The 70,661-nt window shown below is 46.9% G+C and overlaps 12 non-coding genes and 1 pseudogene across 12 annotated transcripts; all 13 read right to left on the bottom strand.

Moving 5' to 3' along the window:
* Positions 1 to 2,324: 2,324 nt before the first annotated feature.
* LOC147730087 (small nucleolar RNA U3) lies at positions 2,325 to 2,540 on the bottom strand. The gene has a single exon (XR_015309015.1). It is a non-coding gene; the product is annotated as a small nucleolar RNA U3 (small nucleolar RNA).
* Positions 2,541 to 12,280: 9,740 nt separating this feature from the next.
* On the bottom strand, positions 12,281 to 12,496 carry LOC147730086 (small nucleolar RNA U3). The gene has a single exon (XR_015308776.1). It is a non-coding gene; the product is annotated as a small nucleolar RNA U3 (small nucleolar RNA).
* Positions 12,497 to 15,115: 2,619 nt separating this feature from the next.
* LOC147730085 (small nucleolar RNA U3) lies at positions 15,116 to 15,331 on the bottom strand. Its single transcript, XR_015308769.1, has one exon. It is a non-coding gene; the product is annotated as a small nucleolar RNA U3 (small nucleolar RNA).
* Positions 15,332 to 17,948: 2,617 nt separating this feature from the next.
* LOC147730084 (small nucleolar RNA U3) lies at positions 17,949 to 18,164 on the bottom strand. Its single transcript, XR_015309081.1, has one exon. It is a non-coding gene; the product is annotated as a small nucleolar RNA U3 (small nucleolar RNA).
* A 2,617-nt stretch (positions 18,165 to 20,781) lies between these two features.
* On the bottom strand, positions 20,782 to 20,997 carry LOC147730083 (small nucleolar RNA U3). Its single transcript, XR_015309138.1, has one exon. It is a non-coding gene; the product is annotated as a small nucleolar RNA U3 (small nucleolar RNA).
* Positions 20,998 to 23,616: 2,619 nt separating this feature from the next.
* Positions 23,617 to 23,832, bottom strand: LOC147730082 (small nucleolar RNA U3). Its single transcript, XR_015309137.1, has one exon. It is a non-coding gene; the product is annotated as a small nucleolar RNA U3 (small nucleolar RNA).
* Positions 23,833 to 26,451: 2,619 nt separating this feature from the next.
* On the bottom strand, positions 26,452 to 26,667 carry LOC147730081 (small nucleolar RNA U3). The gene has a single exon (XR_015309024.1). It is a non-coding gene; the product is annotated as a small nucleolar RNA U3 (small nucleolar RNA).
* Positions 26,668 to 36,529: 9,862 nt separating this feature from the next.
* On the bottom strand, positions 36,530 to 36,824 carry LOC147730080 (small nucleolar RNA U3; annotated as a pseudogene).
* A 575-nt stretch (positions 36,825 to 37,399) lies between these two features.
* LOC147730079 (small nucleolar RNA U3) lies at positions 37,400 to 37,617 on the bottom strand. The gene has a single exon (XR_015308986.1). It is a non-coding gene; the product is annotated as a small nucleolar RNA U3 (small nucleolar RNA).
* A 10,190-nt stretch (positions 37,618 to 47,807) lies between these two features.
* On the bottom strand, positions 47,808 to 48,025 carry LOC147730078 (small nucleolar RNA U3). Its single transcript, XR_015308990.1, has one exon. It is a non-coding gene; the product is annotated as a small nucleolar RNA U3 (small nucleolar RNA).
* Positions 48,026 to 48,590: 565 nt separating this feature from the next.
* Positions 48,591 to 48,808, bottom strand: LOC147730077 (small nucleolar RNA U3). Its single transcript, XR_015309060.1, has one exon. It is a non-coding gene; the product is annotated as a small nucleolar RNA U3 (small nucleolar RNA).
* A 10,440-nt stretch (positions 48,809 to 59,248) lies between these two features.
* Positions 59,249 to 59,466, bottom strand: LOC147730076 (small nucleolar RNA U3). Its single transcript, XR_015308989.1, has one exon. It is a non-coding gene; the product is annotated as a small nucleolar RNA U3 (small nucleolar RNA).
* A 565-nt stretch (positions 59,467 to 60,031) lies between these two features.
* LOC147730075 (small nucleolar RNA U3) lies at positions 60,032 to 60,249 on the bottom strand. The gene has a single exon (XR_015309059.1). It is a non-coding gene; the product is annotated as a small nucleolar RNA U3 (small nucleolar RNA).
* Between the last annotated feature and the right edge of the window lie 10,412 nt (positions 60,250 to 70,661).

Raw genomic sequence — 70,661 nt, 5'->3', positions numbered from 1 at the left:
TCTTCAAAAAACTGTGGTTTCCACAATATCATAGAGATGATTTTTAATGGGAATATTTGGTCTAGATTAGGAACAGTCAATCAGCCAAAAGAGTGACACTGATCGCTAGCATATGTGAAGCGACCTGCTAAGCTTGCAAGTGTGGAAACAAAAGTTGTAGCATTACAGCTACCTTGACATTTTGAACAGTTGCCCCACAGATCAAATGTAGGTCAACATCTTTGATCGGTTACCCCAAAAAAACGAACTGTTCCCCAGTTCACATATAAGACTCTAAGCTGAGGATGGCCTTCGGCGATGGTCCAAACTTTGTGAAAACCTGCTTTCAGCAACTACAGGAGATAACAGAACCTATCGCTTTCAGTAGCGCCCTGAATTCCTGGTTATCTAGGAAAGCGTTCACATGAACAACAACTTGTCCTACCACCCAGCTTGAATTTATGCGGGTTTTTAAAGCTACTAGACGTTTAGCCGCTCGGAACTACAGAAGTATCCAAACTATAGTTTATGTTTTTTTGTGCAAAATACTTTTTACACTGGGAAGTGAATACTTGCCGGAAACGTTTGGTACCTAATATTCATCAGAACCCGGAATTGAACTTTTCAGTGTACACTTCTGTCTTCCAGCATATCCTTAAATGAAGAAAGGAACAGCTGTCAACAGTAGACAGTTGTTTAAAAAAAAAACTCTGCCTGTGACCTTCCTTTTTAGATCAGAACTTATCTGCAACACCTTCGGACCACTTACAATTTCTACTTCAATCTTGATTCTTCATAACATATCGCGACAAAAAGTTTTATAACTCTATGCTAAGCTGTCCAAGGGTTACAGGAAGATATCACAACAGCATTTTTTCTGTCACCTGGCTAAGCTCTCAGCATATCAGTGATAGATAATTAAAACCTGCCGCTGCAGTCTTTAGTTAGCGAACTAAACTTTAATTCAGCATGATAGACTAAAGTTGAAGGCTAGGGACAAACAGAGGAAAGGGGACCGTTCCTGGTCGCCATTGCCTCTTGCGGCAGGCTAAAAGGCTATCACAATAAGGTCTTAACTGTGTAAGTTTTACGTAAAAAGAGGCCATGGCTGGAAAACCAGTCGGGCAATGCCCCAGACTCTTGCATAACCAAGAAGAACAGTCTATGGGTATTCACCTGGCCTGTCACCACACCGTGAACTTCCACAATTTACGGTCTGGCGCCAGCCCACCTAGGTCTTTTCCTAGGCGTCGCAGCACGGTGGAAATCCAAAATGGTGGCAGTCGGGGCTCGAACCATTAGAAGTTTCAAGGCACAGGGTTTATCCTACTATTTACAAACGGCTGATATTTCGATTCTCTACATGAGGGTCTAATCTTCCAGTGTTCGAATATAGCATAATGGAACGCTAAAGGGGGCTACAATGGTCCTTAAATACCCTCTGTTTGAGTTCTTGACTCAAGTTAAAGCTGAGCTTCTATATCGAGAGGATAGGGCATTTAATCAATGTGATACCCGAGGTAGAAAGTCTATTCTGATATCACAACATTCCAGTCTATGAATTAAGAATATTCTGAGTTAAAGCAGGAGAACCAAGAAAATGGTACTTGCTGGAGCAGGTGGCTCGTTTTGACCATTATTTTTTATTGTTGCAACTCCATTCTCCCCAATGGATCCTTCAAATTCCAAAGTTCGAATACATTAAGCCCTTGATGTACTAAGGGCTGTACGGGGGCTAGTTGGGAGCTGCAAGTTTTTGTGCTGAGCACACTAGATTTCATAATGATAAGTAAACATACACAGTCCTTTACTTCTGCTTTGCACTCCACAAATTCCTGTGAAAACTTTAGCAAATACCAAAGGAGGAGTTTTTTATCCTCAGCAGTCTAAGATCCACCGCAGCCTTGTAAGTTGTATAACCTGTGACCAGGGTGTTACGCTTCCTCTTAGTCTAAAAGGCTTAACTAGCATTAGGAGGTTCCTTTAAACAGTCGAATTGAAAGATTGTTAAATCGTTGAGGAGCAGTAGTTGCCTTGCAGCAGCCTAGGCTCTACAAATAGCTCATACGCACAGTCCATTTAAAAAGTACTCTTCACTCCCCACGTTCTAAAAAACAAACCTTTTTTTATAAATAACATACCAAAATACCAACTGACGGTGAGAAGTGCTTTTCAAAGATAAGCTCTTGCAAAAACCACAAGTCCAAAAAAGCTCAATAGCTTCTACTAAGTATTCATGAACTCAACAGCTAAATAAAAATAAACCAAAGTGCACACTATAAAAATAACAAACTGAGCAAGAAATTAAGAACGGGTAGACTTCCTTACACCCTATAAAGTAGCTAACCACTCAGATTGTGTACTCTTTCTCCAATCCTCTTGAAAGGAATAAGAACGATCATCAATAGCAAACAGCAGCTACATAAATGCAACACTGTTCACTCACTTCACGCTCAGAAGAGAACACTTCAATTCTTCATCGTGGTTAGCGAAGACCAAACACTTTCAATCACATTTCCTCAGTTAAAAACTATAGAAATGATCCCTGAAAGTATAGACTTGATAAAACTGTTTATTGCTCACACAGACAGAAAGGGGGGAAACCCTCCTTACTTACAGTAAGACACGGTTCGGCATCATCAACTGAAATAAAAACATATAAATATAAACATATCTGTTACTCCACGAAATAACATTCTACCGATACACACGCATATGCATTTATTTACATTAAAACATACTTAATAGATCCTGGTGACACTGCTTTAAAATTTGCATATTTTAAATCAGCAACCAATTAAATTCAACCTGACTCTTCCTGACCCAACGCTGTACCAGAGGGAAAGCTGGAAAATTCTTCAAAAAACTGTGGTTTCCACAATATCATAGAGATGATTTTTAATGGGAATATTTGGTCTAGATTAGGAACAGTCAATCAGCCAAAAGAGTGACACTGATCGCTAGCATATGTGAAGCGACCTGCTAAGCTTGCAAGTGTGGAAACAAAAGTTGTAGCATTACAGCTACCTTGACATTTTGAACAGTTGCCCCACAGATCAAATGTAGGTCAACATCTTTGATCAGTTACCCCAAAAAAACGAACTGTTCCCCAGTTCACATATAAGACTCTAAGCTGAGGATGGCCTTCGGCGATGGTCCAAACTTTGTGAAAACCTGCTTTCAGCAACTACAGGAGATAACGGAACCTATCGCTTTCAGTTCGGCCCTGAATTCCTGGTTATCTAGGAAAGCGTTCACATGAACAACAACTTGTCCTACCACCCAGCTTGAATTTATGCGGGTTTTTAAAGCTACTAGACGTTTAGCCTCTCGGAACTACAGAAGTATCCAAAATATAGTTTATGTTTTTTTGTGCAAAATACTTTTTACACTGGGAAGTGAATACTTGCCGGAAACGTTTGGTACCTAATATTCATCAGAACCCGGAATTGAACTTTTCAGTGTACACTTCTGTCTTCCAGCATATCCTTAAATGAAGAAAGGAACAGCTGTCAACAGTAGACAGTTGTTTAAAAAAAAAACTCTGCCTGTGACCTTCCTTTTTAGATCAGAACTTATCTGCAACACCTTCGGACCACTTACAATTTCTACTTCAATCTTGATTCTTCATAACATATCGCGAACAAAAAGTTTTATAACTCTATGCTAAGCTGTCCAAGGGTTACAGGAAGATATCACAACAGCATTTTTTCTGTCACCTGGCTAAGCTCTCAGCAGATCAGTGATAGATAATTAAAACCTGCCGCTGCAGTCTTTGGTTAGAGAACTAAACTTTAATTCAGCATGATAGACTAAAGTTGAAGGCTAGGGACAAACAGAGGAAAGGGGACCGTTCCTGGTCGCCATTGCCTCTTGCGGCAGGCTAAAAGGCTATCACAGTAAGGTCTTAACTGTGTAAGTTTTACGTAAAAAGAGGCCATGGCTGGAAAACCAGTCGGGCAATGCCCCAGACTCTTGCATAACCAAGAAGAACAGTCTATGGGTATTCACCTGGCCTGTCCCCACACCGTGAACTTCCACAATTTACGGTCTGGCGCCAGCCCACCTAGGTCTTTTCCTAGGCGTCGCAGCACGGTGGAAATCCAAAATGGTGGCAGTCGGGGCTCGAACCATTAGAAGTTTCAAGGCACAGGGTTTATCCTACTATTTACAAATGGCTGATATTTCGATTCTCTACATGAGGGTCTAATCTTCCAGTGTTCGAATATAGCATAATGGAACGCTAAAGGGGGCTACAATGGTCCTTAAATACCCTCTGTTTGAGTTCTTGACTCAAGTTAAAGCTGAGCTTCTATATCGAGAGGATAGGGCATTTAATCAATGTGATACCCGAGGTAGAAAGTCTATTCTGATATCACAACATTCCAGTCTATGAATTAAGAATATTCTGAGTTAAAGCAGGAGAACCAAGAAAATGGTACTTGCTGGAGCAGGTGGCTCGTTTTGACCATTATTTTTTATTGTTGCAACTCCATTCTCCCCAATGGATCCTTCAAATTCCAAAGTTCGAATACATTAAGCCCTTGATGTACTAGGGGCTGTACGGGGGCTAGTTGGGAGCTGCAAGTTTTTGTGCTGAGCACACTAGATTTCATAATGATAAGTAAACATACACAGTCCTTTACTTCTGCTTTGCACTCCACAAATTCCTGTGAAAACTTTAGCAAATACCAAAGGAGGAGTTTTTTATCCTCAGCAGTCTAAGATCCATCGCAGCCTTGTAAGTTGTATAACCTGTGGCCAGGGTGATACGCTTCCTCTTAGTCTAAAAGGCTTAACTAGCATTAGGAGGTTTCTTTATGTATTAAATATTTTATTGAGCACAGGCAAAGAAAAGCACCTCTGAAACATCTGTAGGGGCCGTCTCCACTCCAGGGAGGCCTAGGTCAGCAACCCCACTGACACCCAACACAAGGCCAGCGGGAACATCATCTTGTTAACACAGCAAGCCGCCTACAACCCAACCGGGCCGGCCGTGTCATAAGAGGTGCTACAACGGTGCAAGCTAATCAGTGCTAGCATAACTGGAGAAACAAAGAACTGTAAACAACCCCCCTACCCTTCCCACCCCAGCCCTCCCCTCTCCTTGTCCATTTCCGGGATTGCTCTATCGGTCGTGTTCTGCCACTAACAGTCAGTTGGCGCTGCGCGCGCAGGGCCCGTGCGCTTACGGGCGTGAGTCTTGGGGTCTGGGAGAGGTGTGCCTGCCAGGCGTAGCAGGCGCAGGTAGCGTGGGCAGCTCACCTCCCGGAACTCCCCGGTAAGCAGGGCGAGGAATGGTCGCCAGAGTTCCGCAAATTCCGCCCCCCTCCTAGCTGCCACCAGTGATAGTTTCTCCATCCCCAGGATCGCCCAGAGCCGGTGAAGCCACCCCAATTGCTGCGGAGCCTGATCCGCTCTCCAGTGGGCCACAATGTTTTGGACCGCAGCCCCAAGCGCAAGCGCGATCAAACGTCCTCTCCAGGATTTCAGAGGGTATGTGAGGGCGTTTGGGAGGCCTAGAATAATGTATGCTGGGAAGCGCGGCAGTTGTGTGTCTAGATGTGCATCTATGAGGTCTAGGATAGGGTCCCAGTAGGGGCGTAGCGCCTCACAGCTCCACAGCAGGTGTTCCAGAGTACCCAATCCCCCGCACCCTCTCCAGCATCTGTCACTTATTCGGGCATCCCATTGATGTAGTCTCTCAGGGGTGTGGTACCAGTATGTGGCTACCTTAGTCAATGTCTCGGTAAGCCCGGTGTGGTGCGCCGAGTGTCTGGCCCTATGGTAAACCCCCTCCCATTCTTTCCGAGTGAGCTGTCTCCCCAGGTCCCTTTCCCACCGGACTTGTCCTGCGTTGTACGTATGTGCCTGAGTGAGAAGGAGCTGCTGATATAGATCTGAAATCAATTTCTTGTCCGAGGTGCGCGTCAGCAGCCACCGTTCGTAGGGTGTGAGGTGCCGTTGGGCCCCGGGCTGGATCGAGGGGTGAAGCACCCAGTGGCGCACCTGCAGGTATTGCAAGCGTTCCGATTCGGCCACGCCGTAATCCGCCTTGACCCGCTGGAACGGGAGGATCCCCTTGATGTCGAACATGTGTCCCGCTGCTCTACAGGGTGTCGCCCGCCACGTCGTGAATGCTCCGGCGTCCAAGCCCGGCGAGAAGTCTGGGTTTTCAAAGATGGGAGTCATAGGTGAGGGGAAGGTGGTCAGCCCCTTGGCCACAGCCACTCTGTCCCACACTCGCAGGGCGGTACTAGTGATTTCAGAGGCGTACAGGTTAGGGGGACGGTGTCGGCGTGGTAGGAAAGGCACACCCTGGAGGGTACGGCCGGCCACTGCCTGGTCCAAGAAGAGCCAGTGTTTGCCGGACTCCAGCTGGAACCATTCCACAAAGGTGCGCAGTTGTGCTGCCTGGAAGTACAGGGTGAGGTCGGGCACGCCGACCCCCCCGTTCTCCGGGGGCAGAGCGGCGAGAGTGTGCTTAAACCGAGGTCGCCGGCCGTTCCAAATGAACCGCGACAGATCCGATTGGGTCTATTGAAGCCAACCCTTCGGGGGGTTCACGGGGAGTGTCTGAAACAGATACAGGATCTGCGGCAGCAGTGTCATCTTGACTGCGGCAATCCTGCCCAGCCATGACAGCGTAAGTGGCCTCCAACGCCGGAGCTGCTCCCGGAGCTTGAGTGTGAGGGCCTCGTAATTGACTCGCGCAGTGCCCCTGACAGTAGGAGCCAGGCGAACGCCTAGGTACGGGACGGTTGCGTCCGACCATTGAATCTTGAATTCCGATTTAATCTCGGCCACCACGTCTGGGCTCAGGGAGATGTTCAGGGCTTCGGATTTGGCTTCGTTGATTTTAAACCCCGAGGCCAGGGCAAAGGTGTGGAGCTCCACAAAGAGAGCACGCAGGGATTGCATCGGGTCGGTAAGGGACAGCAAAACGTCGTCAGCGTACAGGCTGATCCTGTGCGTGTCGGCTCCAAATTTGATACCAGAAATGCGAGCGTGCTGCCGCAATCTTTGAGCCATCGGCTCCATATACAGTGCGAATAGGAGCGGTGACAGAGGGCATCCTTGGCGCGTGCCTCTGCCAATGTCGAACCTCGGGGAGGTATGACCGTTCACCCTTACCGCGGCGTTGGGCCGGCGGTAGCAGTTGAAGATGCGATGGCGGAGTTTCTCCCCAAAGCCGAAGTGGCGGAGGGCCTGGTCGAGGTATGGCCAATGCACTTTGTCGAAGGCTTTCTCCGCGTCGATGGTGAGGAGCATGCAGCCGGGTTTGGTGCGCGACCCGGCCTCAATGAGGTGCAGCACCCGCCTGGTGTTGTCGCTGGTCTGCCGTTGAGGGATAAAGCCCGCCTGATCGGGGTCTATCAGCTGTTGCATATATGGGGCAATGCGGCTCGCTAATATGCCAGTGTAGAGCTTCAAGTCTACGTTCAATAGCGAGATGGGCCTGTATGAACCGCAGGCTGCCGGATCACGGCCCGGTTTGGGAATAACTGAGATAGACGCCTCCAGTAGGTCCGGGTGTATGGCACCAGGCGTGTCAAATGTGTTAAACAGGTCGCGCAAGAGAGGGGCAAGTTGCTGACAAAAGGTCTTGTAAAATGCCGCGGTATAGCCGTCGGGTCTCGGGATTTCCCCACCTTGAGGCGGGCAATAGCCGAGATGACCTCCTCCAGGCCTATGGGCCGCTCCAGAAAGTCTGCTTGAGCTGGGGTAAGGGTGGGGAGCTCCGCGCCCTGCAAATAGGCCGGACCGGCATTGGGGTCCAGGTGATCTGCGTCGTAGAGCGCCGCATAAAAATTGCCGAAGGCCGCCGCAATCGCCGCGTCCTCCGTAATCTGGTCGCCATTGGCCGACAGGAGAGAGCGCACTTGTTGCCTCTGAGTCTGCGCCCGTAGCCTGCTCGCCAGAAGCCTCCCGCAACGGTCGCCCCCGGTGTAGTAGGCGTGTTTGAGACGCATAGCGGCGTATTCCGCCACGTCCTGATCCAAGGCCGCCAGCATCTTCCGTTCGGCGCACAACTGTCGCCATGCCCTGGCCGCCCCTGTGCACTGGTGCATTTGTTCCAGTTCTGCCACCCGTTGGGTGAGCTCGGCACGCTTCAGCGCCCTCTCTTTGTTATTGGCCGTGGCGATGGAGATGATTTCCCGGCGCAGAACTGCTTTGAGGGCCGCCCACTGGGTGGCCTTCGTGGTGTCATCATTGGCGTTGTGTTCCAGAAAGTGGCTAATCGCGGCCGTGAGCCGGGTCTGGGTGTCAGGCAGCTGTAGGAGACCGTCTCGCAGCCTCCAGTGGCGTTGTGGAGCTGGCATGGCTCCCACCCGAAGCGTCGCCACCACTGGGGAGTGATCCGATAGTGCGGCTGGCAGTATCTCCACTCCCTCGACCTGTAACGCCAGTTGAGAGGAGCCCAGAAAGTAATCCAGTCTCGCATATGTTTTGTGTGCCGCCGAGTAATACGTATAGGCAGTGGTTAGGGGGTGTGTGTGTCGCCATAAATCGGCGAGGCCCAAGTCTGCTAAGTGTGCATGCCCCGCTGCCGTGAGTGCCCCTACCTGCCCGGATCTTTGGCCTGAGCGGTCCGCCGTATTATGAAATACGATGTTGAGGTCCCCCCCCAGCAGCAAGTGAGTGTGCGTGGTGGATGTAGCGGTCTCTAGAGCTGTATGTAAGAACCTTTCCTGCCCCTCATTCGGGCCATAAACAGAGCCCACTAGCAAGGTGTGGCCTGCAATGTGGAAGCTATAGAGCAGAAGCCGCCCTTTAATTTCGGCCTCTTTCTGGAGAACCTTTCCCTCAAAGGATTTAGCCACTAGGATCGCCACCCCCGCCGCCTTCTTCAGGGAGGAGGAGAAGAACTGCCATGGAAAAGCGCGTGATTTGAGCCTATGCTGGTCGCTGCGCAGAAGATGTGTTTCTTGAAGAAGGCAGATATCCGCCTTAGAGCGCTCGAGACAGGATAGTATCGCCCTGCGCTTGTTCGGACTGTTGAGAGCCCGCACATTAAGCGTGAGCACTGTGAGGTGTCGTGGCATGTCTGAGATAGTGAGAAAGACGCCAAATCCACCCGGAGGTCGTGACTGTAGGCCAGCGGGTCGCGGAAGATACTGCGCCGGGAGCCCCGTCGGCTCCTCCCGTGATGTCAGCACCCCCTGGACAAGGAGAGCCCCCCCGCCCCTCCCCCCTCTCCCCCCAACTCCCCCCCATCCCCGACGGCCCCCCCCTGTCCCTGCTCAACCGGAGCAACCTCCCCGCCTGGATCCCCCCCTCCCTCGGTGCAAACGCTTCCCATCCAACTCCCCGTGCCCGCCCCCCTACCCAACCCTTCTCCCCAACTGGCAAAGAAATGTGGTCCAACATTGTCCCAGGTCCAGGCACATGGCCGCTGGACCCGTAGTAAGGTAAGTCCGTAGAATGGGGGCAGTGGTGGAGTCGCAAGCAGGTCGGCCCGCTCGAAGCACTCCGCCACAGACGAAGAGACAGAGTCACCATCAGGGAAGACCAAGGAGCGCTCTGCACGCGCCCCCGCCGCCGGACTAGATTAGCCCGAACCAACCATGGCTTGTGGAACTAGTGTGTCGCTCTCCCAGCGGTCAGCCATTGTTTGCCGGCGCCAGGCCCTGCGCCACTGTCTCCACCGCAGCCCTCTGCCCCTCCTCTATCTCAGTTGCCGCGGGGCGTCTCGGCCTGCGTCTGCGTCGTTGCTGCTGCCAGCGACCTGGGCCAGCCTTGTTAGAAGTCTTTTCTCCCGGTGACCCATCGTCGACCACCGGCTCCTCCAGGCCCAGCACGCCGCAGGCGTCTCTGAGGGTGCGTGGCTGATGGAGGACATTGCCAAGCCGAAACACCAGGCGGAAGGGGTGCCCCCAGCTGTAGGAAATGTTGCGTTGTCTCAGTTCCGCCGTTACTGGCCGAAAGGTGCGCCGTTTCTCTAGGGTAAGTGCAGCCAGGTCCTGGTAAAGCGCCGGTGAATGGTCGCCGAAGGTGATTCTCTCCATGTGGTGTGCCTTGCTCAGGATCTCCTCTTTTGTCCTGAAGTCCTGCACGCACACCAGGATGTCCGGCGGGTGCGTTGCGTCGGCCCTCGGCGGGACCGTCCGATGTGCCCTGTCTAGTCGCAGGGGGGCGTCCGCCTGTCGGCCCAAGATGTGGTTGAAGAGACCCTGTGTGAACCGAAAGAGGTCCTCCGTGTCCGGGGCCAGTTTCACTCCTCGGATCCTGATATTATGCCGCCGGGAGCGGTTCTCCAGATCCTCGGCATGCGTCTGGAGATCCACCTGCTGGTCATGGATGCGGGCCAGCTCCTGCCTTAGGGCCTCTATTTCGGCGTCCCGTGTGTCGCTCTTCGTTTCCAGGTCTGCCACTCTCTCCCCTATGGCATCGGTGTTGCGGCGGACCTCTTTGATCTCGTCCTGGAGCTCCTTCTTTAGGGCGTGGATGTCCTCCCTCAGCCCAGTGAACAGGGACTCCAGAAAGGACCGCGTGACTGGAGCCTCGGGGTCCGCTCCCCCAGGGGGCGACGAGGCCACCGTCTGCTTGTCCGTGTCTCCCCGGGGATTTGACCCCGCGGGGCCATTCCGCTTCCCCATGGTAGGGGGGGTGAAGAGATCCTTAATGGTGCGGTCCTTCCTGGGCCTCCCGCCGGACATACCGTCCCAGAGCCCCCAGCCGCGTCCGCTGGTATCTCCTTCTGCCGGCCGCAGATCGATCCTCAGGCCTTGTGGGCACCGCTCCGGCCCCGGGACAACCAGTGCAATGTGAGTGGCACCTCCGCGATCCTCCTAGCCTTCCGTCACCCCGGGTGAGCAGTGTGGTGTCGCCGTTCCACGAATCCGCAGCAGGGCACAGTGGGGGCCGCGTGATGGGCGCAGGGGCGCCGGGTCCAGAGGACGAGGCGGGAAGCGCCGGCCAGGCCGGGCGGGAAGCTGCCCAAGATGGCGCTCGCGGTACACCGCGTTGCACTGTCCAGAGGGTGAGAGCTCAGTATGGTCGCAGGGGCCTCTTCGCAGCAAGGGGGGGCCGCTCGCCTCCGTGGGGGCCGTGGTCGGGGGGGCTCGGCTACCAGTGTTGGTGTCCCCAGCGTCTGCGCAGGTTGAGGGTTCTCGTGCTGTCCCACCACGTGCGGGGCCCCCGTGGATCCTCTCCACGCCCCCCGCGCCGACAGGCCACCACCTCTCCCGTCGAATGTCTAGGCGCGTAGATGCAGCCAAGGATTGGGGCAGTGCTGCAGGCGGGGACCGGTGGCCGCGGGGGGCCACACCGATAGGCCCTGTGCCGGCAGATCGTGGTCTCGATCGTCCCAGACTGTCGCCGTGTTGTGCCGCTAGTGGACGAGCCTGCGGGGGTGCCAGCCGGTCTCCGCTGTCTCCCGGCGGCCCCACGTGAAAGGGGGTCTGCTGGGCCGGGGGGGTGGGGGGCCCCCTCCACCCCCGCTCCTCACCTCCTTGTCCTGGGTTCCCTCACTCGACCCAGGCCGGGTCCGTCGTTGACCACCACCAGCTAGGCACTCCGATAAGCTGCAGGTCAGTGTGGCGAGCCCGCAGAAGCCCCCGACAGGTGATCACGGGGGCCTCGCGCTCAGCAGCGCGGGCCGGGCTCGCCGTCTCAGCAGCCGCCGGGCACAGGCACCTTCGACTCGGCGTGCAGGCTCCGCCTCTCGCGGCCTCGTTGTCCCGCCGCGCTCCTTCCAGGCCGTCAGTGCCACCAGGTCGCCGGGCCGGGTCCAGCCGGGGTTCCGCGCCGGGAACCGGCCGCACAGCCGTCCTGCACCCCCCCGCAGCAATGCTGGCCTCAGGCCCGCCGGGGAAGCGCTCGGTTCAGGGCGTTTCGCTAAAAAATATGCTGTAGTTAACGGCCGGCGGCGGGAGCTCCGACAAAGCACGTCTGCTCACGCCGCCATCTTGGCCACGCCCCCCTAGGAGGTTTCTTTAAACAGTCGAATTGAAAGAGTGTTAAATCGTTGAGTAGCAGTAGTTGCCTTGCAGCAGCCTAGGCTCTACAAATAGCTCATACGCACAGTCCATTTAAAAAGTACTCTTCACTCCCCACGTTCTAAAAAACAAACCTTTTTTTATAAATAACATACCAAAATACCAACTGACGGTGAGAATTGCTTTTCAAAGGTAAGCTCTTGCAAAAACCACAAGTCCAAAAAAGCTCAACAGCTTCTACTAAGTATTCATGAACTCAACAGCTAAATAAAAATAAACCAAAGTGCACACTATAAAAATAACAAACTAAGCAAGAAATTAAGAACGGGTAGACTTCCTTACACCCTATAAAGTAGCTAACCACTCAGATTGTGTACTCTTTCTCCAATCCTCTTGAAAGGAATAAGAACGATCATCAACAGCAAACAGCAGCTACATAAATGCAACACTGTTCACTCACTTCACGCTCAGAAGAGAACACTTCAATTCTTCATCGTGGTTAGCGAAGACCAAACACTTTCAATCACATTTCCTCAGTTAAAAACTATAGAAACAATCCCTGAAAGTATAGTCTTAATAAAACTGTTTATCGCTCACACAGACAGAAAGGGGGGAAACCCTCCTTACTTACAGTAAGACACGGTTCGGCATCATCAACTGAAATAAAAACATATAAATATAAACATATCTGTTACTCCACGAAATAATATTCTACCGATACACACGCATATGCATTTATTTACATTAAAACATACTTAATAGATCCTGGTGACACTGCTTTAAAATTTGCATATTTTAAATCAGCAACCAATTAAATTCAACCTGACTCTTCCTGACCCAACGGTGTACCAGAGGGAAAGCTGGAAAATTCTTCAAAAAACGGTGGTTTCCACAATATCATAGAGATGATTTTTAATGGGAATATTTGGTCTAGATTAGGAACAGTCAATCAGCCAAAAGAGTGACACTGATCGCTAGCATATGTGAAGCGACCTGCTAAGCTTGCAAGTGTGGAAACAAAAGTTGTAGCATTACAGCTACCTTGACATTTTGAACAGTTGCCCCACAGATCAAATGTAGGTCAACATCTTTGATCGGTTACCCCAAAAAAACGAACTGTTCCCCAGTTCACATATAAGACTCTAAGCTGAGGATGGCCTTCGGCGATGGTCCAAACTTTGTGAAAACCTGCTTTCAGCAACTACAGGAGATAACGGAACCTATCGCTTTCAGTAGCGCCCTGAATTCCTGGTTATCTAGGAAAGCGTTCACATGAACAACAACTTGTCCTACCACCCAGCTTGAATTTATGCAGGTTTTTAAAGCTACTAGACGTTTAGCCTCTCGGAACTACAGAAGTATCCAAAATATAGTTTATGTTTTTTTGTGCAAAATACTTTTTACACTGGGAAGTGAATACTTGCCGGAAACGTTTGGTACCTAATATTCATCAGAACCCGGAATTGAACTTTTCAGTGTACACTTCTGTCTTCCAGCATATCCTTAAATGAAGAAAGGAACAGCTGTCAACAGTAGACAGCTGTTTAAAAATAAAACTCTGCCTGTGACCTTCCTTTTTAGATCAGAACTTATCTGCAACACCTTCGGACCACTTACAATTTCTACTTCAATCTTGATTCTTCATAACATATCGCGAACAAAAATTTTTATAACTCTATGCTAAGCTGTCCAAGGGTTACAGGAAGATATCACAACAGCATTTTTTCTGTCACCTGGCTAAGCTCTCAGCAGATCAGTGATAGATAATCAAAACCTGCCGCTGCAGTCTTTGGTTAGAGAACTAAACTTTAATTCAGCATGATAGACTAAAGTTGAAGGCTAGGGACAAACAGAGGAAAGGGGACCGTTCCTGGTCGCCATTGCCTCTTGCGGCAGGCTAAAAGGCTATCACAGTAAGGTCTTAACTGTGTAAGTTTTACGTAAAAAGAGGCCATGGCTGGAAAACCAGTCGGGCAATGCCCCAGACTCTTGCATAACCAAGAAGAACAGTCTATGGGTATTCACCTGGCGTGTCACCACACCGTGAACTTCCACAATTTACGGTCTGGCGCCAGCCCACCTAGGTCTTTTCCTAGGCGTCACAGCACGGTGGAAATCCAAAATGGTGGCAGTCGGGGCTCGAACCATTAGAAGTTTCAAGGCACAGGGTTTATCCTACTATTTACAAACGGCTGATATTTCGATTCTCTACATGAGGGTCTAATCTTCCAGTGTTCGAATATAGCATAATGGAACGCTAAAGGGGGCTACAATGGTCCTTAAATACCCTCTGTTTGAGTTCTTGACTCAAGTTAAAGCTGAGCTTCTATATCGAGAAGATAGGGCATTTAATCAATGTGATACCCGAGGTAGAAAGTCTATTCTGATATCTCAACATTCCAGTCTATGAATTAAGAATATTCTGAGTTAAAGCAGGAGAACCAAGAAAATGGTACTTGCTGGAGCAGGTGGCTCGTTTTGACCATTATTTTTTATTGTTGCAACTCCATTCTCCCCAATGGATCCTTCAAATTCCAAAGTTCGAATACATTAAGCCCTTGATGTACTAGGGGCTGTACGGGGGCTAGTTGGGAGCTGCAAGTTTTTGTGCTGAGCACACTAGATTTCATAATGATAAGTAAACATACACAGTCCTTTACTTCTGCTTTGCACTCCACAAATTCCTGTGAAAACTTTAGCAAATACCAAAGGAGGAGTTTTTTATCCTCAGCAGTCTAAGATCCACCGCAGCCTTGTAAGTTGTATAACCTGTGACCAGGGTGTTACGCTTCCTCTTAGTCTAAAAGGCTTAACTAGCATTAGGAGGTTCCTTTAAACAGTCGAATTGAAAGAGTGTTAAATCGTTGAGTAGCAGTAGTTGCCTTGCAGCAGCCTAGGCTCTACAAATAGCTCATACGCACAGTCCATTTAAAAAGTACTTTTCACTCCCCACGTTCTAAAAAACAAACCTTTTTTTATAAATAACATACCAAAATACCAACTGACGGTGAGAAGTGCTTTTCAAAGATAAGCTCTTGCAAAAACCACAAGTCCAAAAAAGCTCAACAGCTTCTACTAAGTATTCATGAACTCAACAGCTAAATAAAAATAAACCAAAGTGCACACTATAAAAATAACAAACTAAGCAAGAAATTAAGAACGGGTAGACTTCCTTACACCCTATAAAGTAGCTAACCACTCAGATTGTGTACTCTTTCTCCAATCCTCTTGAAAGGAATAAGAACGATCATCAACAGCAAAGAGCAGCTACATAAATGCAACACTGTTCACTCACTTCACGCTCAGAAGAGAACACTTCAATTCTTCATCGTGGTTAGCGAAGACCAAACACTTTCAATCACGTTTCCTCAGTTAAAAACTATAGAAACGATCCCTGAAAGTATAGTCTTAATAAAATTGTTTATCGCTCACACAGACAGAAAGGGGGGAAACCCTCCTTACTTGCAGTAAGACACGGTTCGGTCATCAACTGAAATAAAAACATATAAATATAAACATATCTGTTACTCCACGAAATAACATTCTACTGATACACACGCATATGCATTCATTTACATTAAAACATACTTAATAGATCCTGGTGACACTGCTTTAAAATTTGCATATTTTAAATCAGCAACCAATTAAATTCAACCTGACTCTTCCTGACCCAACGCTGTACCAGAGGGAAAGCTGGAAAATTCTTCAAAAAACTGTGGTTTCCACAATATCATAGAGATGATTTTTAATGGGAATATTTGGTCTAGATTAGGAACAGTCAATCAGCCAAAAGAGTGACACTGATCGCTAGCATATGTGAAGCGACCTGCTAAGCTTGCAAGTGTGGAAACAAAAGTTGTAGCATTACAGCTACCTTGACATTTTGAACAGTTGCCCCACAGATCAAATGTAGGTCAACATCTTTGATCGGTTACCCCAAAATAACGAACTGTTCCCCAGTTCACATATAAGACTCTAAGCTGAGGATGGCCTTCGGCGATGGTCCAAACTTTGTGAAAACCTGCTTTCAGCAACTACAGGAGATAACGGAACCTATCGCTTTCAGTAGCGCCCTGAATTCCTGGTTATCTAGGAAAGCGTTCACATGAACAACAACTTGTCCTACCACCCAGCTTGAATTTATGCGGGTTTTTAAAGCTACTAGACGTTTAGCCTCTCGGAACTACAGAAGTATCCAAAATATAGTTTATGTTTTTTTGTGCAAAATACTTTTTACACTGGGAAGTGAATACTTGCCGGAAACGTTTGGTACCTAATATTCATCAGAACCCGGAATTGAACTTTTCAGTGTACACTTCTGTCTTCCAGCATATCCTTAAATGAAGAAAGGAACAGCTGTCAACAGTAGACAGTTGTTTAAAAAAAAAACTCTGCCTGTGACCTTCCTTTTTAGATCAGAACTTATCTGCAACACCTTCGGACCACTTACAATTTCTACTTCAATCTTGATTCTTCATAACATATCGCGAACAAAAAGTTTTATAACTCTATGCTAAGCTGTCCAAGGGTTACAGGAAGATATCACAACAGCATTTTTTCTGTCACCTGGCTAAGCTCTCAGCAGATCAGTGATAGATAATTAAAACCTGCCGCTGCAGTCTTTGGTTAGAGAACTAAACTTTAATTCAGCATGATAGACTAAAGTTGAAGGCTAGGGACAAACAGAGGAAAGGGGACCGTTCCTGGTCGCCATTGCCTCTTGCGGCAGGCTAAAAGGCTATCACAGTAAGGTCTTAACTGTGTAAGTTTTACGTAAAAAGAGGCCATGGCTGGAAAACCAGTCGGGCAATGCCCCAGACTCTTGCATAACCAAGAAGAACAGTCTATGGGTATTCACCTGGCCTGTCACCACACCGTGAACTTCCACAATTTACGGTCTGGCGCCAGCCCACCTAGGTCTTTTCCTAGGCGTCGCAGCACGGTGGAAATCCAAAATGGTGGCAGTCGGGGCTCGAACCATTAGAAGTTTCAAGGCACAGGGTTTATCCTACTATTTACAAACGGCTGATATTTCGATTCTCTACATGAGGGTCTAATCTTCCAGTGTTCGAATATAGCATAATGGAACGCTAAAGGGGGCTACAATGGTCCTTAAATACCCTCTGTTTGAGTTCTTGACTCAAGTTAAAGCTGAGCTTCTATATCGAGAGTATAGGGCATTTAATCAATGTGGTACCCGAGGTAGAAAGTCTATTCTGATATCACAACATTCCAGTCTATGAATTAAGAATATTCTGAGTTAAAGCAGGAGAACCAAGAAAATGGTACTTGCTGGAGCAGGTGGCTCGTTTTGACCATTATTTTTTATTGTTGCAACTCCATTCTCCCCAATGGATCCTTCAAATTCCAAAGTTCGAATACATTAAGCCCTTGATGTACTAAGGGCTGTACGGGGGCTAGTTAGGAGCTGCAAGTTTTTGTGCTGAGCACACTAGATTTCATAATGATAAGTAAACATACACAGTCCTTTACTTCTGCTTTCCACTCCACAAATTCCTGTGAAAACTTTAGCAAATACCAAAGGAGGAGTTTTTTATCCTCAGCAGTCTAAGATCCACCGCAGCCTTGTAAGTTGTATAACCTGTGACCAGGGTGTTACGCTTCCTCTTAGTCTAAAAGGCTTAACTAGCATTAGGAGGTTCCTTTAAACAGTCGAATTGAAAGAGTGTTAAATCGTTGAGTAGCAGTAGTTGCCTTGCAGCAGCCTAGGCTCTACAAATAGCTCATACGCACAGTCCATTTAAAAAGTACTTTTCACTCCCCACGTTCTAAAAAACAAACCTTTTTTTATAAATAACATACCAAAATACCAACTGACTGTGAGAAGTGCTTTTCAAAGATAAGCTCTTGCAAAAACCACAAGTCCAAAAAAGCTCAACAGCTTCTACTAAGTGTTCATGAACTCAACAGCTAAATAAAAATAAATCTAAGTGCACACTATAAAAATAACAAACTAAGCAAGAAATTAAGAACGGGTAGACTTCTTTACACCCTATAAAGTAGCTACCCACTCAGATTGTGTACTCTTTCTCCAATCCTCTTGAAAGGAATAAGAACGATCATCAATAGCAAACAGCAGCTACATAAATGCAACACTGTTCACTCACTTCACGCTCAGAAGAGAACACTTCAATTCTTCATCGTGGTTAGTGAAGACCAAACACTTTCAATCACATTTCCTCAGTTAAAAACTATAGAAATGATCCCTGAAAGTATAGTCTTAATAAAACTGTTTATCGCTCACACAGACAGAAAGGGGGGAAACCCTCCTTACTTACAGTAAGACACGGTTCGGCATCATCAACTGAAATAAAAACATATAAATATAAACATATCTGTTACTCCACGAAATAACATTCTACCGATACACACGCATATGCATTTATTTACATTAAAACATACTTAATAGATCCTGGTGACACTGCTTTAAAATTTGCATATTTTAAATCAGCAACCAATTAAATTCAACCTGACTCTTCCTGACCCAACGCTGTACCAGAGGGAAAGCTGGAAAATTCTTCAAAAAACTGTGGTTTCCACAATATCATAGAGATGATTTTTAATGGGAATATTTGGTCTAGATTAGGAACAGTCAATCAGCCAAAAGAGTGACACTGATCGCTAGCATATGTGAAGCGACCTGCTAAGCTTGCAAGTGTGGAAACAAAAGTTGTAGCATTACAGCTACCTTGACATTTTGAACAGTTGCCCCACAGATCAAATGTAGGTCAACATCTTTGATCGGTTACCCCAAAAAAACGAACTGTTCCCCAGTTCACATATAAGACTCTAAGCTGAGGATGGCCTTCGGCGATGGTCCAAACTTTGTGAAAACCTGCTTTCAGCAACTACAGGAGATAACAGAACCTATCGCTTTCAGTAGCGCCCTGAATTCCTGGTTATCTAGGAAAGCGTTCACATGAACAACAACTTGTCCTACCACCCAGCTTGAATTTATGCGGGTTTTTAAAGCTACTAGACGTTTAGCCTCTCGGAACTACAGAAGTATCCAAACTATAGTTTATGTTTTTTGTGCAAAATACTTTTTACACTGGGAAGTGAATACTTGCCGGAAACGTTTGGTACCTAATATTCATCAGAACCCGGAATTGAACTTTTCAGTGTACACTTCTGTCTTCCAGCATATCCTTAAATGAAGAAAGGAACAGCTGTCAACAGTAGACAGTTGTTTAAAAAAAAAACTCTGCCTGTGACCTTCCTTTTTAGATCAGAACTTATCTGCAACACCTTCGGACCACTTACAATTTCTACTTCAATCTTGATTCTTCATAACATATCGCGACAAAAAGTTTTATAACTCTATGCTAAGCTGTCCAAGGGTTACAGGAAGATATCACAACAGCATTTTTTCTGTCACCTGGCTAAGCTCTCAGCATATCAGTGATAGATAATTAAAACCTGCTGCTGCAGTCTTTAGTTAGCGAACTAAACTTTAATTCAGCATGATAGACTAAAGTTGAAGGCTAGGGACAAACAGAGGAAAGGGGACCGTTCCTGGTCGCCATTGCCTCTTGCGGCAGGCTAAAAGGCTATCACAATAAGGTCTTAACTGTGTAAGTTTTACGTAAAAAGAGGCCATGGCTGGAAAACCAGTCGGGCAATGCCCCAGACTCTTGCATAACCAAGAAGAACAGTCTATGGGTATTCACCTGGCCTGTCACCACACCGTGAACTTCCACAATTTACGGTCTGGCGCCAGCCCACCTAGGTCTTTTCCTAGGCGTCGCAGCACGGTGGAAATCCAAAATGGTGGCAGTCGGGGCTCGAACCATTAGAAGTTTCAAGGCACAGGGTTTATCCTACTATTTACAAACGGCTGATATTTCGATTCTCTACATGAGGGTCTAATCTTCCAGTGTTCGAATATAGCATAATGGAACGCTAAAGGGGGCTACAATGGTCCTTAAATACCCTCTGTTTGAGTTCTTGACTCAAGTTAAAGCTGAGCTTCTATATCGAGAGGATAGGGCATTTAATCAATGTGTTACCCGAGGTAGAAAGTCTATTCTGATATCACAAGATTCCAGTTTATGAATTAAGAATATTCTGAGTTAAAGCAGGAGAACCAAGAAAATGGTACTTGCTGGAGCAGGTGGCTTGTTTTGACCATTATTTTTTATTGTTGCAACTCCATTCTCCCCAATGGATCCTTCAAATTCCAAAGTTCGAATACATTAAGCCCTTGATGTACTAAGGGCTGTACGGGGGCTAGTTGGGAGCTGCAAGTTTTTGTGCTGAGCACAGTAGATTTCATAATGATAAGTAAACATACACAGTCCTTTACTTCTGCTTTCCACTCCACAAATTCCTGTGAAAACTTTAGCAAATACCAAAGGAGGAGTTTTTTATCCTCAGCAGTCTAAGATCCACCGCAGCCTTGTAAGTTGTATAACCTGTGACCAGGGTGTTACGCTTCCTCTTAGTCTAAAAGGCTTAACTAGCATTAGGAGGTTCCTTTAAACAGTCGAATTGAAAGAGTGTTAAATCGTTGAGTAGCAGTAGTTGCCTTGCAGCAGCCTAGGCTCTACAAATAGCTCATACGCACAGTCCATTTAAAAAGTACTTTTCACTCCCCACGTTCTAAAAAACAAACCTTTTTTTATAAATAACATACCAAAATACCAACTGTCGGTGAGAAGTGCTTTTCAAGAATAAGCTCTTGCAAAAACCACAAGTCCAAAAAAGCTCAACAGCTTCTACTAAGTATTCATGAACTCAACAGCTAAATAAAAATAAACCAAAGTGCACACTATAAAAATAACAAACTAAGCAAGAAATTAAGAACGGGTAGACTTCCTTACACCCTATAAAGTAGCTAACCACTCAGATTGTGTACTCTTTCTCCAATCCTCTTGAAAGGAATAAGAACGATCATCAACAGCAAACAGCAGCTACATAAATGCAACACTGTTCACTCACTTCACGCTCAGAAGAGAACACTTCAATTCTTCATCGTGGTTAGCGAAGACCAAACACTTTCAATCACATTTCCTCAGTTAAAAACTATAGAAACGATCCCTGAAAGTATAGTCTTAATAAAACTGTTTATCGCTCACACAGACAGAAAGGGGGGAAACCCTCCTTACTTACAGTAAGACACGGTTCGGCATCATCAACTGAAATAAAAACATATAAATATAAACATATCTGTTACTCCACGAAATAATATTCTACCGATACACACGCATATGCATTTATTTACATTAAAACATACTTAATAGATCCTGGTGACACTGCTTTAAAATTTGCATATTTTAAATCAGCAACCAATTAAATTCAACCTGACTCTTCCTGACCCAACGGTGTACCAGAGGGAAAGCTGGAAAATTCTTCAAAAAACTGTGGTTTCCACAATATCATAGAGATGATTTTTAATGGGAATATTTGGTCTAGATTAGGAACAGTCAATCAGCCAAAAGAGTGACACTGATCGCTAGCATATGTGAAGCGACCTGCTAAGCTTGCAAGTGTGGAAACAAAAGTTGTAGCATTACAGCTACCTTGACATTTTGAACAGTTGCCCCACAGATCAAATGTAGGTCAACATCTTTGATCGGTTACCCCAAAATAACGAACTGTTCCCCAGTTCACATATAAGACTCTAAGCTGAGGATGGCCTTCGGCGATGGTCCAAACTTTGTGAAAACCTGCTTTCAGCAACTACAGGAGATAACGGAACCTATCGCTTTCAGTAGCGCCCTGAATTCCTGGTTATCTAGGAAAGCGTTGACATGAACAACAACTTGTCCTACCACCCAGCTTGAATTTATGCGGGTTTTTAAAGCTACTAGACGTTTAGCCTCTCGGAACAACAGAAGTATCCAAAATATAGTTCATGTTTTTTTGTGCAAAATACTTTTTACACTGGGAAGTGAATACTTGCCGGAAACGTTTGGTACCTAATATTCATCAAAACCCGGAATTGAACTTTTCAGTGTACACTTCTGTCTTCCAGCATATCCTTAAATGAAGAAAGGAACAGCTGTCAACAGTAGACAGTTGTTTAAAAAAAAAACTCTGCCTGTGACCTTCCTTTTTAGATCAGAACTTATCTGCAACACCTTCGGACCACTTACAATTTCTACTTCAATCTTGATTCTTCATAACATATCGCGAACAAAAAGTTTTATAACTCTATGCTAAGCTGTCCAAGGGTTACAGGAAGATATCACAACAGCATTTTTTCTGTCACCTGGCTAAGCTCTCAGCAGATCAGTGATAGATAATTAAAACCTGCCGCTGCAGTCTTTGGTTAGAGAACTAAACTTTAATTCAGCATGATAGACTAAAGTTGAAGGCTAGGGACAAACAGAGGAAAGGGGACCGTTCCTGGTCGCCATTGCCTCTTGCGGCAGGCTAAAAGGCTATCACAGTAAGGTCTTAACTGTGTAAGTTTTACGTAAAAAGAGGCCATGGCTGGAAAACCAGTCGGGCAATGCCCCAGACTCTTGCATAACCAAGAAGAACAGTCTATGGGTATTCACCTGGCCTGTCACCACACCGTGAACTTCCACAATTTACGGTCTGGCGCCAGCCCACCTAGGTCTTTTCCTAGGTGTCGCAGCACGGTGGAAATCCAAAATGGTGGCAGTCGGGGCTCGAACCATTAGAAGTTTCAAGGCACAGGGTTTATCCTACTATTTACAAACAGCTGATATTTCGATTCTCTACATGAGGGTCTAATCTTCCAGTGTTCGAATATAGCATAATGGAACGCTAAAGGGGGCTACAATGGTCCTTAAATACCCTCTGTTTGAGTTCTTGACTCAAGTTAAAGCTGAGCTTCTATATCGAGAGGATAGGGCATTTAATCAATGTGATACCCGAGGTAGAAAGTCTATTCTGATATCACAACATTCCAGTCTATGAATTGAGAATATTCTGAGTTAAAGCAGGAGAACCAAGAAAATGGTACTTGCTGGAGCAGGTGGCTTGTTTTGACCATTATTTTTTATTGTTGCAACTCCATTCTGCCCAATGGATCCTTCAAATTCCAAAGTTCGAATACATTAAGCCCTTGATGTACATGGGGCTGTACGGGGGCTAGTTGGGAGCAGCAAGTTTTTGTGCTGAGCACACTAGATTTCATAATGATAAGTAAACATACACAGTCCTTTACTTCTGCTTTGCACTCCACAAATTCCTGTGAAAACTTTAGCAAATACCAAAGGAGGAGTTTTTTATCCTCAGCAGTCTAAGATCCACCGCAGCCTTGTAAGTTGTATAACCTGTGACCAGGGTGTTACGCTTCCTCTTAGTCTAAAAGGCTTAACTAGCATTAGGAGGTTCCTTTAAACAGTCGAATTGAAAGAGTGTTAAATCGTTGAGTAGCAGTAGTTGCCTTGCAGCAGCCTAGGCTCTACAAATAGCTCATACGCACAGTCCATTTAAAAAGTACTTTTCACTCCCCACGTTCTAAAAAACAAACCTTTTTTTATAAATAACATACCAAAATACCAACTGTCGGTGAGAAGTGCTTTTCAAAGATAAGCTCTTGCAAAAACCACAAGTCCAAAAAAGCTCAACAGCTTCTACTAAGTATTCATGAACTCAACAGCTAAATAAAAATAAACCAAAGTGCACACTATAAAAATAACAAACTAAGCAAGAAATTAAGAACGGGTAGACTTCCTTACACCCTATAAAGTAGCTAACCACTCAGATTGTGTACTCTTTCTCCAATCCTCTTGAAAGGAATAAGAACGATCATCAACAGCAAACAGCAGCTACATAAATGCAACACTGTTCACTCACTTCACGCTCAGAAGAGAACACTTCAATTCTTCATCGTGGTTAGCGAAGACCAAACACTTTCAATCACATTTCCTCAGTTAAAAACTATAGAAACGATCCCTGAAAGTATAGTCTTAATAAAACTGTTTATCGCTCACACAGACAGAAAGGGGGGAAACCCTCCTTACTTACAGTAAGACACGGTTCGGCATCATCAACTGAAATAAAAACATATAAATATAAACATATCTGTTACTCCACGAAATAATATTCTACCGATACACACGCATATGCATTTATTTACATTAAAACATACTTAATAGATCCTGGTGACACTGCTTTAAAATTTGCATATTTTAAATCAGCAACCAATTAAATTCAACCTGACTCTTCCTGACCCAACGGTGTACCAGAGGGAAAGCTGGAAAATTCTTCAAAAAACTGTGGTTTCCACAATATCATAGAGATGATTTTTAATGGGAATATTTGGTCTAGATTAGGAACAGTCAATCAGCCAAAAGAGTGACACTGATCGCTAGCATATGTGAAGCGACCTGCTAAGTTTGCAAGTGTGGAAACAAAAGTTGTAGCATTACAGCTACCTTGACATTTTGAACAGTTGCCCCACAGATCAAATGTAGGTCAACATCTTTGATCGGTTACCCCAAAAAAACGAACTGTTCCCCAGTTCACATATAAGACTCTAAGCTGAGGATGGCCTTCGGCGATGGTCCAAACTTTGTGAAAACCTGCTTTCAGCAACTACAGGAGATAACGGAACCTATCGCTTTCAGTAGCGCCCTGAATTCCTGGTTATCTAGGAAAGCGTTCACATGAACAACAACTTGTCCTACCACCCAGCTTGAATTTATGCAGGTTTTTAAAGCTACTAGACGTTTAGCCTCTCGGAACTACAGAAGTATCCAAAATATAGTTTATGTTTTTTTGTGCAAAATACTTTTTACACTGGGAAGTGAATACTTGCCGGAAACGTTTGGTACCTAATATTCATCAGAACCCGGAATTGAACTTTTCAGTGTACACTTCTGTCTTCCAGCATATCCTTAAATGAAGAAAGGAACAGCTGTCAACAGTAGACAGTTGTTTAAAAAAAAAACTCTGCCTGTGACCTTCCTTTTTAGATCAGAACTTATCTGCAACACCTTCGGACCACTTACAATTTCTACTTCAATCTTGATTCTTCATAACATATCGCGAACAAAAAGTTTTATAACTCTATGCTAAGCTGTCCAAGGGTTACAGGAAGATATCACAACAGCATTTTTTCTGTCACCTGGCTAAGCTCTCAGCAGATCAGTGATAGATAATTAAAACCTGCCGCTGCAGTCTTTGGTTAGAGAACTAAACTTTAATTCAGCATGATAGACTAAAGTTGAAGGCTAGGGACAAACAGAGGAAAGGGGACCGTTCCTGGTCGCCATTGCCTCTTGCGGCAGGCTAAAAGGCTATCACAGTAAGGTCTTAACTGTGTAAGTTTTACGTAAAAAGAGGCCATGGCTGGAAAACCAGTCGGGCAATGCCCCAGACTCTTGCATAACCAAGAAGAACAGTCTATGGGTATTCACCTGGCCTGTCACCACACCGTGAACTTCCACAATTTACGGTCTGGCGCCAGCCCACCTAGGTCTTTTCCTAGGTGTCGCAGCACGGTGGAAATCCAAAATGGTGGCAGTCGGGGCTCGAACCATTAGAAGTTTCAAGGCACAGGGTTTATCCTACTATTTACAAACAGCTGATATTTCGATTCTCTACATGAGGGTCTAATCTTCCAGTGTTCGAATATAGCATAATGGAACGCTAAAGGGGGCTACAATGGTCCTTAAATACCCTCTGTTTGAGTTCTTGACTCAAGTTAAAGCTGAGCTTCTATATCGAGAGGATAGGGCATTTAATCAATGTGATACCCGAGGTAGAAAGTCTATTCTGATATCACAACATTCCAGTCTATGAATTGAGAATATTCTGAGTTAAAGCAGGAGAACCAAGAAAATGGTACTTGCTGGAGCAGGTGGCTTGTTCTGACCATTATTTTTTATTGTTGCAACTCCATTCTGCCCAATGGATCCTTCAAATTCCAAAGTTCGAATACATTAAGCCCTTGATGTACATGGGGCTGTACGGGGGCTAGTTGGGAGCAGCAAGTTTTTGTGCTGAGCACACTAGATTTCATAATGATAAGTAAACATACACAGTCCTTTACTTCTGCTTTGCACTCCACAAATTCCTGTGAAAACTTTAGCAAATACCAAAGGAGGAGTTTTTTATCCTCAGCAGTCTAAGATCCACCGCAGCCTTGTAAGTTGTATAACCTGTGGCCAGGGTGATACGCTTCCTCTTAGTCTAAAAGGCTTAACTAGCATTAGGAGGTTTCTTTAAACAGTCGAATTGAAAGAGTGTTAAATCGTTGAGTAGCAGTAGTTGCCTTGCAGCAGCCTAGGCTCTACAAATAGCTCATACGCACAGTCCGTTTAAAAAGTACTCTTCACTCCCCACTTTCTAAAAAACAAACCTTTTTTTATAAATAACATACCAAAATACCAACTGACGGTGAGAAGTACTTTTCAAAGATAAGCTCTTGCAAAAACCACAAGTCCAAAAAAGCTCAACAGCTTCTACTAAGTATTCATGAACTCAACAGCTAAATAAAAATAAACGAAAGTGCACACTATAAAAATAACAAACTAAGCAAGAAATTAAGAACGGATAGACTTCCTTACACCCTATAAAGTAGCTAACCACTCAGATTGTGTACTCTTTCTCCAATCCTCTTGAAAGGAATAAGAACGATCATCAATAGCAAACAGCAGCTACATAAATGCAACACTGTTCACTCACTTCACGCTCAGAAGAGAACACTTCAATTCTTCATCGTGGTTAGCGAAGACCAAACACTTTCAATCACATTTCCTCAGTTAAAAACTATAGAAATGATCCCTGAAAGTATAGTCTTAATAAAACTGTTTATCGCTCACACAGACAGAAAGGGGGGAAACCCTCCTTACTTACAGTAAGACACGGTTCGGCATCATCAACTGAAATAAAAACATATAAATATAAACATATCTGTTACTCCACGAAATAAGATTCTACCGATACACACGCATATGCATTTATTTACATTAAAACATACTTAATAGATCCTGGTGACACTGCTTTAAAATTTGCATATTTTAAATCAGCAACCAATTAAATTCAACCTGACTCTTCCTGACCCAACGCTGTACCAGAGGGAAAGCTGGAAATTCTTCAAAAAACTGTGGTTTCCACAATATCATAGAGATGATTTTTAATGGGAATATTTGGTCTAGATTAGGAACAGTCAATCAGCCAAAAGAGTGACACTGATCGCTAGCATATGTGAAGCGACCTGCTAAGCTTGCAAGTGTGGAAACAAAAGTTGTAGCATTACAGCTACCTTGACATTTTGAACAGTTGCCCCACAGATCAAATGTAGGTCAACATCTTTGATCGGTTACCCCAAAAAAGACGAACTGTTCCCCAGTTCACATATAAAACTCTAAGCTGAGGATGGCCTTCGGCGATGGTCCAAACTTTGTGAAAACCTGCTTTCAGCAACTACAGGAGATAACGGAACCTATCGCTTTCAGTTCGGCCCTGAATTCCTGGTTATCTAGGAAAGCGTTCACATGAACAACAACTTGTCCTACCACCCAGCTTGAATTTATGCGGGTTTTCAAAGCTACTAGACGTTTAGCCTCTCAGAACTACAGAAGTATCCAAAATATAGTTTATGTTTTTTTGTGCAAAATACTTTTTACACTGGGAAGTGAATACTTGCCGGAAACGTTTGGTACCTAATATTCATCAGAACCCGGAATTGAACTTTTCAGTGTACACTTCTGTCTTCCAGCATATCCTTAAATGAAGAAAGGAACAGCTGTCAACAGTAGACAGTTGTTTAAAAAAAAAACTCTGCCTGTGACCTTCCTTTTTAGATCAGAACTTATCTGCAACACCTTCGGACCACTTACAATTTCTACTTCAATCTTGATTCTTCATAACATATCGCGACAAAAAGTTTTATAACTCTATGCTAAGCTGTCCAAGGGTTACAGGAAGATATCACAATAGCATTTTTTCTGTCACCTGGCTAAGCTCTCAGCAGATCAGTGATAGATAATTAAAACCTGCCGCTGCAGTCTTTAGTTAGCGAACTAAACTTTAATTCAGCATGATAGACTAAAGTTGAAGGCTAGGGACAAACAGAGGAAAGGGGACCGTTCCTGGTCGCCATTGCCTCTTGCGGCAGGCTAAAAGGCTATCACAATAAGGTCTTAACTGTGTAAGTTTTACGTAAAAAGAGGCCATGGCTGGAAAACCAGTCGGGCAATGCCCCAGACTCTTGCATAACCAAGAAGAACAGTCTATGGGTATTCACCTGGCCTGTCACCACACCGTGAACTTCCACAATTTACGGTCTGGCGCCAGCCCACCTAGGTCTTTTCCTAGGCGTCGCAGCACGGTGGAAATCCAAAATGGTGGCAGTCGGGGCTCGAACCATTAGAAGTTTCAAGGCACAGGGTTTATCCTACTATTTACAAACGGCTGATATTTCGATTCTCTACATGAGGGTCTAATCTTCCAGTGTTCGAATATAGCATAATGGAACGCTAAAGGGGGCTACAATGGTCCTTAAATACCCTCTGTTTGAGTTCTTGACTCAAGTTAAAGCTGAGCTTCTATATCGAGAGGATAGGGCATTTAATCAATGTGATACCCGAGGTAGAAAGTCTATTCTGATATCACAACATTCCAGTCTATGAACCACTGCCAGATTCTGGCCTTCTGATCGAAGGGTTCGCCGAGGTGTGTACTTAGTCAGAAGGGGACATAGCATACGAGGAGAAGCTGTTTTCAGGATTTTAAATGCAAGGCATTGAGTCTTGAAATGAATCCTCTTCTCCACAGGAAGCCAGTGGAGTTTAGTAATGGTACTGGCAGCTGACTGGAAGCGGGCTCTGGCTGCTGCATTTTGTACTCGCTGCAGTCTGCCCATCTCCGCCTGGTTGGCCCTCAAAAAGAGGGAGCTCGCGTAGTCCAGCCGCGAAAGGAATAGCAGACTGCACCACAAGCTGGCGGGTGGGGGGGATCAAAAAGTTTTAGAGTCGGCTTGAGGTTCCGCAAGATCCCAAAGCACGTAGCGGCAACTTTCTTAGTGTGATGAACGAAATTCAGCGAGGAGTCGATCCAGATTCCGTGCTTTTTTACCTCGCTTTTAGGTTCGGGGGGGCTGCCAAGAATGTCCGGCCACCATTTGTCTCCCCATACCGAACCCTCTTTACCCACTAGCAGGACCTCGGTTTTCTCGGCATTAAGCTGTAGGTAGTTTGCTGTCATCCAATTGGTTACAGCTGTAAGGCCCTGGTTGAAGTTGTGCGCGCTCAACCCAGGCTCGTCACTCAGCATCACCACCAGCTGAGTGTCGTCCGCGTATGAGACTATCGATAGCTCCCACCATTTGGCGACCTCAGCCAGTGGTTGGACGAAGAGATTAAAAAGCGTCTGACTGAGTGCCGATCCCTGGGGGACGCCCTGCTCGATAACCCGTTTGTTAGAGAGGAACGGAGGGGTAGAGACCCGGAAGGATCTTCCAGTCAGGAATGCCCTAAACCATTCAAGAGCCTGTCCTATAATCCCTGACTCCTTCAGTCGATATAGCAGGACCTCATGTGAGACCGTATCGAAGGCAGCACTGAGATCTAATAAAATCAGTGCTGCCGTCTGGCCGGAGTCCAAAATGTTCCGGAGATGTTCCGTCACACTCAGGAGTGCAGTTTCGGTGCTGTGGCCCGCACGAAAGCCATGTTTGGAGGCATCTAGGGTATTATTGGCACAAAGAAATTTCGTCAAGATGGTATTGACGGGAGACTCGGCCATCTTGGCCGGCCAAGGTAGCAATGAAATAGGCCTAAAATTCTCTGGCCTAGTGGGGTCCAGTGTGGGTTTTTTAATGATGGGGGACACCCATGCCTGCTTCCATCTGGTGGGTATTGTGGCTGTGGAAAATGAAGAATTGATAATCTCTCGGAGGGGATTGAGGACCAGTGCATCTGCTTCTCTGAAATGCGCGGGTTTTAGAGGATCTTCCGGGGAACCTGATTTAATTTTCCCACAAAGTTTAAGAAACTCCCCTTGACCCATGTCAGGTATACTCATAACTCTGTGGGTTGGCTCGTCTTTAGAAGGGGTGAGACTTGATGTATCTGGGAATGAGTTATATATCTTCCGGACTTTGTCAATGAATAAAGAGGCCAAATTCTCACAGTGAGTGTGGGAGGCCATTGTCTCCTCGACCGCTTTTTAGGCGCTAAGATCCTTGAGGATGTTGAAGAAGGTTTTAGAGGAGTTCTGACTTATGCTAATCTTGGTGGCGTAATATGCGGCTCGCGTCCTACAGATGTTTCTGTGGTAGTTTTTTTGTATCAGCACGTATTGGGTCTTTAGCACAGGGTCATAAGATTTCCTCCATTTACGCTCCGCCGCTTTACATTCTTTCCTGAGGATGGTAAGCGCCTCATTGAACCAGGGCCTGGACTCCTGGGTACGCGCCCTGATCCAGACTGCGGGCATCAATACATCCAGAGCCTGGGTCAGCCAGCTACAGAAATTTTCATAGCCCTGGTCAGTGTTGTCACTGCCCTTGCAAGGGTTAGCTTTAAGTAGGATGTAAAAGTCTTCTAGTCGTAGCTTCCTCCAAGGGCGCTTCAGCACCCTTTGGGTCAAATTAATGTTAGGGCTGTCGTGTATAGGTAAGGACATAATCACCAACATATGGTCGGTCCAGGTCATTGGAATTGGCGCTTCTACTGTAGCTTCCTCTTGGTTAGTAAAAATGGGGTCTAAGGGATGTTCCCCTCTGTGAGTAGGACCCTTTACTAGCTGGCAAAGTTGAAATGCGGCTAGGTCGGCTAACAAGCCGCTGATCTTTTTGTCCGTAGTCATATCGAAATGGATGGTAAGATCTCCAAAGATGTTAAAATTGGCGGTACCTACTTACTAAGGAGCAGACTGTCTCTAATAAAGCTTTAGTGAAGCTACTATCCTGCCCAGGGGGTCTATAAATCAAGATACCTGACAGAGTTAGGTGGGGGGTTATCCTGATACTGTATCGAGCACATTCACTTCCCTCAATATTCAGCTTGGTAAACTGGCATGAGTATTGGGATCTAACCATCACCGCAATACCTCCGCCTCTAGATTGTCTATTCAGCAGGTTGGTAGAGTATCCTGTAGGAGTAGCCAAGTTAACAACTGAGTTCATGTCATCTTGCACCCAGGTCTCTGTAAGAAAAAGGACGTCAAGAGAGCGATCCCTGACTAGATCATGGATTTCCATGTAGTGCCTTGCTAGGGATCTTATGTTAAGCTGTGATACCAGAATTTGTTGTTGGGGGCAGGCGGTAGTGAGAGGCAAAGGTGTAGTGGGTTCAGGGAAAGTGTACCCAAAAGTGCATTTTATGCTGCCCCTCAGATGTTGTGGTGATGTCATAGGACATAAGGTTGCCTGGGTGTTAAGATCTAGAAGAGCCTCCCTGGCCCTGGTATAGGTATGCCCACCCTTCTCCTCCCAGCCAGGATCACTGGCGAGAGGCGACGTACTGGCGTGGACGTTCGCAGACGGGCTTGTCCGGGGCGCGTCTTCGGCGCGCCAATGGCGTGCCCGCTGCGCGCTCGGATGGACATCCTATTTAAATGAGAGGGCCCGTCTGACTGGTGCAGGATGCACAGTGGAAGTCTGGTCACTTCCGGTGTGTTCCTGTGCTCAACTTTCCTCCACAACAAACTGACTAGGTCAGCGGTGGAACGGGGAAGCGACGGTGAGTGAGATTAAAAGGTCGGCGAGTGAAACATAAAGTTTTAAAACACAGATGCCACGCTGCAAGGTCACAGAAATTCAATCAAAGCGCTGCACAAGTGTCTCCTCACTCTTAAATCAGCTGGGAGAGGGGGCTGCTGCTGTTTAAATAGTGCCGGGCCCCTGACTGGTGCAGAATGCACAGCGGAAGTCTGGTCAGCGGAAGTGTGCTCAACTTCCCTCCACAACAAACTGACTAGGTCAGCGGTGGAACGGGGAAGCGACGGTGAGTGAGATTAAAAGATCGGCGAGTGAAACATAAAGTTTTAAAACACAGATGCCACACTGCAAGGTCACAAAAATTCAATCAAAGCGCTGCACACGCTTCTCCTTACTCTTGAATCAGCTGGGAGAGCGGGCTGCTGCTGTTTAAATAGTGCTGGGCCCCTAGACTGGTGCAGGAGGCACAGCGGAGGTCTGGTCACTTCCGGTGTGTTCCTGTGCTCAACTTCACTCCACAACAAACTGATTAGGTCAGCGGTGGAACGGGGAAGCGACGGTGAGTGAGATTAAAAGATCTGCGAGTGAAACATAAAGTTTTAAAACACAGATGCCACACTGCAAGGTCACAAAAATTCAATCAAAGCACTGCACACGCGTCTCCTTACTCTTGAATCATATGTATGGCAATGTCTTTAGTCTCCCTGAACAAAGGAACTCTTCCCCAGTTCACATCTACAAGCCTATCAAGACGGAACTTTTTATAACGCTATGCCAATCTGCCCCAGTGGCACAGGAGGACATCACAGCAGCATTCTTTACCGCCACCTGGCTAAGCTCTCAGCAGATAAGATATAGTCTTAAAACCTGCCGCTATGGTCTAAGCCGCTAACTGAAGCCTTACTTCGCCATGCTAGGTTGAAATTGAAGGCAAGAGCAGAAATTAAGGAAGGGGACCAGAAACAGTCCACATGGCCTCTTGCGGCAGGCTATGAGGCTACCACAATTTAGGGCCACTTTCTTTTGTTTTTTTAATAATGCGACCGGTGGCTGGGAAGGACGTCAGGCTATGCCCAACCTTTACAAAGGCAAGATGAGGTGAAAATTCGAGGCACTAACCCGGCCAGCCATCAGACTGCCAACTTCACCAATTCATGTTCTACCGCCAACCCAGCCACATCGTTTCCCTGGCTTTAGGGCACGTTGGCAATTCAAAAGGCTGTCTTCTGCGGTTCTACGCATTACAGCGTTAGAAATTTCAAGGCGCAGGTTTTTTTTAATACAGTTTACCACTAGCTCCCATTTTCTCAATAAAGCTCTCAAGTTCCCATCATTCTAATATTGCATATGACAACACTATAGGGGACTACAATTATCATTAAATGATCTCTAGTTGAGTTATTGACAGAAGCGAGGGGACAGAGAATGTAAGCAATGTGACAGACGAGGCAGAACGGCTATAATGATATCTCAACGTTCCGGTAAACGATGTAGCAATGCTCTAAATTAAACAGGGGAACACCACAATAATGAGTTTGAGTTGAGTTTGAAATATTTATAAAGCGCACGTACACCTGGCGGTTTCATGGCGCTATAGAGTACTGAGCCCAGGAGGGCAGGAAAAACGGGGGAAGATAAAAGTAGCAGTTTTATGGAGAGAAAGCTTGTGAGAAAAGAAAAGTTTTTAGCGATTTACGGAAGAGTGGGTATTGGGTGCACGATCTAAGGTGGGCGGGGAGAGAGTTCCAGAAAGCGGGGGCAAGTGTGGAGAATTTCGTGCCTTCCCAATTTTTGTGTTTGAAGCGAGGAACTGTCAACAGCTGTTGGGCGGATGAACGAAGTTCCCTGACAGGGACGTAGGGTTTGATTTCAGAAGAAATGAAGGCAGGGGCTGCTCCGACCCGAGCCTGAAAGGGGATGCAGCTCATCTTGAACTGGGCTCGTTCATGGATGGGGAGCCAATATAAGGTCTTGAGGAGGGGAGTGACGTGATGGGATTTGGCCAAGTTGAAGACCAGGCGAGCAGCCTGGTTTTGGACCAACTGGAGTCGTCGCATGCTGTAGGCGGGCATGCCGCAGTAGAGGGCGTTGCCGTAGTCTAGGCGAGAGGTTACCATTGCCAGGACTATGAGCTTGAGGGCGGAGAAAGAAAAAAACCGAGAGACTTTGCGGATAGTGCGGAGTGAGAGAAAAGAAGAGGACACAACAAAACTAACCTGGGAGTGCAAAGTGAGTTGGTCGTTCAGTTTGACCCCAAGAGTTTTTACAGATGACGATGGAGAAGGGAGGGGGGGGGGACCAAAGGAGGGGGGCCAGAAGAGAGAGGTCCAGGGACTGGAGCAACCACCTGTCAAAACCAGCTCCGTTTTGTCGGCGTTTAACTTCAGGTGGTTGTAGTTCATCCAGTCCCGGATGAAGACCATGACATACTGGAAATTAGACATGGATTCGGGGGATGTTGATAGAGAAAAGATAAGCTGGAGGTCGTCCGCATAATTGTATACGGAAACCTCCAGCTGTTGAAGGGCAAAGATAAGAGGGGCAATGTATAGGTTAAATAAAAGAGGGGAGAGGGAAGAGCCCTGGGGAACCCCGCATTGTACTTTACGAAAGTCCGCAGAGAAGTTACCCAAGCGCACTGCCTGGGTGCGGTCTCTCAGGAAGGAGGACAGCCAGACCAAGGCCGAACCTCCAATCCCCGCCGCCCTGACACGGGAAAGTAAGATAGAGTGGTCAACCGTGTCAAAGGCGGCGGAAAGGTCGAGGAGGACCAGGGCCTGGGGGTGGTTGGTGTCCATACCTTCTCTGAGGTTGTCAAGAACCGATAACACTACTGACTCCGTAGATTGAGCGGGGCGGAACCCAGCCTGACGGGGGGCTAACACATTAATGACATTCGCTAGAATGTTGGAGCAGGTGGCTTATTCCAACCATTTTTTGATCATTGCAACTTCACTCTCCCAAATAAATCTAGCAAAATTCCAATCGTCTAAGACATCAAGCCCTTGATACACTAACGGGTGTGCTGGCGCTTGTGGGGAGCTGCGCGGTTTTGCGATGCCAAGAAGGGCTTTTGTGATGATAAGTAAACAGACGCAATCCTTTACGCATATGCAAATTTGTGCCACGGGAGGGCCCGCACAAAAAATCAGCAAATAACCAAGAAGGTGTCCTTCATCCGCGCCAGTCTAAGATCCACTGGGGCCGTATACGTTTTTGGGCCCGTGACCATGGTGTTACTCTTGTTTTTAGTCTAAAAAGCCTAAATAGGATTAGAAAGCCCCTTTCAACAGTCAATTTGGCACAGCGATAAATCATTGTGCATCACTAATTGTCTGGCAGAAGTCTAAGCTCTAAAGATAGCCCATACACAAGGGCCCAGATTGATGAAGCGCTTGTGTTGTCATTGCGTCATGCAAGACAGCGTTAGGCAACTCCAGGGCTTCACTAAGATTTACTAAGTCGGAGAAGGCCACCTTGCGTGGCATTGCATGGCTTAGTAAATCTAGAGCAGTGATACTCAAAGTATGGCCCAGAGGCCGCAAGCAGCTCTCCTGACCCTTACATGCGGCTCCCTGGTGTACAGCAGCACCGGGCTGCTGTTTACTTGACGGAGCACTAATAGTTGAAAGATGGTAATTAAAGAGCCAAGCATTTATTTACAACTAAAGTAACGTATTAACTAAAGTAAAAGAAAAGAAGTGAAGGTGTCCTGCACCGCTGAACTTAAGGAACACATTCTTTTTTAAAGACATCTTGCAACAAACGTTAATGAAATGTGACAGTCTCTAAAAAAACTCTAAAAAACTTGCCTTCCTTCAACATGCAGAAGCGTTTCACCTCAGTATATCAGTGCATTGAGAAGTATTTAAAAAACATTCATGCTTCCTCCAACCCTGCAATGCAAATAGTGAACCATGAGGTAAGTCAGTTCTTATGTTCATCGTCTGTGCGGCCTGGGTTGCTATTACACATGGACAACATCTGCCATCCTGCTGGCATCAATGAGGCCCTTGGTCACATGACAGGCCAAACTTTTTGGCCCCCTGGAAAATGTCTGCGAGGCCTATGATCCCGAAAAACGCAAGGCAGCAGCAACTCTCTGCTTTGCGTTACTCTGAGCCGAGAATGTGTTAAATGGGTGGAGAGTGGGGGGCAGATTTACGACTTCTGGCGCATGTCTGCTAATCAGAGGAGATACCCCAGAAGAGTTGCAACGCATCTGCCCACCCGTGCGCCACCACTGATGCGCCGCATTTACAATGCGGCGCACTGTAGCGCTCGGCAGATGTGTGACGCATCCCCGGCGGAAATGCGGCACATTGCTGGAGTTGCGTCGCAAGCGTGACACAGCTTTAGCAAGGCTCGGGGGTGCCCTACCTGTAACATGCTGCATCAATCCTTACGCCACCTTCAAGCAGGCGCAGGGTTTTGACGCAGCATGGCCCTAAAAGTGACTGCGTGAAATCTTGTAGATTTCACTCAGCCACTTTTAGGAGGCATTCCTGCACCGGTACAAAAGGGGCATGGGGCTTGTAAATCTGCCCCTGGTTGTTTCCATCCATCCACCCATGCTTTTTTACGCATTCCCAGATTTACTCAGAGTAATGGGACTGCGTCAACATTGTACGTTTTCCCAACAGAGACGCCACGAGGAGAAATATCTTTAATTCTCCCCGTTTAGTCCTCTTTCTATGTGTGCTGGCATTCTGCCCTCTCCCTTACAGGCATGGCAGCGCGGCAATGCGTTGCATGAAAGGTTTGATAAATCTGTCCAGGGTCCATTTGAAAAGTCCTCCTTGGGCGTTTGTAAATCAAATATACCAAATTTAAGCGAAGAAAACTTTAAGAAAACAACCTGTCGTATAAACAAGTGCAGGAAAGCTCAAATTTTTCACACCACATGCACAAACCTCACATTAAGCCATTGTAAGCAACAGAAAAACAAATGGACTCCATCATCTATCTCATTTTCTTATACAGTTATAAGGATCTAACCACTCAGTTTGTGTTTCCTTCCTCCAGCTCTCCTGTAAGAGAGAGCTGAACGGTCATCAATAGCAAACAGCAGCTGCATAAATGCAACACTGTCCACTCGCTTCGCGCTCAGAAGGACACACTTCAACTCTTCCTCGTGGTTAGCGAAGACCAGACACTTTCGAACACATTTCCTCAGTTTTTTTTTTTTTTTTTTTTTTGTAAAAATATACTTTATTTAAAATATTTGTCAGGTTTACATTTTAAGCAGTCCCTTATACGACTATAGAAATGATCCCTGAAAGTATAGTCTTAGCACAGACGACTGCAGCTCACACGAACAGAGAAAGTAAAACCCCTTCTCACGTACAGTAAGGAAAGGTTCGACATCATCAACTCCAACAAAAACATATGGCTGTATAACGCCACAAAATAACAATCTAAAGGTGCACGGGCAGACGTGTTCCTAGCAATAAAGCATTCTCAGTAGATCCTGGGTGACTCACTGCTTTAAAAATCTGCATAATCGAAATCAGTAACCAATCACATTCAGCCTGCCTTTTCTTCACACACACGCACGGATTCCCTGCCCACTGTTCCCGAAACAGACAGAGGACTACAGTGTGAAAGTTAAAGTTCAAACAGGAAAAGTTCGATACATTTGTCCAGGGTCCATTTGAAGAGTCCTCTTCGGGCGCTTGTACATGGAATGTACCTAATTAAAGAGAAGACATACTTTTCGAATTAATCCTGTAGAATAAACAAGCGCAGAAGAGCTCAAACGTTATCAACCCACATGCACACGCTCCACTTATAGCCACCGTCAGCACCTTCAAAACGAAATACAGAATAGACTCAATCAACTTTCTTATACTGCAATGAGAAGCTGACCACTCAGTTTGTGTTTCCTTCCTCCAGCTCTCCTGTAAGAGAGAGAGGAACGGTCATCAATAGCTAACAGCAGCTGCATTAATGCAACACTGTCCACCCGCTTCGCGCTCAGAAGGAAACACTTCAACTCTTCCTCGTGGTTAGCGAAGACCAGACACTTTCGAACACATTTCCTCAGTTAAGAACTATAGAAATGATCCCTGAAAGTATAGTCTTAACACAAAGGACTGTAGCTCACACGGAGAGAGAAAGTAAAAACCCTTCTTAAGTACAGTAAGAAAAGGTTCGGCATCATCAAATCCAACAAAAACATATGACTGTATAACAACACAAAATAACAATCTAAAGGTGCACAGGCAGACGCTTTCTTCGCAATAAAGCATTCTCAGTAGGTCCTGGGTGACTCACTGCTTTAAAAATCTGCATAATCGAAATCAGTAACCAATCACATTCAGCCTGCCTTTTCAGCCTGCCTTTTCTCCCTGCTCGCTGTTCCCGAAACAGACAGAGGACTACAGTGTGAAAGTTAAAGTTCAAACAGGTAAACAAAGCGTAGCCATATAGTTTTGTTTCGTGCTTTGGCTCACAGCAACAAACACGTTTTTACTTGTTGGAAAATTAAGAGAACCAGTTGGTAAACTCACAGCAAAGACAATCTAGCATTACTTCCACAGTTTTCTGCACTGCACTAAATGAGCACTATTACCATTTCAAGATGGCAATGCATAGTCAGACTGCGCGAAGAGTGGGACAGATTTACGAGAAAGTAGTGCATCTGTGAAGGTGCGTCACTTTCGCTGCGCCACTTTGAGAAACCCTTGCGCCGCTATGGATGCGCCGTATTTACAATACGGCGCACCATGGCACAAGGATTGACAGATGCGTCAAAAATTCTGACGCATCTGTTCACGCAAAAGTCACGCATTGCTAGAGTTGTGTCGCAAGCACGACGCAACTCCTGCAATGCAAGGGGAGGCCTATCCTCATTGCGCTGCGTCACTCCTTACGCCTGCTTCAAGCAGTAAGAATGTGACGCAGTGGCATCCTAGAAGTGGCGCAGATTTCACTGCGTCACTTCTAGGAGGCTTTTTTGAGTTGGAAAGCCCATCCTGCGGACATTATACCTGACGCAGGTACAATGTGACGCAGGGCTTTACAACGTGACGCATCTCCCGAGATGCGTCAGGTTGTAAATGGGCCGCATTTTTACGCTGCTGCTGAGTCACAAAACGTGACGCAACTGCTGCGTAAAAATGACGCAGGGGCTTGTAAATCTGCCCCAGTTTGTTTTACTACAGATCAGACTGAATCACCAGAGCACTTAGTCTGTCGAAGCAAAGCCGTACCCGAGCTCTGATTTCACATCATACTGTGCCAAAACTGTTAGAGGTCAAGGAACTATTCTTGTTCACTGCCTTGATTTAGATGCCCGGGCCAAGACAGGGATTTTTCTGGAAGCTTCATCCCAAAATATCTTTGCGAGATGTTCAACTTCCTATCTGAAAGCGATTTACATGTTCAGAGGCAAAGTGCTATTTGCACTCAGTTTGATTACTGCAGTGCTTTACAAGAGGGAAAATTGGGAAAACTCGTCACAAATCTGCAGGTTCCACAAGACTGTGCAGGAAGACCGTTTTCAATCAGAATATTTGGTCCAGATTATGAACTGTCAATCTGCCGAAAGAGTCACACTGATTGCTAGTGCATGAGAAGCGACCAGGCAAGGTTGCAAGCGTGGAAACCAAAGGTGTAGCAACCAACTACCTCTACATTTTAAAATGTTGGACCACAGACCATATGTTATTTTATGTTATGTTATATTTACTTATATAGCGCACAGCTGCCCCAGCTAAGGGGCGTCCCGGCGCTTTTCCAGAGAGATCGGAGAGTTAAGCACAACAGATGTTACAGTGAAGAAATAACATAACAGAGCAGTCTAGCAGAAAAGGTGGGTTTTAATGGCCTTTCTGAAAGTCAAGAGGTCATTCAGACCACGTATCTGGGGTGGTAGGGCATTTCAAAGTTTAGCTGCGATATATCGGAAGGAGCGCCCTCCCATCCGGGCTCGCTTTATTCGGGGGACCACTGCCAGATTCTGGCCTTCTGATCGAAGGGTTCGCCGAGGTGTGTACTTAGTCAGAAGGGGACATAGCATACGGGGAGAAGCTGTTTTCAGGATTTTAAATGCAAGGCATTGAGTCTTGAAATGAATCCTCTTCTCCACAGGAAGCCAGTGGAGTTTAGTAATGGTACTGGCAGCTGACTGGAAGCGGGCTCTGGCTGCTGCATTTTGTACTCGCTGCAGTCTGCCCATCTCCGCCTGGTTGGCCCTCAAAAAGAGGGAGCTCGCGTAGTCCAGCCGCGAAAGGAATAGCAGACTGCACCACAAGCTGGCGGGTGGGGGGGATCAAAAATTTTTAGAGTCGGCTTGAGGTTCTGCAAGATCCCAAAGCACGTAGCGGCAACTTTCTTAGTGTGATGAACGAAATTCAGCGAGGAGTCGATCCAGATTCCGTGCTTTTTTACCTCGCTTTTAGGTTCGGGGGGGCTGCCAAGAATGTCCGGCCACCATTTGTCTCCCCATACCGAACCCTCTTTACCCACTAGCAGGACCTCGGTTTTCTCGGCATTAAGCTGTAGGTAGTTTGATGTCATCCAATTGGTTACAGCTGTAAGGCCCTGGTTGAAGTTGTGCGCGCTCAACCCAGGCTCGTCACTCAGCATCACCACCAGCTGAGTGTCGTCCGCGTATGAGACTATCGATAGCTCCCACCATTTGGCGACCTCAGCCAGTGGTTGGACGAAGAGATTAAAAAGCGTCTGACTGAGTGCCGATCCCTGGGGGACGCCCTGCTCGATAACCCGTTTGTTAGAGAGGAACGGAGGGGTAGAGACCCGGAAGGATCTTCCAGTCAGGAATGCCCTAAACCATTCAAGAGCCTGTCCTATAATCCCTGACTCCTTCAGTCGATATAGCAGGACCTCATGTGAGACCGTATCGAAGGCAGCACTGAGATCTAATAAAATCAGTGCTGCCGTCTGGCCGGAGTCCAAAATGTTCCGGAGATGTTCCGTCACACTCAGGAGTGCAGTTTCGGTGCTGTGGCCCGCACGAAAGCCATGTTTGGAGGCATCTAGGGTATTATTGGCACAAAGAAATTTCGTCAAGATGGTATTGACGGGAGACTCGGCCATCTTGGCCGGCCAAGGTAGCAATGAAATAGGCCTAAAATTCTCTGGCCTAGTGGGGTCCAGTGTGGGTTTTTTAATGATGGGGGACACCCATGCCTGCTTCCATCTGGTGGGTATTGTGGCTGTGGAAAATGAAGAATTGATAATCTCTCGGAGGGGATTGAGGACCAGTGCATCTGCTTCTCTGAAATGCGCGGGTTTTAGAGGATCTTCCGGGGAACCTGATTTAATTTTCCCACAAAGTTTAAGAAACTCCCCTTGACCCATGTCAGGTATACTCATAACTCTGTGGGTTGGCTCGTCTTTAGAAGGGGTGAGACTTGATGTATCTGGGAATGAGTTATATATCTTCCGGACTTTGTCAATGAATAAAGAGGCCAAATTCTCACAGTGAGTGTGGGAGGCCATTGTCTCCTCGACCGCTTTTTAGGCGCTAAGATCCTTGAGGATGTTGAAGAAGGTTTTAGAGGAGTTCTGACTTATGCTAATCTTGGTGGCGTAATATGCGGCTCGCGTCCTACAGATGTTTCTGTGGTAGTTTTTTTGTATCAGCACGTATTGGGTCTTTAGCACAGGGTCATAAGATTTCCTCCATTTACGCTCCGCCGCTTTACATTCTTTCCTGAGGATGGTAAGCGCCTCATTGAACCAGGGCCTGGACTCCTGGGTACGCGCCCTGATCCAGACTGCGGGCATCAATACATCCAGAGCCTGGGTCAGCCAGCTACAGAAATTTTCATAGCCCTGGTCAGTGTTGTCACTGCCCTTGCAAGGGTTAGCTTTAAGTAGGATGTAAAAGTCTTCTAGTCGTAGCTTCCTCCAAGGGCGCTTCAGCACCCTTTGGGTCAAATTAATGTTAGGGCTGTCGTGTATAGGTAAGGACATAATCACCAACATATGGTCGGTCCAGGTCATTGGAATTGGCGCTTCTACTGTAGCTTCCTCTTGGTTAGTAAAAATGGGGTCTAAGGGATGTTCCCCTCTGTGAGTAGGACCCTTTACTAGCTGGCAAAGTTGAAATGCGGCTAGGTCGGCTAACAAGCCGCTGATCTTTTTGTCCGTAGTCATATCGAAATGGATGGTAAGATCTCCAAAGATGTTAAAATTGGCGGTACCTACTTACTAAGGAGCAGACTGTCTCTAATAAAGCTTTAGTGAAGCTACTATCCTGCCCAGGGGGTCTATAAATCAAGATGCCTGACAGAGTTAGGTGGGGGGTTATCCTGATACTGTATCGAGCACATTCACTTCCCTCAATATTCAGCTTGGTAAACTGGCATGAGTATTGGGATCTAACCATCACCGCAATACCTCCGCCTCTAGATTGTCTATTCAGCAGGTTGGTAGAGTATCCTGTAGGAGTAGCCAAGTTAACAACTGAGTTCATGTCATCTTGCACCCAGGTCTCTGTAAGAAAAAGGACGTCAAGAGAGCGATCCCTGACTAGATCATGGATTTCCATGTAGTGCCTTGCTAGGGATCTTATGTTAAGCTGTGATACCAGAATTTGTTGTTGGGGGCAGGCGGTAGTGAGAGGCAAAGGTGTAGTGGGTTCAGGGAAAGTGTACCCAAAAGTGCATTTTATGCTGCCCCTCAGATGTTGTGGTGATGTCATAGGACATAAGGTTGCCTGGGTGTTAAGATCTAGAAGAGCCTCCCTGGCCCTGGTATAGGTATGCCCACCCTTCTCCTCCCAGCCAGGATCACTGGCGAGAGGCGACGTACTGGCGCGGACGTTCGCAGACGGGCTTGTCCGGGGCGCGTCTTCGGCGCGCCAATGGCGTGCCCGCTGCGCGCTCGGATGGACATCCTATTTAAATGAGAGGGCCCGTCTGACTGGTGCAGGATGCACAGTGGAAGTCTGGTCACTTCCGGTGTGTTCCTGTGCTCAACTTTCCTCCACAACAAACTGACTAGGTCAGCGGTGGAACGGGGAAGCGACGGTGAGTGAGATTAAAAGATCGGCGAGTGAAACATAAAGTTTTAAAACACAGATGCCACACTGCAAGGTCACAAAAATTCAATCAAAGCGCTGCACACGCTTCTCCTTACTCTTGAATCAGCTGGGAGAGCGGGCTGCTGCTGTTTAAATAGTGCTGGGCCCCTAGACTGGTGCAGGAGGCACAGCGGAGGTCTGGTCACTTCCGGTGTGTTCCTGTGCTCAACTTCACTCCACAACAAACTGATTAGGTCAGCGGTGGAACGGGGAAGCGACGGTGAGTGAGATTAAAAGATCTGCGAGTGAAACATAAAGTTTTAAAACACAGATGCCACACTGCAAGGTCACAAAAATTCAATCAAAGCACTGCACACGCGTCTCCTTACTCTTGAATCATATGTATGGCAATGTCTTTAGTCTCCCTGAACAAAGGAACTCTTCCCCAGTTCACATCTACAAGCCTAACAAGACGATGGCATTCGACCAGAGGTCACGCGTCGTGAAAGACCTCCCGCAAAAACGATCAATAAGTATTTGTAGAGCACGCCAATCACCCCACTGGGTATCTAGTTGCTACGGAATATAACAGCAAGTTTTACTTTGAGATGAACCCTGAATGGCTGGCAGTCTAAGAAAGTGTTGCCATGAACAACACCTCGTCTTAGCACCCGGTTACAACGTATGCAGCTTTTATCTGGCCCTACAAACCTTTAGGCATCTCTACTCTATCGAAGTATCCAAAATACGGTTTACGTTTCCTGTACCGAGGATTTCGTTCACTGGGGAATCAGTACTTGTCAGGACAGTTTTGATCCTAATATTCGTCAGAATAAAAACGGAAACTTTCAGTGTTTGTTTCCGTCTTCCAGCCCTTCCTGAAATGAAGAAAGGAGCATCCATTTCTAGCAGTTAGCTGTTTCACAAACGCAACTCTGTCCATTCCCTTCCTGTTCAGATGAGGAATTTTCTGCAACAACTTTGTGACACCTACAAACACTATTTCCAACTTCTTCCTTCATTACATATCAAGACGGAACTTTTTATAACGCTATGCCAATCTGCCCCAGTGGCACAGGAGGACATCACAGCAGCATTCTTTACCGCCACCTGGCTAAGCTCTCAGCAGATAAGATATAGTCTTAAAACCTGCCGCTATGGTCTAAGCCGCTAACTGAAGCCTTACTTCGCCATGCTAGGTTGAAATTGAAGGCAAGAGCAGAAATTAAGGAAGGGGACCAGAAACAGTCCACATGGCCTCTTGCGGCAGGCTATGAGGCTACCACAATTTAGGGCCACTTTCTTTTGTTTTTTTAATAATGCGACCGGTGGCTGGGAAGGACGTCAGGCTATGCCCAACCTTTACAAAGGCAAGATGAGGTGAAAATTCGAGGCACTAACCCGGCCAGCCATCAGACTGCCAACTTCACCAATTCATGTTCTACCGCCAACCCAGCCACATCGTTTCCCTGGCTTTAGGGCACGTTGGCAATTCAAAAGGCTGTCTTCTGCGGTTCTACGCATTACAGCGTTAGAAATTTCAAGGCGCAGGTTTTTTTTAATACAGTTTACCACTAGCTCCCATTTTCTCAATAAAGCTCTCAAGTTCCCATCATTCTAATATTGCATATGACAACACTATAGGGGACTACAATTATCATTAAATGATCTCTAGTTGAGTTATTGACAGAAGCGAGGGGACAGAGAATGTAAGCAATGTGACAGACGAGGCAGAACGGCTATAATGATATCTCAACGTTCCGGTAAACGATGTAGCAATGCTCTAAATTAAACAGGGGAACACCACAATAATGAGTTTGAGTTGAGTTTGAAATATTTATAAAGCGCACGTACACCTGGCGGTTTCATGGCGCTATAGAGTACTGAGCCCAGGAGGGCAGGAAAAACGGGGGAAGATAAAAGTAGCAGTTTTATGGAGAGAAAGCTTGTGAGAAAAGAAAAGTTTTTAGCGATTTACGGAAGAGTGGGTATTGGGTGCACGATCTAAGGTGGGCGGGGAGAGAGTTCCAGAAAGCGGGGGCAAGTGTGGAGAATTTCGTGCCTTCCCAATTTTTGTGTTTGAAGCGAGGAACTGTCAACAGCTGTTGGGCGGATGAACGAAGTTCCCTGACAGGGACGTAGGGTTTGATTTCAGAAGAAATGAAGGCAGGGGCTGCTCCGACCCGAGCCTGAAAGGGGATGCAGCTCATCTTGAACTGGGCTCGTTCATGGATGGGGAGCCAATGTAAGGTCTTGAGGAGGGGAGTGACGTGATGGGATTTGGCCAAGTTGAAGACCAGGCGAGCAGCCTGGTTTTGGACCAACTGGAGTCGTCGCATGCTGTAGGCGGGCATGCCGCAGTAGAGGGCGTTGCCGTAGTCTAGGCGAGAGGTTACCATTGCCAGGACTATGAGCTTGAGGGCGGAGAAAGAAAAAAACCGAGAGACTTTGCGGATAGTGCGGAGTGAGAGAAAAGAAGAGGACACAACAAAACTAACCTGGGAGTGCAAAGTGAGTTGGTCGTTCAGTTTGACCCCAAGAGTTTTTACAGATGACGATGGAGAAGGGAGGGGGGGGGGACCAAAGGAGGGGGGCCAGAAGAGAGAGGTCCAGGGACTGGAGCAACCACCTGTCAAAACCAGCTCCGTTTTGTCGGCGTTTAACTTCAGGTGGTTGTAGTTCATCCAGTCCCGGATGAAGACCATGACATACTGGAAATTAGACATGGATTCGGGGGATGTGGATAGAGAAAAGATAAGCTGGAGGTCGTCCGCATAATTGTATACGGAAACCTCCAGCTGTTGAAGGGCAAAGATAAGAGGGGCAATGTATAGGTTAAATAAAAGAGGGGAGAGGGAAGAGCCCTGGGGAACCCCGCATTGTACTTTACGAAAGTCCGCAGAGAAGTTACCCAAGCGCACTGCCTGGGTGCGGTCTCTCAGGAAGGAGGACAGCCAGACCAAGGCCGAACCTCCAATCCCCGCCGCCCTGACACGGGAAAGTAAGATAGAGTGGTCAACCGTGTCAAAGGCGGCGGAAAGGTCGAGGAGGACCAGGGCCTGGGGGTGGTTGGTGTCCATACCTTCTCTGAGGTTGTCAAGAACCGATAACACTACTGACTCCGTAGATTGAGCGGGGCGGAACCCAGCCTGACGGGGGGCTAACACATTAATGACATTCGCTAGAACGTTGGAGCAGGTGGCTTATTCCAACCATTTTTTGATCATTGCAACTTCACTCTCCCAAATAAATCTAGCAAAATTCCAATCGTCTAAGACATCAAGCCCTTGATACACTAACGGGTGTGCTGGCGCTTGTGGGGAGCTGCGCGGTTTTGCGATGCCAAGAAGGGCTTTTGTGATGATAAGTAAACAGACGCAATCCTTTACGCATATGCAAATTTGTGCCACGGGAGGGCCCGCACAAAAAATCAGCAAATAACCAAGAAGGTGTCCTTCATCCGCGCCAGTCTAAGATCCACTGGGGCCGTATACGTTTTTGGGCCCGTGACCATGGTGTTACTCTTGTTTTTAGTCTAAAAAGCCTAAATAGGATTAGAAAGCCCCTTTCAACAGTCAATTTGGCACAGCGATAAATCATTGTGCATCACTAATTGTCTGGCAGAAGTCTAAGCTCTAAAGATAGCCCATACACAAGGGCCCAGATTGATGAAGCGCTTGTGTTGTCATTGCGTCATGCAAGACAGCGTTAGGCAACTCCAGGGCTTCACTAAGATTTACTAAGTCGGAGAAGGCCACCTTGCGTGGCATTGCATGGCTTAGTAAATCTAGAGCAGTGATACTCAAAGTATGGCCCAGAGGCCGCAAGCAGCTCTCCTGACCCTTACATGCGGCTCCCTGGTGTACAGCAGCACCGGGCTGCTGTTTACTTGACGGAGCACTAATAGTTGAAAGATGGTAATTAAAGAGCCAAGCATTTATTTACAACTAAAGTAACGTATTAACTAAAGTAAAAGAAAAGAAGTGAAGGTGTCCTGCACCGCTGAACTTAAGGAACACATTCTTTTTTAAAGACATCTTGCAACAAACGTTAATGAAATGTGACAGTCTCTAAAAAAACTCTAAAAAACTTGCCTTCCTTCAACATGCAGAAGCGTTTCACCTCAGTATATCAGTGCATTGAGAAGTATTTAAAAAACATTCATGCTTCCTCCAACCCTGCAATGCAAATAGTGAACCATGAGGTAAGTCAGTTCTTATGTTCATCGTCTGTGCGGCCTGGGTTGCTATTACACATGGACAACATCTGCCATCCTGCTGGCATCAATGAGGCCCTTGGTCACATGACAGGCCAAACTTTTTGGCCCCCTGGAAAATGTCTGCGAGGCCTATGATCCCGAAAAACGCAAGGCAGCAGCAACTCTCTGCTTTGCGTTACTCTGAGCCGAGAATGTGTTAAATGGGTGGAGAGTGGGGGGCAGATTTACGACTTCTGGCGCATGTCTGCTAATCAGAGGAGATACCCCAGAAGAGTTGCAACGCATCTGCCCACCCGTGCGCCACCACTGATGCGCCGCATTTACAATGCGGCGCACTGTAGCGCTCGGCAGATGTGTGACGCATCCCCGGCGGAAATGCGGCACATTGCTGGAGTTGCGTCGCAAGCGTGACACAGCTTTAGCAAGGCTCGGGGGTGCCCTACCTGTAACATGCTGCATCAATCCTTACGCCACCTTCAAGCAGGCGCAGGGTTTTGACGCAGCATGGCCCTAAAAGTGACTGCGTGAAATCTTGTAGATTTCACTCAGCCACTTTTAGGAGGCATTCCTGCACCGGTACAAAAGGGGCATGGGGCTTGTAAATCTGCCCCTGGTTGTTTCCATCCATCCACCCATGCTTTTTTACGCATTCCCAGATTTACTCAGAGTAATGGGACTGCGTCAACATTGTACGTTTTCCCAACAGAGACGCCACGAGGAGAAATATCTTTAATTCTCCCCGTTTAGTCCTCTTTCTATGTGTGCTGGCATTCTGCCCTCTCCCTTACAGGCATGGCAGCGCGGCAATGCGTTGCGTGAAAGGTTTGATAAATCTGTCCAGGGTCCATTTGAAAAGTCCTCCTTGGGCGTTTGTAAATCAAATATACCAAATTTAAGCGAAGAAAACTTTAAGAAAACAACCTGTCGTATAAACAAGTGCAGGAAAGCTCAAATTTTTCACACCACATGCACAAACCTCACATTAAGCCATTGTAAGCAACAGAAAAACAAATGGACTCCATCATCTATCTCATTTTCTTATACAGTTATAAGGATCTAACCACTCAGTTTGTGTTTCCTTCCTCCAGCTCTCCTGTAAGAGAGAGCTGAACGGTCATCAATAGCAAACAGCAGCTGCATAAATGCAACACTGTCCACTCGCTTCGCGCTCAGAAGGACACACTTCAACTCTTCCTCGTGGTTAGCGAAGACCAGACACTTTCGAACACATTTCCTCAGTAAAGAACTATAGAAATGATCCCTGAAAGTATAGTCTTAGCACAAACGACTGCAGCTCACACGAACAGAGAAAGTAAAACCCCTTCTCACGTACAGTAAGGAAAGGTTCGACATCATCAACTCCAACAAAAACATATGGCTGTATAACGCCACAAAATAACAATCTAAAGGTGCACGGGCAGACGTGTTCCTAGCAATAAGGCATTCTCAGTAGATCCTGGGTGACTCACTGCTTTAAAAATCTGCATAATCGAAATCAGTAACCAATCACATTCAGCCTGCCTTTTCTTCACACACACGCACGGATTCCCTGCCCACTGTTCCCGAAACAGACAGAGGACTACAGTGTGAAAGTTAAAGTTCAAACAGGAAAAGTTCGATACATTTGTCCAGGGTCCATTTGAAGAGTCCTCTTCGGGCGCTTGTACATTGAATGTACCTAATTAAAGAGAAGACATACTTTTCGAATTAATCCTGTAGCGCAGAAGAGCTCAAACGTTATCAACCCACATGCACACGCTCCACTTATAGCCACCGTCAGCACCTTCAAAACGAAATACAGAATAGACTCAATCAACTTTCTTATACTGCAATGAGAAGCTGACCACTCAGTTTGTGTTTCCTTCCTCCAGCTCTCCTGTAAGAGAGAGAGGAACGGTCATCAATAGCTAACAGCAGCTGCATTAATGCAACACTGTCCACTCGCTTCGCGCTCAGAAGGATACACTTCAACTCTTCCTCGTGGTTAGCGAAGACCAGACACTTTCGAACACATTTCCTCAGTTAAGAACTATAGATATGATCCCTAAAAGTATAGTCTTAACACAAAGGACTGTAGCTCACACGGAGAGAGAAAGTAAAAACCCTTCTTAAGTACAGTAAGAAAAGGTTCGGCATCATCAAATCCAACAAAAACATATGACTGTATAACAACACAAAATAACAATCTAAAGGTGCACAGGCAGACGCTTTCTTCGCAATAAAGCGTTCTCAGTAGGTCCTGGGTGACTCACTGCTTTAAAAATCTGCATAATCGAAATCAGTAACCAATCACATTCAGCCTGCCTTTTCTCCCTGCTCGCTGTTCCCGAAACAGACAGAGGACTACAGTGTGAAAGTTAAAGTTCAAACAGGTAAACAAAGCGTAGCCATATAGTTTTGTTTCGTGCTTTGGCTCACAGCAACAAACACGTTTTTACTTGTTGAAAAATTAAGAGAACCAGTTGGTAAACTCACAGCAAAGACAATCTAGCATTACTTCCACAGTTTTCTGCACTGCACTAAATGAGCACTATTACCATTTCAAGATGGCAATGCATAGTCAGACTGCGCGAAGAGTGGGACAGATTTACGAGAAAGTAGTGCATCTGTGAAGGTGCGTCACTTTCGCTGCGCCACTTTGAGAAACCCTTGCGCCGCTATGGATGCGCCGTATTTACAATACGGCGCACCATGGCACAAGGATTGACAGATGCGTCAAAAATTCTGACGCATCTGTTCACGCAAAGGTCACGCATTGCTAGAGTTGTGTCGCAAGCACGACGCAACTCCTGCAATGCAAGGGGAGGCCTATCCTCATTGCGCTGCGTCACTCCTTACGCCTGCTTCAAGCAGTAAGAATGTGACGCAGTGGCATCCTAGAAGTGGCGCAGATTTCACTGCGTCACTTCTAGGAGGCTTTTTTGAGTTGGAAAGCCCATCCTGCGGACATTATACCTGACGCAGGTACAATGTGACGCAGGGCTTTACAACGTGACGCATCTCCCGAGATGCGTCAGGTTGTAAATAGGCCGCATTTTTACGCTGCTGCTGAGTCACAAAACGTGACGCAACTGCTGCGTAAAAATGACGCAGGGGCTTGTAAATCTGCCCCAGTTTGTTTTACTACAGATCAGACTGAATCACCAGAGCACTTAGTCTGTCGAAGCAAAGCCGTACCCGAGCTCTGATTTCACATCATACTGTGCCAAAACTGTTAGAGGTCAAGGAACTATTCTTGTTCACTGCCTTGATTTAGATGCCCGGGCCAAGACAGGGATTTTTCTGGAAGCTTCATCCCAAAATATCTTTGCGAGATGTTCAACTTCCTATCTGAAAGCGATTTACATGTCCGGATCAAAGTGCTATTTGCACTCAGTTTGATTACTGCAGTAATTTACAAGAGGGAAAATTGGGAAAACTCGTCACAAATCTGCAGGTTCCACAAGACTGTGCAGGAAGACCGTTTTCAATCAGAATATTTGGTCCAGATTATGAACTGTCAATCTGCCGAAAGAGTCACACTGATTGCTAGTGCATGAGAAGCGACCAGGCAAGGTTGCAAGCGTGGAAACCAAAGGTGTAGCAACCAACTACCTCTACATTTTAAAATGTTGGACCACAGACCATATGTTATTTTATGTTATGTTATATTTACTTATATAGCGCACAGCTGCCCCAGCTAAGGGGCGTCCCGGCGCTTTTCCAGAGAGATCGGAGAGTTAAGCACAACAGATGTTACAGTGAAGAAATAACATAACAGAGCAGTCTAGCAGAAAAGGTGGGTTTTAATGGCCTTTCTGAAAGTCAAGAGGTCATTCAGACCACGTATCTGGGGTGGTAGGGCATTTCAAAGTTTAGCTGCGATATATCGGAAGGAGCGCCCTCCCATCCGGGCTCGCTTTATTCGGGGGACCACTGCCAGATTCTGGCCTTCTGATCGAAGGGTTCGCCGAGGTGTGTACTTAGTCAGAAGGGGACATAGCATACGAGGAGAAGCTGTTTTCAGGATTTTAAATGCAAGGCATTGAGTCTTGAAATGAATCCTCTTCTCCACAGGAAGCCAGTGGAGTTTAGTAATGGTACTGGCAGCTGACTGGAAGTGGGCTCTGGCTGCTGCATTTTGTACTCGCTGCAGTCTGCCCATCTCCGCCTGGTTGGCCCTCAAAAAGAGGGAGCTTGCGTAGTCCAGCCGCGAAAGGAATAGCAGACTGCACCACAAGCTGGCGGGTGGGGGGGATCAAAAATTTTTAGAGTCGGCTTGAGGTTCCGCAAGATCCCAAAGCACGTAGCGGCAACTTTCTTAGTGTGATGAACGAAATTCAGCGAGGAGTCGATCCAGATTCCGTGCTTTTTTACCTCGCTTTTAGGTTCGGGGGGGCTGCCAAGAATGTCCGGCCACCATTTGTCTCCCCATACCGAACCCTCTTTACCCACTAGCAGGACCTCGGTTTTCTCGGCATTAAGCTGTAGGTAGTTTGCTGTCATCCAATTGATTACAGCTGTAAGGCCCTGGTTGAAGTTGTGCGCGCTCAACCCAGGCTCGTCACTCAGCATCACCACCAGCTGAGTGTCGTCCGCGTATGAGACTATCGATAGCTCCCACCATTTGGCGACCTCAGCCAGTGGTTGGACGAAGAGATTAAAAAGCGTCTGACTGAGTGCCGATCCCTGGGGGACGCCCTGCTCGATAACCCGTTTGTTAGAGAGGAACGGAGGGGTAGAGACCCGGAAGGATCTTCCAGTCAGGAATGCCCTAAACCATTCAAGAGCCTGTCCTATAATCCCTGACTCCTTCAGTCGATATAGCAGGACCTCATGTGAGACCGTATCGAAGGCAGCACTGAGATCTAATAAAATCAGTGCTGCCGTCTGGCCGGAGTCCAAAATGTTCCGGAGATGTTCCGTCACACTCAGGAGTGCAGTTTCGGTGCTGTGGCCCGCACGAAAGCCATGTTTGGAGGCATCTAGGGTATTATTGGCACAAAGAAATTTCGTCAAGATGGTATTGACGGGAGACTCGGCCATCTTGGCCGGCCAAGGTAGCAATGAAATAGGCCTAAAATTCTCTGGCCTAGTGGGGTCCAGTGTGGGTTTTTTAATGATGGGGGACACCCATGCCTGCTTCCATCTGGTGGGTATTGTGGCTGTTGAAAATGAAGAATTGATAATCTCTCGGAGGGGATTGAGGACCAGTGCATCTGCTTCTCTGAAATGCGCGGGTTTTAGAGGATCTTCCGGGGAACCTGATTTAATTTTCCCACAAAGTTTAAGAAACTCCCCTTGACCCATGTCAGGTATACTCATAACTCTGTGGGTTGGCTCGTCTTTAGAAGGGGTGAGACTTGATGTATCTGGGAATGAGTTATATATCTTCCGGACTTTGTCAATGAATAAAGAGGCCAAATTCTCACAGTGAGTGTGGGAGGCCATTGTCTCCTCGACCGCTTTTTAGGCGCTAAGATCCTTGAGGATGTTGAAGAAGGTTTTAGAGGAGTTCTGACTTATGCTAATCTTGGTGGCGTAATATGCGGCTCGCGTCCTACAGATGTTTCTGTGGTAGTTTTTTTGTATCAGCACATATTGGGTCTTTAGCACAGGGTCATAAGATTTCCTCCATTTACGCTCCGCCGCTTTACATTCTTTCCTGAGGATGGTAAGCGCCTCATTGAACCAGGGCCTGGACTCCTGGGTACGCGCCCTGATCCAGACTGCGGGCATCAATACATCCAGAGCCTGGGTCAGCCAGCTACAGAAATTTTCATAGCCCTGGTCAGTGTTGTCACTGCCCTTGCAAGGGTTAGCTTTAAGTAGGATGTAAAAGTCTTCTAGTCGTAGCTTCCTCCAAGGGCGCTTCAGCACCCTTTGGGTCAAATTAATGTTAGGGCTGTCGTGTATAGGTAAGGACATAATCACCAACATATGGTCGGTCCAGGTCATTGGAATTGGCGCTTCTACTGTAGCTTCCTCTTGGTTAGTAAAAATGGGGTCTAAGGGATGTTCCCCTCTGTGAGTAGGACCCTTTACTAGCTGGCAAAGTTGAAATGCGGCTAGGTCGGCTAACAAGCCGCTGATCTTTTTGTCCGTAGTCATATCGAAATGGATGGTAAGATCTCCAAAGATGTTAAAATTGGCGGTACCTACTTACTAAGGAGCAGACTGTCTCTAATAAAGCTTTAGTGAAGCTACTATCCTGCCCAGGGGGTCTATAAATCAAGATGCCTGACAGAGTTAGGTGGGGGGTTATCCTGATACTGTATCGAGCACATTCACTTCCCTCAATATTCAGCTTGGTAAACTGGCATGAGTATTGGGATCTAACCATCACCGCAATACCTCCGCCTCTAGATTGTCTATTCAGCGGGTTGGTAGAGTATCCTGTAGGAGTAGCCAAGTTAACAACTGAGTTCATGTCATCTTGCACCCAGGTCTCTGTAAGAAAAAGGACGTCAAGAGAGCGATCCCTGACTAGATCATGGATTTCCATGTAGTGCCTTGCTAGGGATCTTATGTTAAGCTGTGATACCAGAATTTGTTGTTGGGGGCAGGCGGTAGTGAGAGGCAAAGGTGTAGTGGGTTCAGGGAAAGTGTACCCAAAAGTGCATTTTATGCTGCCCCTCAGATGTTGTGGTGATGTCATAGGACATAAGGTTGCCTGGGTGTTAAGATCTAGAAGAGCCTCCCTGGCCCTGGTATAGGTATGCCCACCCTTCTCCTCCCAGCCAGGATCACTGGCGAGAGGCGACGTACTGGCGCGGACGTTCGCAGACGGGCTTGTCCGGGGCGCGTCTTCGGCGCGCCAATGGCGTGCCCGCTGCGCGCTCGGATGGACATCCTATTTAAATGAGAGGGCCCGTCTGACTGGTGCAGGATGCACAGTGGAAGTCTGGTCACTTCCGGTGTGTTCCTGTGCTCAACTTTCCTCCACAACAAACTGACTAGGTCAGCGGTGGAACGGGGAAGCGACGGTGAGTGAGATTAAAAGGTCGGCGAGTGAAACATAAAGTTTTAAAACACAGATGCCACGCTGCAAGGTCACAGAAATTCAATCAAAGCGCTGCACAAGTGTCTCCTCACTCTTAAATCAGCTGGGAGAGGGGGCTGCTGCTGTTTAAATAGTGCCGGGCCCCTGACTGGTGCAGAATGCACAGCGGAAGTCTGGTCAGCGGAAGTGTGCTCAACTTCCCTCCACAACAAACTGACTAGGTCAGCGGTGGAACGGGGAAGCGACGGTGAGTGAGATTAAAAGATCGGCGAGTGAAACATAAAGTTTTAAAACACAGATGCCACACTGCAAGGTCACAAAAATTCAATCAAAGCGCTGCACACGCTTCTCCTTACTCTTGAATCAGCTGGGAGAGCGGGCTGCTGCTGTTTAAATAGTGCTGGGCCCCTAGACTGGTGCAGGAGGCACAGCGGAGGTCTGGTCACTTCCGGTGTGTTCCTGTGCTCAACTTCACTCCACAACAAACTGATTAGGTCAGCGGTGGAACGGGGAAGCGACGGTGAGTGAGATTAAAAGATCTGCGAGTGAAACATAAAGTTTTAAAACACAGATGCCACACTGCAAGGTCACAAAAATTCAATCAAAGCACTGCACACGCGTCTCCTTACTCTTGAATCATATGTATGGCAATGTCTTTAGTCTCCCTGAACAAAGGAACTCTTCCCCAGTTCACATCTACAAGCCTAACAAGACGATGGCATTCGACCAGAGGTCACGCGTCGTGAAAGACCTCCCGCAAAAACGATCAATAAGTATTTGTAGAGCACGCCAATCACCCCACTGGGTATCTAGTTGCTACGGAATATAACAGCAAGTTTTACTTTGAGATGAACCCTGAATGGCTGGCAGTCTAAGAAAGTGTTGCCATGAACAACACCTCGTCTTAGCACCCGGTTACAACGTATGCAGCTTTTATCTGGCCCTACAAACCTTTAGGCATCTCTACTCTATCGAAGTATCCAAAATACGGTTTACGTTTCCTGTACCGAGGATTTCGTTCACTGGGGAATCAGTACTTGTCAGGACAGTTTTGATCCTAATATTCGTCAGAATAAAAACGGAAACTTTCAGTGTTTGTTTCCGTCTTCCAGCCCTTCCTGAAATGAAGAAAGGAGCATCCATTTCTAGCAGTTAGCTGTTTCACAAACGCAACTCTGTCCATTCCCTTCCTGTTCAGATGAGGAATTTTCTGCAACAACTTTGTGACACCTACAAACACTATTTCCAACTTCTTCCTTCATTACATATCAAGACGGAACTTTTTATAACGCTATGCCAATCTGCCCCAGTGGCACAGGAGGACATCACAGCAGCATTCTTTACCGCCACCTGGCTAAGCTCTCAGCAGATAAGATATAGTCTTAAAACCTGCCGCTATGGTCTAAGCCGCTAACTGAAGCCTTACTTCGCCATGCTAGGTTGAAATTGAAGGCAAGAGCAGAAATTAAGGAAGGGGACCAGAAACAGTCCACATGGCCTCTTGCGGCAGGCTATGAGGCTACCACAATTTAGGGCCACTTTCTTTTGTTTTTTTAATAATGCGACCGGTGGCTGGGAAGGACGTCAGGCTATGCCCAACCTTTACAAAGGCAAGATGAGGTGAAAATTCGAGGCACTAACCCGGCCAGCCATCAGACTGCCAACTTCACCAATTCATGTTCTACCGCCAACCCAGCCACATCGTTTCCCTGGCTTTAGGGCACGTTGGCAATTCAAAAGGCTGTCTTCTGCGGTTCTACGCATTACAGCGTTAGAAATTTCAAGGCGCAGGTTTTTTTTAATACAGTTTACCACTAGCTCCCATTTTCTCAATAAAGCTCTCAAGTTCCCATCATTCTAATATTGCATATGACAACACTATAGGGGACTACAATTATCATTAAATGATCTCTAGTTGAGTTATTGACAGAAGCGAGGGGACAGAGAATGTAAGCAATGTGACAGACGAGGCAGAACGGCTATAATGATATCTCAACGTTCCGGTAAACGATGTAGCAATGCTCTAAATTAAACAGGGGAACACCACAATAATGAGTTTGAGTTGAGTTTGAAATATTTATAAAGCGCACGTACACCTGGCGGTTTCATGGCGCTATAGAGTACTGAGCCCAGGAGGGCAGGAAAAACGGGGGAAGATAAAAGTAGCAGTTTTATGGAGAGAAAGCTTGTGAGAAAAGAAAAGTTTTTAGCGATTTACGGAAGAGTGGGTATTGGGTGCACGATCTAAGGTGGGCGGGGAGAGAGTTCCAGAAAGCGGGGGCAAGTGTGGAGAATTTCGTGCCTTCCCAATTTTTGTGTTTGAAGCGAGGAACTGTCAACAGCTGTTGGGCGGATGAACGAAGTTCCCTGACAGGGACGTAGGGTTTGATTTCAGAAGAAATGAAGGCAGGGGCTGCTCCGACCCGAGCCTGAAAGGGGATGCAGCTCATCTTGAACTGGGCTCGTTCATGGATGGGGAGCCAATGTAAGGTCTTGAGGAGGGGAGTGACGTGATGGGATTTGGCCAAGTTGAAGACCAGGCGAGCAGCCTGGTTTTGGACCAACTGGAGTCGTCGCATGCTGTAGGCGGGCATGCCGCAGTAGAGGGCGTTGCCGTAGTCTAGGCGAGAGGTTACCATTGCCAGGACTATGAGCTTGAGGGCGGAGAAAGAAAAAAACCGAGAGACTTTGCGGATAGTGCGGAGTGAGAGAAAAGAAGAGGACACAACAAAACTAACCTGGGAGTGCAAAGTGAGTTGGTCGTTCAGTTTGACCCCAAGAGTTTTTACAGATGACGATGGAGAAGGGAGGGGGGGGGGACCAAAGGAGGGGGGCCAGAAGAGAGAGGTCCAGGGACTGGAGCAACCACCTGTCAAAACCAGCTCCGTTTTGTCGGCGTTTAACTTCAGGTGGTTGTAGTTCATCCAGTCCCGGATGAAGACCATGACATACTGGAAATTAGACATGGATTCGGGGGATGTGGATAGAGAAAAGATAAGCTGGAGGTCGTCCGCATAATTGTATACGGAAACCTCCAGCTGTTGAAGGGCAAAGATAAGAGGGGCAATGTATAGGTTAAATAAAAGAGGGGAGAGGGAAGAGCCCTGGGGAACCCCGCATTGTACTTTACGAAAGTCCGCAGAGAAGTTACCCAAGCGCACTGCCTGGGTGCGGTCTCTCAGGAAGGAGGACAGCCAGACCAAGGCCGAACCTCCAATCCCCGCCGCCCTGACACGGGAAAGTAAGATAGAGTGGTCAACCGTGTCAAAGGCGGCGGAAAGGTCGAGGAGGACCAGGGCCTGGGGGTGGTTGGTGTCCATACCTTCTCTGAGGTTGTCAAGAACCGATAACACTACTGACTCCGTAGATTGAGCGGGGCGGAACCCAGCCTGACGGGGGGCTAACACATTAATGACATTCGCTAGAACGTTGGAGCAGGTGGCTTATTCCAACCATTTTTTGATCATTGCAACTTCACTCTCCCAAATAAATCTAGCAAAATTCCAATCGTCTAAGACATCAAGCCCTTGATACACTAACGGGTGTGCTGGCGCTTGTGGGGAGCTGCGCCGTTTTGCGATGCCAAGAAGGGCTTTTGTGATGATAAGTAAACAGACGCAATCCTTTACGCATATGCAAATTTGTGCCACGGGAGGGCCCGCACAAAAAATCAGCAAATAACCAAGAAGGTGTCCTTCATCCGCGCCAGTCTAAGATCCACTGGGGCCGTATACGTTTTTGGGCCCGTGACCATGGTGTTACTCTTGTTTTTAGTCTAAAAAGCCTAAATAGGATTAGAAAGCCCCTTTCAACAGTCAATTTGGCACAGCGATAAATCATTGTGCATCACTAATTGTCTGGCAGAAGTCTAAGCTCTAAAGATAGCCCATACACAAGGGCCCAGATTGATGAAGCGCTTGTGTTGTCATTGCGTCATGCAAGACAGCGTTAGGCAACTCCAGGGCTTCACTAAGATTTACTAAGTCGGAGAAGGCCACCGTGCGTGGCATTGCATGGCTTAGTAAATCTAGAGCAGTGATACTCAAAGTATGGCCCAGAGGCCGCAAGCAGCTCTCCTGACCCTTACATGCGGCTCCCTGGTGTACAGCAGCACCGGGCTGCTGTTTACTTGACGGAGCACTAATAGTTGAAAGATGGTAATTAAAGAGCCAAGCATTTATTTACAACTAAAGTAACGTATTAACTAAAGTAAAAGAAAAGAAGTGAAGGTGTCCTGCACCGCTGAACTTAAGGAACACATTCTTTTTTAAAGACATCTTGCAACAAACGTTAATGAAATGTGACAGTCTCTAAAAAAACTCTAAAAAACTTGCCTTCCTTCAACATGCAGAAGCGTTTCACCTCAGTATATCAGTGCATTGAGAAGTATTTAAAAAACATTCATGCTTCCTCCAACCCTGCAATGCAAATAGTGAACCATGAGGTAAGTCAGTTCTTATGTTCATCGTCTGTGCGGCCTGGGTTGCTATTACACATGGACAACATCTGCCATCCTGCTGGCATCAATGAGGCCCTTGGTCACATGACAGGCCAAACTTTTTGGCCCCCTGGAAAATGTCTGCGAGGCCTATGATCCCGAAAAACGCAAGGCAGCAGCAACTCTCTGCTTTGCGTTACTCTGAGCCGAGAATGTGTTAAATGGGTGGAGAGTGGGGGGCAGATTTACGACTTCTGGCGCATGTCTGCTAATCAGAGGAGATACCCCAGAAGAGTTGCAACGCATCTGCCCACCCGTGCGCCACCACTGATGCGCCGCATTTACAATGCGGCGCACTGTAGCGCTCGGCAGATGTGTGACGCATCCCCGGCGGAAATGCGGCACATTGCTGGAGTTGCGTCGCAAGCGTGACACAGCTTTAGCAAGGCTCGGGGGTGCCCTACCTGTAACATGCTGCATCAATCCTTACGCCACCTTCAAGCAGGCGCAGGGTTTTGACGCAGCATGGCCCTAAAAGTGACTGCGTGAAATCTTGTAGATTTCACTCAGCCACTTTTAGGAGGCATTCCTGCACCGGTACAAAAGGGGCATGGGGCTTGTAAATCTGCCCCTGGTTGTTTCCATCCATCCACCCATGCTTTTTTACGCATTCCCAGATTTACTCAGAGTAATGGGACTGCGTCAACATTGTACGTTTTCCCAACAGAGACGCCACGAGGAGAAATATCTTTAATTCTCCCCGTTTAGTCCTCTTTCTATGTGTGCTGGCATTCTGCCCTCTCCCTTACAGGCATGGCAGCGCGGCAATGCGTTGCGTGAAAGGTTTGATAAATCTGTCCAGGGTCCATTTGAAAAGTCCTCCTTGGGCGTTTGTAAATCAAATATACCAAATTTAAGCGAAGAAAACTTTAAGAAAACAACCTGTCGTATAAACAAGTGCAGGAAAGCTCAAATTTTTCACACCACATGCACAAACCTCACATTAAGCCATTGTAAGCAACAGAAAAACAAATGGACTCCATCATCTATCTCATTTTCTTATACAGTTATAAGGATCTAACCACTCAGTTTGTGTTTCCTTCCTCCAGCTCTCCTGTAAGAGAGAGCTGAACGGTCATCAATAGCAAACAGCAGCTGCATAAATGCAACACTGTCCACTCGCTTCGCGCTCAGAAGGACACACTTCAACTCTTCCTCGTGGTTAGCGAAGACCAGACACTTTCGAACACATTTCCTCAGTAAAGAACTATAGAAATGATCCCTGAAAGTATAGTCTTAGCACAAACGACTGCAGCTCACACGAACAGAGAAAGTAAAACCCCTTCTCACGTACAGTAAGGAAAGGTTCGACATCATCAACTCCAACAAAAACATATGGCTGTATAACGCCACAAAATAACAATCTAAAGGTGCACGGGCAGACGTGTTCCTAGCAATAAGGCATTCTCAGTAGATCCTGGGTGACTCACTGCTTTAAAAATCTGCATAATCGAAATCAGTAACCAATCACATTCAGCCTGCCTTTTCTTCACACACACGCACGGATTCCCTGCCCACTGTTCCCGAAACAGACAGAGGACTACAGTGTGAAAGTTAAAGTTCAAACAGGAAAAGTTCGATACATTTGTCCAGGGTCCATTTGAAGAGTCCTCTTCGGGCGCTTGTACATTGAATGTACCTAATTAAAGAGAAGACATACTTTTCGAATTAATCCTGTAGCGCAGAAGAGCTCAAACGTTATCAACCCACATGCACACGCTCCACTTATAGCCACCGTCAGCACCTTCAAAACGAAATACAGAATAGACTCAATCAACTTTCTTATACTGCAATGAGAAGCTGACCACTCAGTTTGTGTTTCCTTCCTCCAGCTCTCCTGTAAGAGAGAGAGGAACGGTCATCAATAGCTAACAGCAGCTGCATTAATGCAACACTGTCCACTCGCTTCGCGCTCAGAAGGATACACTTCAACTCTTCCTCGTGGTTAGCGAAGACCAGACACTTTCGAACACATTTCCTCAGTTAAGAACTATAGATATGATCCCTAAAAGTATAGTCTTAACACAAAGGACTGTAGCTCACACGGAGAGAGAAAGTAAAAACCCTTCTTAAGTACAGTAAGAAAAGGTTCGGCATCATCAAATCCAACAAAAACATATGACTGTATAACAACACAAAATAACAATCTAAAGGTGCACAGGCAGACGCTTTCTTCGCAATAAAGCGTTCTCAGTAGGTCCTGGGTGACTCACTGCTTTAAAAATCTGCATAATCGAAATCAGTAACCAATCACATTCAGCCTGCCTTTTCTCCCTGCTCGCTGTTCCCGAAACAGACAGAGGACTACAGTGTGAAAGTTAAAGTTCAAACAGGTAAACAAAGCGTAGCCATATAGTTTTGTTTCGTGCTTTGGCTCACAGCAACAAACACGTTTTTACTTGTTGAAAAATTAAGAGAACCAGTTGGTAAACTCACAGCAAAGACAATCTAGCATTACTTCCACAGTTTTCTGCACTGCACTAAATGAGCACTATTACCATTTCAAGATGGCAATGCATAGTCAGACTGCGCGAAGAGTGGGACAGATTTACGAGAAAGTAGTGCATCTGTGAAGGTGCGTCACTTTCGCTGCGCCACTTTGAGAAACCCTTGCGCCGCTATGGATGCGCCGTATTTACAATACGGCGCACCATGGCACAAGGATTGACAGATGCGTCAAAAATTCTGACGCATCTGTTCACGCAAAGGTCACGCATTGCTAGAGTTGTGTCGCAAGCACGACGCAACTCCTGCAATGCAAGGGGAGGCCTATCCTCATTGCGCTGCGTCACTCCTTACGCCTGCTTCAAGCAGTAAGAATGTGACGCAGTGGCATCCTAGAAGTGGCGCAGATTTCACTGCGTCACTTCTAGGAGGCTTTTTTGAGTTGGAAAGCCCATCCTGCGGACATTATACCTGACGCAGGTACAATGTGACGCAGGGCTTTACAACGTGACGCATCTCCCGAGATGCGTCAGGTTGTAAATAGGCCGCATTTTTACGCTGCTGCTGAGTCACAAAACGTGACGCAACTGCTGCGTAAAAATGACGCAGGGGCTTGTAAATCTGCCCCAGTTTGTTTTACTACAGATCAGACTGAATCACCAGAGCACTTAGTCTGTCGAAGCAAAGCCGTACCCGAGCTCTGATTTCACATCATACTGTGCCAAAACTGTTAGAGGTCAAGGAACTATTCTTGTTCACTGCCTTGATTTAGATGCCCGGGCCAAGACAGGGATTTTTCTGGAAGCTTCATCCCAAAATATCTTTGCGAGATGTTCAACTTCCTATCTGAAAGCGATTTACATGTCCGGATCAAAGTGCTATTTGCACTCAGTTTGATTACTGCAGTAATTTACAAGAGGGAAAATTGGGAAAACTCGTCACAAATCTGCAGGTTCCACAAGACTGTGCAGGAAGACCGTTTTCAATCAGAATATTTGGTCCAGATTATGAACTGTCAATCTGCCGAAAGAGTCACACTGATTGCTAGTGCATGAGAAGCGACCAGGCAAGGTTGCAAGCGTGGAAACCAAAGGTGTAGCAACCAACTACCTCTACATTTTAAAATGTTGGACCACAGACCATATGTTATTTTATGTTATGTTATATTTACTTATATAGCGCACAGCTGCCCCAGCTAAGGGGCGTCCCGGCGCTTTTCCAGAGAGATCGGAGAGTTAAGCACAACAGATGTTACAGTGAAGAAATAACATAACAGAGCAGTCTAGCAGAAAAGGTGGGTTTTAATGGCCTTTCTGAAAGTCAAGAGGTCATTCAGACCACGTATCTGGGGTGGTAGGGCATTTCAAAGTTTAGCTGCGATATATCGGAAGGAGCGCCCTCCCATCCGGGCTCGCTTTATTCGGGGGACCACTGCCAGATTCTGGCCTTCTGATCGAAGGGTTCGCCGAGGTGTGTACTTAGTCAGAAGGGGACATAGCATACGAGGAGAAGCTGTTTTCAGGATTTTAAATGCAAGGCATTGAGTCTTGAAATGAATCCTCTTCTCCACAGGAAGCCAGTGGAGTTTAGTAATGGTACTGGCAGCTGACTGGAAGCGGGCTCTGGCTGCTGCATTTTGTACTCGCTGCAGTCTGCCCATCTCCGCCTGGTTGGCCCTCAAAAAGAGGGAGCTCGCGTAGTCCAGCCGCGAAAGGAATAGCAGACTGCACCACAAGCTGGCGGGTGGGGGGGATCAAAAATTTTTAGAGTCGGCTTGAGGTTCCGCAAGATCCCAAAGCACGTAGCGGCAACTTTCTTAGTGTGATGAACGAAATTCAGCGAGGAGTCGATCCAGATTCCGTGCTTTTTTACCTCGCTTTTAGGTTCGGGGGGGCTGCCAAGAATGTCCGGCCACCATTTGTCTCCCCATACCGAACCCTCTTTACCCACTAGCAGGACCTCGGTTTTCTCGGCATTAAGCTGTAGGTAGTTTGCTGTCATCCAATTGATTACAGCTGTAAGGCCCTGGTTGAAGTTGTGCGCGCTCAACCCAGGCTCGTCACTCAGCATCACCACCAGCTGAGTGTCGTCCGCGTATGAGACTATCGATAGCTCCCACCATTTGGCGACCTCAGCCAGTGGTTGGACGAAGAGATTAAAAAGCGTCTGACTGAGTGCCGATCCCTGGGGGACGCCCTGCTCGATAACCCGTTTGTTAGAGAGGAACGGAGGGGTAGAGACCCGGAAGGATCTTCCAGTCAGGAATGCCCTAAACCATTCAAGAGCCTGTCCTATAATCCCTGACTCCTTCAGTCGATATAGCAGGACCTCATGTGAGACCGTATCGAAGGCAGCACTGAGATCTAATAAAATCAGTGCTGCCGTCTGGCCGGAGTCCAAAATGTTCCGGAGATGTTCCGTCACACTCAGGAGTGCAGTTTCGGTGCTGTGGCCCGCACGAAAGCCATGTTTGGAGGCATCTAGGGTATTATTGGCACAAAGAAATTTCGTCAAGATGGTATTGACGGGAGACTCGGCCATCTTGGCCGGCCAAGGTAGCAATGAAATAGGCCTAAAATTCTCTGGCCTAGTGGGGTCCAGTGTGGGTTTTTTAATGATGGGGGACACCCATGCCTGCTTCCATCTGGTGGGTATTGTGGCTGTTGAAAATGAAGAATTGATAATCTCTCGGAGGGGATTGAGGACCAGTGCATCTGCTTCTCTGAAATGCGCGGGTTTTAGAGGATCTTCCGGGGAACCTGATTTAATTTTCCCACAAAGTTTAAGAAACTCCCCTTGACCCATGTCAGGTATACTCATAACTCTGTGGGTTGGCTCGTCTTTAGAAGGGGTGAGACTTGATGTATCTGGGAATGAGTTATATATCTTCCGGACTTTGTCAATGAATAAAGAGGCCAAATTCTCACAGTGAGTGTGGGAGGCCATTGTCTCCTCGACCGCTTTTTAGGCGCTAAGATCCTTGAGGATGTTGAAGAAGGTTTTAGAGGAGTTCTGACTTATGCTAATCTTGGTGGCGTAATATGCGGCTCGCGTCCTACAGATGTTTCTGTGGTAGTTTTTTTGTATCAGCACGTATTGGGTCTTTAGCACAGGGTCATAAGATTTCCTCCATTTACGCTCCGCCGCTTTACATTCTTTCCTGAGGATGGTAAGCGCCTCATTGAACCAGGGCCTGGACTCCTGGGTACGCGCCCTGATCCAGACTGCGGGCATCAATACATCCAGAGCCTGGGTCAGCCAGCTACAGAAATTTTCATAGCCCTGGTCAGTGTTGTCACTGCCCTTGCAAGGGTTAGCTTTAAGTAGGATGTAAAAGTCTTCTAGTCGTAGCTTCCTCCAAGGGCGCTTCAGCACCCTTTGGGTCAAATTAATGTTAGGGCTGTCGTGTATAGGTAAGGACATAATCACCAACATATGGTCGGTCCAGGTCATTGGAATTGGCGCTTCTACTGTAGCTTCCTCTTGGTTAGTAAAAATGGGGTCTAAGGGATGTTCCCCTCTGTGAGTAGGACCCTTTACTAGCTGGCAAAGTTGAAATGCGGCTAGGTCGGCTAACAAGCCGCTGATCTTTTTGTCCGTAGTCATATCGAAATGGATGGTAAGATCTCCAAAGATGTTAAAATTGGCGGTACCTACTTACTAAGGAGCAGACTGTCTCTAATAAAGCTTTAGTGAAGCTACTATCCTGCCCAGGGGGTCTATAAATCAAGATGCCTGACAGAGTTAGGTGGGGGGTTATCCTGATACTGTATCGAGCACATTCACTTCCCTCAATATTCAGCTTGGTAAACTGGCATGAGTATTGGGATCTAACCATCACCGCAATACCTCCGCCTCTAGATTGTCTATTCAGCAGGTTGGTAGAGTATCCTGTAGGAGTAGCCAAGTTAACAACTGAGTTCATGTCATCTTGCACCCAGGTCTCTGTAAGAAAAAGGACGTCAAGAGAGCGATCCCTGACTAGATCATGGATTTCCATGTAGTGCCTTGCTAGGGATCTTATGTTAAGCTGTGATACCAGAATTTGTTGTTGGGGGCAGGCGGTAGTGAGAGGCAAAGGTGTAGTGGGTTCAGGGAAAGTGTACCCAAAAGTGCATTTTATGCTGCCCCTCAGATGTTGTGGTGATGTCATAGGACATAAGGTTGCCTGGGTGTTAAGATCTAGAAGAGCCTCCCTGGCCCTGGTATAGGTATGCCCACCCTTCTCCTCCCAGCCAGGATCACTGGCGAGAGGCGACGTACTGGCGCGGACGTTCGCAGACGGGCTTGTCCGGGGCGCGTCTTCGGCGCGCCAATGGCGTGCCCGCTGCGCGCTCGGATGGACATCCTATTTAAATGAGAGGGCCCGTCTGACTGGTGCAGGATGCACAGTGGAAGTCTGGTCACTTCCGGTGTGTTCCTGTGCTCAACTTTCCTCCACAACAAACTGACTAGGTCAGCGGTGGAACGGGGAAGCGACGGTGAGTGAGATTAAAAGGTCGGCGAGTGAAACATAAAGTTTTAAAACACAGATGCCACGCTGCAAGGTCACAGAAATTCAATCAAAGCGCTGCACAAGTGTCTCCTCACTCTTAAATCAGCTGGGAGAGGGGGCTGCTGCTGTTTAAATAGTGCCGGGCCCCTGACTGGTGCAGAATGCACAGCGGAAGTCTGGTCAGCGGAAGTGTGCTCAACTTCCCTCCACAACAAACTGACTAGGTCAGCGGTGGAACGGGGAAGCGACGGTGAGTGAGATTAAAAGATCGGCGAGTGAAACATAAAGTTTTAAAACACAGATGCCACACTGCAAGGTCACAAAAATTCAATCAAAGCGCTGCACACGCTTCTCCTTACTCTTGAATCAGCTGGGAGAGCGGGCTGCTGCTGTTTAAATAGTGCTGGGCCCCTAGACTGGTGCAGGAGGCACAGCGGAGGTCTGGTCACTTCCGGTGTGTTCCTGTGCTCAACTTCACTCCACAACAAACTGATTAGGTCAGCGGTGGAACGGGGAAGCGACGGTGAGTGAGATTAAAAGATCTGCGAGTGAAACATAAAGTTTTAAAACACAGATGCCACACTGCAAGGTCACAAAAATTCAATCAAAGCACTGCACACGCGTCTCCTTACTCTTGAATCATATGTATGGCAATGTCTTTAGTCTCCCTGAACAAAGGAACTCTTCCCCAGTTCACATCTACAAGCCTAACAAGACGATGGCATTCGACCAGAGGTCACGCGTCGTGAAAGACCTCCCGCAAAAACGATCAATAAGTATTTGTAGAGCACGCCAATCACCCCACTGGGTATCTAGTTGCTACGGAATATAACAGCAAGTTTTACTTTGAGATGAACCCTGAATGGCTGGCAGTCTAAGAAAGTGTTGCCATGAACAACACCTCGTCTTAGCACCCGGTTACAACGTATGCAGCTTTTATCTGGCCCTACAAACCTTTAGGCATCTCTACTCTATCGAAGTATCCAAAATACGGTTTACGTTTCCTGTACCGAGGATTTCGTTCACTGGGGAATCAGTACTTGTCAGGACAGTTTTGATCCTAATATTCGTCAGAATAAAAACGGAAACTTTCAGTGTTTGTTTCCGTCTTCCAGCCCTTCCTGAAATGAAGAAAGGAGCATCCATTTCTAGCAGTTAGCTGTTTCACAAACGCAACTCTGTCCATTCCCTTCCTGTTCAGATGAGGAATTTTCTGCAACAACTTTGTGACACCTACAAACACTATTTCCAACTTCTTCCTTCATTACATATCAAGACGGAACTTTTTATAACGCTATGCCAATCTGCCCCAGTGGCACAGGAGGACATCACAGCAGCATTCTTTACCGCCACCTGGCTAAGCTCTCAGCAGATAAGATATAGTCTTAAAACCTGCCGCTATGGTCTAAGCCGCTAACTGAAGCCTTACTTCGCCATGCTAGGTTGAAATTGAAGGCAAGAGCAGAAATTAAGGAAGGGGACCAGAAACAGTCCACATGGCCTCTTGCGGCAGGCTATGAGGCTACCACAATTTAGGGCCACTTTCTTTTGTTTTTTTAATAATGCGACCGGTGGCTGGGAAGGACGTCAGGCTATGCCCAACCTTTACAAAGGCAAGATGAGGTGAAAATTCGAGGCACTAACCCGGCCAGCCATCAGACTGCCAACTTCACCAATTCATGTTCTACCGCCAACCCAGCCACATCGTTTCCCTGGCTTTAGGGCACGTTGGCAATTCAAAAGGCTGTCTTCTGCGGTTCTACGCATTACAGCGTTAGAAATTTCAAGGCGCAGGTTTTTTTTAATACAGTTTACCACTAGCTCCCATTTTCTCAATAAAGCTCTCAAGTTCCCATCATTCTAATATTGCATATGACAACACTATAGGGGACTACAATTATCATTAAATGATCTCTAGTTGAGTTATTGACAGAAGCGAGGGGACAGAGAATGTAAGCAATGTGACAGACGAGGCAGAACGGCTATAATGATATCTCAACGTTCCGGTAAACGATGTAGCAATGCTCTAAATTAAACAGGGGAACACCACAATAATGAGTTTGAGTTGAGTTTGAAATATTTATAAAGCGCACGTACACCTGGCGGTTTCATGGCGCTATAGAGTACTGAGCCCAGGAGGGCAGGAAAAACGGGGGAAGATAAAAGTAGCAGTTTTATGGAGAGAAAGCTTGTGAGAAAAGAAAAGTTTTTAGCGATTTACGGAAGAGTGGGTATTGGGTGCACGATCTAAGGTGGGCGGGGAGAGAGTTCCAGAAAGCGGGGGCAAGTGTGGAGAATTTCGTGCCTTCCCAATTTTTGTGTTTGAAGCGAGGAACTGTCAACAGCTGTTGGGCGGATGAACGAAGTTCCCTGACAGGGACGTAGGGTTTGATTTCAGAAGAAATGAAGGCAGGGGCTGCTCCGACCCGAGCCTGAAAGGGGATGCAGCTCATCTTGAACTGGGCTCGTTCATGGATGGGGAGCCAATGTAAGGTCTTGAGGAGGGGAGTGACGTGATGGGATTTGGCCAAGTTGAAGACCAGGCGAGCAGCCTGGTTTTGGACCAACTGGAGTCGTCGCATGCTGTAGGCGGGCATGCCGCAGTAGAGGGCGTTGCCGTAGTCTAGGCGAGAGGTTACCATTGCCAGGACTATGAGCTTGAGGGCGGAGAAAGAAAAAAACCGAGAGACTTTGCGGATAGTGCGGAGTGAGAGAAAAGAAGAGGACACAACAAAACTAACCTGGGAGTGCAAAGTGAGTTGGTCGTTCAGTTTGACCCCAAGAGTTTTTACAGATGACGATGGAGAAGGGAGGGGGGGGGGACCAAAGGAGGGGGGCCAGAAGAGAGAGGTCCAGGGACTGGAGCAACCACCTGTCAAAACCAGCTCCGTTTTGTCGGCGTTTAACTTCAGGTGGTTGTAGTTCATCCAGTCCCGGATGAAGACCATGACATACTGGAAATTAGACATGGATTCGGGGGATGTGGATAGAGAAAAGATAAGCTGGAGGTCGTCCGCATAATTGTATACGGAAACCTCCAGCTGTTGAAGGGCAAAGATAAGAGGGGCAATGTATAGGTTAAATAAAAGAGGGGAGAGGGAAGAGCCCTGGGGAACCCCGCATTGTACTTTACGAAAGTCCGCAGAGAAGTTACCCAAGCGCACTGCCTGGGTGCGGTCTCTCAGGAAGGAGGACAGCCAGACCAAGGCCGAACCTCCAATCCCCGCCGCCCTGACACGGGAAAGTAAGATAGAGTGGTCAACCGTGTCAAAGGCGGCGGAAAGGTCGAGGAGGACCAGGGCCTGGGGGTGGTTGGTGTCCATACCTTCTCTGAGGTTGTCAAGAACCGATAACACTACTGACTCCGTAGATTGAGCGGGGCGGAACCCAGCCTGACGGGGGGCTAACACATTAATGACATTCGCTAGAACGTTGGAGCAGGTGGCTTATTCCAACCATTTTTTGATCATTGCAACTTCACTCTCCCAAATAAATCTAGCAAAATTCCAATCGTCTAAGACATCAAGCCCTTGATACACTAACGGGTGTGCTGGCGCTTGTGGGGAGCTGCGCGGTTTTGCGATGCCAAGAAGGGCTTTTGTGATGATAAGTAAACAGACGCAATCCTTTACGCATATGCAAATTTGTGCCACGGGAGGGCCCGCACAAAAAATCAGCAAATAACCAAGAAGGTGTCCTTCATCCGCGCCAGTCTAAGATCCACTGGGGCCGTATACGTTTTTGGGCCCGTGACCATGGTGTTACTCTTGTTTTTAGTCTAAAAAGCCTAAATAGGATTAGAAAGCCCCTTTCAACAGTCAATTTGGCACAGCGATAAATCATTGTGCATCACTAATTGTCTGGCAGAAGTCTAAGCTCTAAAGATAGCCCATACACAAGGGCCCAGATTGATGAAGCGCTTGTGTTGTCATTGCGTCATGCAAGACAGCGTTAGGCAACTCCAGGGCTTCACTAAGATTTACTAAGTCGGAGAAGGCCACCTTGCGTGGCATTGCATGGCTTAGTAAATCTAGAGCAGTGATACTCAAAGTATGGCCCAGAGGCCGCAAGCAGCTCTCCTGACCCTTACATGCGGCTCCCTGGTGTACAGCAGCACCGGGCTGCTGTTTACTTGACGGAGCACTAATAGTTGAAAGATGGTAATTAAAGAGCCAAGCATTTATTTACAACTAAAGTAACGTATTAACTAAAGTAAAAGAAAAGAAGTGAAGGTGTCCTGCACCGCTGAACTTAAGGAACACATTCTTTTTTAAAGACATCTTGCAACAAACGTTAATGAAATGTGACAGTCTCTAAAAAAACTCTAAAAAACTTGCCTTCCTTCAACATGCAGAAGCGTTTCACCTCAGTATATCAGTGCATTGAGAAGTATTTAAAAAACATTCATGCTTCCTCCAACCCTGCAATGCAAATAGTGAACCATGAGGTAAGTCAGTTCTTATGTTCATCGTCTGTGCGGCCTGGGTTGCTATTACACATGGACAACATCTGCCATCCTGCTGGCATCAATGAGGCCCTTGGTCACATGACAGGCCAAACTTTTTGGCCCCCTGGAAAATGTCTGCGAGGCCTATGATCCCGAAAAACGCAAGGCAGCAGCAACTCTCTGCTTTGCGTTACTCTGAGCCGAGAATGTGTTAAATGGGTGGAGAGTGGGGGGCAGATTTACGACTTCTGGCGCATGTCTGCTAATCAGAGGAGATACCCCAGAAGAGTTGCAACGCATCTGCCCACCCGTGCGCCACCACTGATGCGCCGCATTTACAATGCGGCGCACTGTAGCGCTCGGCAGATGTGTGACGCATCCCCGGCGGAAATGCGGCACATTGCTGGAGTTGCGTCGCAAGCGTGACACAGCTTTAGCAAGGCTCGGGGGTGCCCTACCTGTAACATGCTGCATCAATCCTTACGCCACCTTCAAGCAGGCGCAGGGTTTTGACGCAGCATGGCCCTAAAAGTGACTGCGTGAAATCTTGTAGATTTCACTCAGCCACTTTTAGGAGGCATTCCTGCACCGGTACAAAAGGGGCATGGGGCTTGTAAATCTGCCCCTGGTTGTTTCCATCCATCCACCCATGCTTTTTTACGCATTCCCAGATTTACTCAGAGTAATGGGACTGCGTCAACATTGTACGTTTTCCCAACAGAGACGCCACGAGGAGAAATATCTTTAATTCTCCCCGTTTAGTCCTCTTTCTATGTGTGCTGGCATTCTGCCCTCTCCCTTACAGGCATGGCAGCGCGGCAATGCGTTGCGTGAAAGGTTTGATAAATCTGTCCAGGGTCCATTTGAAAAGTCCTCCTTGGGCGTTTGTAAATCAAATATACCAAATTTAAGCGAAGAAAACTTTAAGAAAACAACCTGTCGTATAAACAAGTGCAGGAAAGCTCAAATTTTTCACACCACATGCACAAACCTCACATTAAGCCATTGTAAGCAACAGAAAAACAAATGGACTCCATCATCTATCT

The sequence above is a fragment of the Lissotriton vulgaris genome, chromosome 2_1, assembly GCF_964263255.1.
Source record: "Lissotriton vulgaris chromosome 2_1, aLisVul1.2, whole genome shotgun sequence".
Lineage (NCBI taxonomy): Eukaryota > Metazoa > Chordata > Amphibia > Caudata > Salamandridae > Lissotriton > Lissotriton vulgaris.
This window is presented reverse-complemented; position numbering and strand designations above follow the sequence as displayed.